The 72,089-nt window shown below is 41.4% G+C and overlaps 1 protein-coding gene across 1 annotated transcript; it reads right to left on the reverse strand.

The window, feature by feature from the left end:
- Positions 1-2,877: 2,877 nt before the first annotated feature.
- Positions 2,878-17,851, reverse strand: n4bp1 (nedd4 binding protein 1). Its single transcript, XM_034588295.1, has 12 exons — positions 17,266-17,851; positions 13,373-13,600; positions 12,915-13,088; positions 12,078-12,568; positions 11,063-11,420; positions 10,379-10,720; positions 9,872-10,107; positions 7,104-7,234; positions 6,718-6,814; positions 5,492-5,599; positions 4,589-4,690; positions 2,878-4,484 (listed from the first exon to the last, which is right to left on the reverse strand). Exons 1-12 carry the CDS (start codon positions 17,575-17,577, stop codon positions 4,109-4,111), a joined length of 2,955 nt encoding a protein of 984 aa, XP_034444186.1. The 5' UTR covers positions 17,578-17,851; the 3' UTR covers positions 2,878-4,108.
- Positions 17,852-72,089: the final 54,238 nt, after the last annotated feature.

The raw sequence follows: 72,089 nt of genomic DNA on the forward strand, positions 1-72,089 counted from the left end.
ACAAACCTTTGCATGAAGGCAAAGTAAAGTGTGCTCCTTATGTAACCTCATACATGTGTGTGTGATCCCCTGCACCCATGGGAGCTCCCTCTTAAATCCCTCGATCTCCAGTGTCAAGGACAATATCCAGTTTCATTCTGGCTAGACTTTCTTTCAGAATCTGTCCAGTCTGCATGGACACAACCTTTAACCCCGAGGTGACAGGTCACAGGCTTATTTGACACATAATGATATTGTTAACCTGTTGACAGTTTTATTACAACTTGTATATATTCAAGAATCATTTTTCACAAAAGAGAACCTTTCTTGTTCTCTTCATCGTAACTATTAACCATTCATGACTTTCAAAGAACTCATTGTTTCAACAAGAACATCAGAAGTTGACCAGTGTGAATATATATATTTCTTTGTTATATATAATTTAATTCTTGATTATTATAATCAAACTCACAAATGAAAATGGTTTAACAAGACGAATCAGCATTTAGTTTGTTCTTTAACAGTCCACATGAATTATTATATCTAACTAGATACATTTAAAGCAAATTAATTATTTTTCATCGATATTATGTATAAGTAGTTTTAGTTTTCTTTTTTTAATCAATGTATTTATTTTATTATTAGATATTTTTATCTTGTTCTTTTCTACTTGTCTTGTTTGGTTTTCGTTTTTGTGTGTATGTTTGTATGTGTGTGTGAATGTCTGTATATGTGTGTATATATCACCTCAATTCCTCAATCCTGTCTGTGGGTGCGTATATATATATATATATATATATATATATATAGAGAGAGAGAGCGGTGTAAGTATATCATGTTCTTCCATGTGTTACCTTTTGACATTATGGTGAATAATAAAAAAGTAATGCCAAATAGTCAAAGGTCCGTCACACCAAACAGATATTTTCAGATTTTCTATTAAGGCTCCAAACTCTGAAAAGGTCAAAGTTAATCTGAGTTGAACAGGTGCAGCAAACTTTACAGTAAAGTCAGGGACACGTCAATCACAGAAAAAGAAGTCATTAAGAAAAGTAGAGGAACTATTTAATATCCCCTTGTTGAGTTAATATAAATGTTCTATTCAGTCAGCTCCAACCTAAACCACCATGTAGGTCATGTGGGCAGAACTGACGGCGGTTGTACCAGACTTTCGTTGTCATGGTTACAAGAATACAAGCCACAGGAATGTAGCGGTGACACGTGTCCTGGACCTGAATCGTCACGGGAACCATAATAAGTAGTGAATAAAATAAAAAACATGCAATCAAGGTTATATTGTTATGGCAGAGGTAGCAAGAAAAACAAATTATGTACAAATGGTTAAAGGACTTTTGTTGCCTCGGTAACGATGGTAAACACATGGTTATGGCTGTGGAAACAGGATTAAAGCAACATTACATTTTGTTAAATTATTCTACAATCTGGCTTTTTCATGCACTGGTCTGACTTGTTGAACATGTGACGTCTCAGATACGTGTCGATGTGAAGGTGCAGTTGAAATCAGAATGAATCAATAAAACCTTATTCCTCTACCGGCTCCAGCTTAACGTGCACTGACCTCTAGTGAGTAACTGGCAGAAGTGAAAGTGTGAGTTCACTGACACGAACATGCAGAGTCAGAGCCAGGGAGCTAAGTTTCTATCAGCTGCATCCTGGCGCCCACATGGAATCAAAACTCACAATAAAGTAATCATATGAAAACACTGCGTCGTCGTCCATCTGTTTCTGTGCTGGACTCTTTCTTGACCAATGACTAGCAACCTCCTGAAGCTAAACTAAGCAGCTAAGCTAACTTGCTAACATCGAGTTGTCCGATTTCCTCTGATACACAATAAAAGCAAAAAGGCACGATTCCCAAAATGTTTGAAGTGTTCGTTTTTAATACTTTATACAAAATTTTTGGCCATCACAGTAACGTTGCCCCACAAAAACTGATTCAGAGAAAACAATAGGTGAAACGCTGTAGGTGACAGAACAGGAGGATAAACAGTCAACACTGTCCAACCATGCAAACATGAGTTTATGGGAACTGCTGCGTTTTATTCAGTTTTGTTTTCCACATACATAAAACTATATGTGCACTGCAGCCAAAAAATGCTTGTATTTACAAAAAAGAAAAAGAAGAAATGAATATACACCTAAGAAATATAATAATAAAAGTCCTTCAGTGATTCCTCACAACAACAACAACAACAAAGCAAGTATGAACAGAACCGTTTGACACCTTGTGAAGATTTTTGTGCAGATTCTTTTCTTACAAGGAGATAAAGTGTTTGTATTATACAAAACTCAGATGCCGCAGCCCCACGTTCTCTGGGTGTGTGAGGGTAGAAAAACACTACAAGCTTTCTGAAGATTCGTCAGTGGCACAGTGTTAAACTCACTACATCGTTATTCACCTTCAGTGGTTTGAATTCAGCTATTAACACTAATTACAAATGCAAGTTAAAATAAAAATGGGGTGTTTGCTGGATTTTGGGGGTGAGAAACCGAAATTTAAAAAAAAAAAGGGGCCATTTCATTCAATCAACAAAAAGATTAAATCCTAAACTCTTGTAGTGTTTGTTTCCATCCAAGGTCAGAAGCACGTGTGAGTAAAGACCAATAACTTGCAAAGTATCTCGGAACAAAACGCTGATGAAGAACTAGTAACTGCATCCTCCTGGAAACACTGTTGGATGGCGACTCAAACCTGAACAACTCATTCTGTAATTGAACTTGAACTCAAATTCCTGTTGAAGCGATGTTCAGAAACAGTTTATCTGAGCAGCAACTGCTGGTTCAGCGCCTGAGTTCGGCTTCAAACGTCAGGTTTAACGAGAGAATACGACTCTCGTGAAGGAGAACATGAGCTCAGGGGCTTTTCTCATCGAGCTGATTCTCAAATTTATCGAACATTTCAATTGAACATTGAGAAGGTTTCTCTAAATGACAAATGTCCGGCCGAAAAAATGTCACCTATAAGCGAGGGAACAATTTAAAAAGCAAAATCCTCACTGAGAAGAAGAAACGGTCTCTTAAAAAAGTTTGTGTCACACTGACTGTGGAGGGAGGAGATAATAAAAGCTTATTAGATTGAGCCAGGTCCGAAAATACAGGAAACATTCGGAGGGCGTAGAGATGGGCAGTGATTCAATAAACGAGACGACCTCGGCCTGGATATGTACAATAAGTGAGCCATTTCTGAAATAATAATAATAATCTATATAAAAAAATACAGGTTGCTGTTACTACCCATCTATACAGCCTCAAAATAATGGCCCATAACAAGCCTAAGTGCGTTTCTTTAGTTAGATTATATGTAATTATTCTGCTTTTGTAATCAAAGTTGCTTCTGTGTCATTTCTGTCCAATAATTACACAAATGATCATTTGTAGGTGAAGCTAATGATCTCATCATCCCGACATGTTTCTCTGATGAAGGACACCACCGCCGTCCTCGTTGAACTGAACCAGTAAAGGCGCCGTCGAGGAGATTAAGTTTTAAGCGCGGCACTTTTAAACATTTCCCTTGTGTTGAACCCTTGAACTTCTGACATGGTTAACTCACGTCAAGTTCAATACCCTGCTGCTGCCCGACAGTGTGAGCGGACGTCGTGTGCTGAAAACATGCAAAAACCTGCCAGTGTCGATAATCTGATGGAGATAAAGCTCTGAGAGTGTGAGAGGTGTCGAAAGTCTGATGGTTTAATGAGGTGTTGGAGAAAGAAGCTGATCACGAGCTGCAGCCGCTGACCCACGAGACCAGGTCAACACTTTTGGTCCAAAACGTTTCCTCCTGGTGTTTGTCCCACATTCATGGAACCTCTGGATTTGGATTTTTCTGCTTGACAACAATGTTGAATGAACACTTTTGATCGTTCAGTGTTGTCCTTGTGGAGGGAGAGAGCGAAAAAGGAAAACATCCCCAAAAATACTCTTTGCCAGTAGCAGCTAGTTTGATGATCAATCTTAATGTGAAATAATAATATATATAAAAAAAAAAAAAAAACTTTAAATGTCCTCCAGGCTGGAAGATGGCAAAATAAATTATATTTAGGCTGACACATGAACGTATGTCCTTGCGGGTGAGTGTTTGCGTTGTGTGTGATTCTCACTGCACAGTCATTTATCCCAGCAGCAGCCCAGACAGGGCGTTCAGGTCTCTCATGTACGGGTTGTCGCTGAGGATGCGGTCGATCCGCTGCTTCTGGTCGGGGAAGATGTCGTACAGCTTCCTCTTCAGCTCCGATGTCTCCCCCGGGGATCGCTGGGGCGGAGGCGCGGGTGACGGGGAGGGGGAGCGGCGTGGTGGGTGCCATTCAGGGGGACCGGAGTGGGGCCAGTGCGCTGTGGGGTGGGGCATCAGGCAGTCAGGAGGCCGGGGTATGGAGGCGGGGGGTCGAGGAGCGGAGTGCAGGGCCTGGACGTAAACCGGCTGCTGCTGCTGGCTGGTCGGCCGCAGGTCTGAGGGTCTCTGAGGGGGCGGGGTGACTGCAGCTCTCCTGGGAGGAAAAGGATGAGTTTGTTAAAGACCATGACACTTCCATGTGTTTACGATCATACAAAGAGAGGTCACAGGTTTCCTCTGAGCTCCGGCCTCACACACCTGTTCTCTTTTCGCAGGAAGACGTCCAGGTGAGGTCCGTTTTTACCCAGAGGGTCGTCAGGGATCATGAAGTGGTCCTCCACAAACGTGAACTGAAGCAACCTGTCAATCACAAGGACAATTAAAAAAGATGTACATTTAACAGTAGAATTTAAAAATAAGTATAAAAGTATAAAATCTTTATTTTCTTCTCTCATCTCTCTATCGATGAACGATCAGCACAAACTCCGAGCAGATGAGTTCATGTGTCACTTTCAAGAATTTACAGAAATTTAAACAATATCTTGGTTATTTATTCTCCATAGTTTTTGTAGTGATTGGGAATTTTAACCATTCACCACATTTCAGTGCTGTTCAGAACTGCTGGTAGGAGCCAGTGTGTTTTAAACAGCTACAGTTTTGTTTTGCAGAAACAAATCCTCACGTCACACACTGGGATCTAAAAAGCTGCTTAACAACCAATAGAGGGCGCCACAGTCTCACAGAAAACTCGTCAAGTCTCTGTCTCTTCATTCTCTGGTGACGTGTGCTGTATGACTTAAACCAAGAAAACTTTATATGACTAAAAAAACCTACACATTCTAAATTTACAACGATTGCGATGATGATGTTGTCATTTCACGAGCCAAATGATCTTATCTGAATATTCCTGGACGTGAAAATTATGTGTCTGTGAGTCGCTGTTATTGTCAACGCAATAATTTCATTCATTTATTTGTAATATTTTATTGTGTTTCTACTCTCTCATTTGTAAAAGTACAATTCTGAAAATCTCTGCCTCATTGTGGTCAAACGGGGTTTTGCTTGGATTGCTTGTCTCTGTGGACTTCCCAGTATCAGGTTGTGTAATGGGCTGTGTAAGTGAATGACTAATTGAGTCGTGTACACGTAACGTGCCGTCACCTCTCTTGAATAATCCTCCGCCAGGTGTCCGAGGTGTCGACAAAGTCCCTCAGGTTGTCGTTGGTAACAATGATCCCATCTGTTTTTTCTGCGAGGTGGAGCAGGAACCTGACAAAGAGAGAGAGTGAGTGTGTGTGTGCATTAGGTAATCAGGATTTTCCCTTTGTTCAAAGTCCACAGATGTGAATCCCCAGCTAGAGGAGCGGCCTGTGAGTCAGGATGAGGTTCAGGTACTTCACTAATCCCTCACACGAAATGCTCCTAAACTAGGACTGATAGAGCTGCTGACCACAGAAGTACATCATGATTTCAGTCATTTTAAAAAACCAAACATCCTTTAAATCTAGTTAGTGTTCTAATTCATGTCTTTATGTAAATACAGTGTGGCAACATCCATATTGATACGTTTTCATTTTTAAATGGTATTTCATGGGGATGTGTGTGAAATCAAATCAGCCCGGGAGTTTTTCAACCCAAAATGTGGCCAGCAACGTTTTCAAACTTCTCATTTTCAGGTGCTCAAAAACACTGGAGTCGTGTGGCAGGTGTAAACGTAGCAGCAGTGCTGCGTTATAACAATAAAATGTAGTCCTGTGGATGTAGACTTAGACGATTGAGAAGATGACACGGTTTGAGGTATTCATGTCGGAGGAAACAAGCTGAATATGGAACCAAAATATCCAAAAGAACAAAACAATCCCCGGCTTTTACCTTCTGGTTTATGATTGAATCTCTTGTATCTGCATCACTGGATATGAAAAGGTTCTAAGCTGGTCACTGTCTCTATAAAATGACTGCTTTAATGAAAACATTTGCCTTGCTCAAAAAAACCTTTGTTTTAGTGTCACTGGTTGATATTAAGAACTTGTTGAGCACCTCGTAAGACCCTTCATGTCCTCGATCCTGAATATGTTTTAGATCTTTTTTCATCCTGTATGAACGCTCGAGTAGCTTGAGATCCTCCGTCAGAGGTTTTCTCACTGATCCAGAGACGAGGTTAAAAGCGAAAGGGACCAGAGGAAATGATCCAGGAACGTATGCCGTCAGTGTTAGAATCAGTTTCATCTTTTAGTCCCTTCTTCGCACCACTGGAAACCATTTCATCATTTTATCTGAGCAGTTTGTTCATTTGAATTTAACCATTGATTTGCTATCTTGCTTATTATGAAGCACCGTGTAACTGTGTTTTGAAAAGGGCCATATTTCTTAAGGGTGTGGGTGTGTACCTGTCGTCGTGAGAGGAGATCCTCTGACCACAGACCTCTCTGGACGGCGTGAAGGAGAGCAGCCTCAGGTCTTCCAGTTGGTTTAGAAAATGTTGCTCTGTAATAACGTAACAGTTAAATCCCTGTTACATGAGACTGACACACACACAATAAGGTTTGTTTGGATTCTGCGTGCTCGAAGAGGGTGTAACTTATTAATGTCAATAACTCCAGCGGTTTGTTTTAGTTGTGTACATGGACTCTGGATGTAACTGTCAGATTCAATGTTTGCCTTTGATCAAATATAAAAAGTTGAACATCTTCTTCATTTCACACTAAAGTCAGCCCTGGAGCCAAAACAACGAAAGACACTTTGCTCAAACACCTGCAGCTCATTGTTGTCGTACCTGTTGTGAATCTGTCTCTCTTCTGACGCCACTGGGGGACAAATACCGTGATCTCTCTGTGGCCCCGCCTCCAAAATGTCTCCACAGCCAGGGCTATGCCTCGACAGGAGAAGAACCGATGAAGGCCGTGACTGGAGAAGAGGAGCGACACAGTCAGAGACGAGGATCAGAGGAAGAAACAGACAAAATGAAAAATACACTTGACAGCAGTAGAGTGTCTCATGACTGGATAAAATAGATTTAAGTTAAGGTATAAGTGGTTTGTAAGAAGGGTCAATATTAATCAATAATCAACACATCATCACCGGCTTCTAATCCCCCAACAACCATCATTTTTCTTTCTATGTCCCTTCCCGGTCTCCATATAATTTGAGTTAACTGCAGTTTTTCAAAGCTAAACTGCTTGATAAGGGACTGAAAAGATTTAGACTTGATCCTTTAAGTTGATTTGATACTGGATTTGGATTCCCCCCCCCCCCCCCAAACAACGCAACCACCAACAGCTGTAGCATTGCACAACAGATAATGAACCGCATGCAACACATTGCACAGTGCGACTGAACAAAGTGTCCTGTACAAACCACAAATACTTGACTGTTCCACTGCTCTTCACCAATGCATTCATTTCACAGTCTGAATTCTGACACTAAAATAAAATTGTACAAAAAGGGTCAATATTTATAATGCATTAAAAACCTCTGGGTATTATAGGATGAGCAAAAGCAACAACAAAAAAAGAAAATTAAGGGAAAATATAAAGCTCTGAAATCATAATAATGCAGCCAAGTCTACTTATTATATAATAAGCAGGACAGCACCTGACTTCAAACTGACTCTCAATGGTCTCCATGGCAACAGGAGCCCTGTAGTACTCACAACAAAACAGCACCCAAACAACCACACACACACCGTCGCCTGACCCAGATTGTTGATAGTGACGTGAACAGCGTGTACGCGCACGTCAGACGGCTGTAATACAACAGCATGGTAGCTACAGCAGAAAACCTCAAAACCAGAAAATCTCCAACAACAGAGACGAGAAACTCCCCGAGATCATCCGGCATCACCGGAGCAGGAAGCGAGCCGCAGACCCACAACACAACACTTACTAAAAACAAACAAACAGGGGGTGGGGTTGTCAGTGCATTTGAAGGCCTTGTGTGCATTTGTTAAATTAATCTGCGCCACATTAATAAGCCTCAAAACCCTGCAGAGAGCAACTTTTTTTATATATTGATATACTGATTTTTCTAAGCATCGTTTGAAGCATTTAAGTTGCAAGAAAACGCAGCTGTCATCACTTTGCTTCATTTTTGTTTGATTTATAATAAAAATAGAATTCCCCCCCCCCCAAAAAAAACAACAACTTGTAAATGAATGAAGCTTCTGTTCACTTTTCTTTCCTCTTCCTTGTCATGTGAATTTCTGTCAGTTACTTCTGCGCTGGCTACTTCCCTTTTCGATTATCCTGTTCAGCAATCTGGCCTCACATGTGGTAAAGCAGAGAACGGCCACAGTAGCTGCTTGATACGCAAAATATTTAGCAACAGTAAAGGGATAGGTCACTGGAAACTGTCTGATGCCGACGGGACAGGGACCAAGATGATTTGTGTCATATTAGAAGAGGAGACGCATCTTCAATCTCGATCTACAGTCGATGATACTGACTCAGTCTGTAGTACTGACTCACTGTGGAAAACTACAAAGACCATTCCAGTACGTGTGCAGTGCAGACAGCTGATAATAAACGTCTGTGACATGACGTTCATTTTACCGACACAAAACAACAAGGTGGAAAGGTCACACTTATATCAACAGTCAAGAATATGTGCAAACAAACACACAAACACACACATACAGACGACAGAGCAAGAACATTTTCGGCTGTGGGGTCAGAGCTGCAATGTAAACTAAGGGGAAATTCCAACAGTTGAAAGAGAAAGTGATGAATGACACCACACTGGGCAAAGATTATGCAACCAGTAATATCACCATGGAAACCTGGATGTAACCTGAGCTCTTCAGAGCAACTTTACGTGTCCGAACAACCTCCGTCGAGATCAGGATCAAGATCATATCCTGATTCTCAAACCTGCACTGAGAACATCACTTATAATTTAAAGCAGCAGCGGCCATTTTAAATTAAAACTAGAAAGGAGCTCATAACAGTCCTCTTATGAAAGCGCATTTAAATTCACTAGATCCAGATTTTTATTTGGATCTGCGCCGGATGGCACGATGTTCTTTACACAGTCAGGTTGAGACCTTACAACTCTAGAGAAACCCAACAGCTCCCACAACAAGCAAACATACTGGCGATAGTGGAAAGACAAAAAAACGTCCTTTCAAACTTAGTATTTCTTTCAAACTTAGTATTTCTAACTAAATGTAATACTGATGAAAGCTTTTCAGCTCCAGCGTACTTCTGGTAAAGGCCGAGTGGGGGAGAGAGGAAGGGGAATAGAACATGAAAGGAAGTGATGGTAAAAGTGAGAGTTCGAGGTAAGGTCATCTGGAATGAAAACTGTGATGACACATCGGCAGAGAGTGACGAAAAAATTCAAGAAGAGCAGAGCAAGAGTCAGAGCAATGTGCTACGACTTTTACTGTCATACTCTGCCTTTACCTGGTATTTTATTTTCGTAATGTTCAGAGGAAACTATGGGGGATTACTGGAGAGGAACTTATGGGTTAACATGTTCCAGTAAACGCAAGGGTTTCTGTGTGTGTGTGTGTGTGTGTGTGTGTGTGCGTGTGAGTAGACTCACGCCATAGCCACATTGCTGCCATCGATGATGATGTGTCTGAGCTCTGGGCGCCCCGGCTCATTCGGCAGCTTCAGGGTGTAGGGCGTCCTCAGCGACTGATGAAAACGACCCAGACCGGTCACTGGAGGCGCAGGGGGGTCGTTTGCTGGAGGGCTCTTGGCCAAGCCCCCGTGAAAGCCCATGTGGCCGATGGTCTGATAGGGAAAGGCCGAGGGCCGGTTGATGGACTGAGCCGACTGAGGAGGACAAGAGGTCAAGAGTTGGAAATTAATAAATTTAACAAAAAACTTCAGCTTATGACAGTTTACAGTTGTAGGAAGCAGTAGGGGTCATTTTTTGGTATGTTTTCATGCATTGAAAGACACTGTAAGCAGACTAGATTACTGTAAGTTAATTATCTAAACATGATTATGCCCAAACCTTTTAGTTCCACGACAGGAATGTTTAAAGTGACGATACACAAAACACTGTTTGAAGTGGAGGGGGGGACTTTAGGTTAATACCTACACTGGGAGTCGACGCCAGGGAGGTGGTGGTGGCCGCCAGCCACTGAGGCGTGCTGCGCAGCGCCGTCACACTCTCGACTTTCACCAATCCTCCTAAAGTCTGAGTCCCGCCCCTGGACAGGTAGTCCCTCTGAGGGACGCCACTCCCGCCGCCCACTCCCCGAGCCAGATAATCTGTTCTGGATCCCGAGTGGGTGTCGAGTTGTGCCGCGAACATACGGGACATACTGCCGTCTGCTGTTTTGGTATCCGAGAGGATGACATCATCGTCGTCGACAATGGTAATGACCTCATAGTTTCCTGCTCCTCCTTGAGCACTGGAGCTCCTCTTGATTGTGATTGCCTGAAATTAGATTTTCATTAATCAGGCACAACACCATTTAAAACTGAAATAGATTAACCACGTCATTGTTTCATGTGATGAACCAATTAGAGGAGTCATAAGATATGAAGCGGTTTACTGGAAATGATGAGATGTAGAGATCAGAGTTAAGATGGATGATAAAATGGGTTACGACAGATGTTAAGGTGACATGAGGTGACACAACTTTCACAAGTGATGACGAATCATTTTAAAGTTTATCATGTCGCAACAGATAATCCTGTGGTCTGATTCAGTTTTTGTTCTTCTATCAAAGGAGAAAAAATAAAAATGAACTAACAAGGTCTCTAAGAAGTGAAATACCTGCTGAGTGCTCGTCTCGCTGCCGCTGCACTGCCTCCGGTGGCCCAGCCCATTGCTGCTGCTCCCGTGCTGGTTGGGCTTAATGTTCTCTTTAGACCTGCCTGGGTCAACCAGCGCTCTGCTGAGCTCCTTGTCTCTGAGACGAGAGGCTGTAGAGGACGAGGACGACGACGACGAGGAGGACGCCGTGTCCGAGGAGCGTATGGAGGTGGGCCATCTCTCTTTGTCGCCTCCTTTTGAGCCCTCCTCACACCGCTTGGTCTCCTCCACGATCTTCTCCAGGACGAGGAAGGTATCCTCAGTCTGTCCTGTCTCCTTGACAATACGCTCCACCACTTCCTGCTGGTAACCCATGGTCCTGGAGACATTTAGTTTTAACATGTTTTAATTTGCAGCATGATAAGTGACTGTGACGAGATAAAATAAAACTATTTTCCATAGTTACAGCCTTTTTTGCTCAGTTTTATGTTATATGTTATATTTACGGTGCGTGTTTTGTTGCACTACTTTTTGCAATATGGCCAGTGAGAAAAAATATTGTGATACGAGGATGAACGACCATTAAAGAAAACTTGTTTGTTTAGGTGCCACCGCTGCTGCTCAGCCTGGAAACACTACACTGTGAAACACAAAGGGAAATGTTGTACTTGTTTTGACTGATCCAGTCTGAAGCTTCATATTAGCTTCGGCTGAACTTTAGGATCTATTTTTACACAGTGCAGTTGATTCTGCCTGTTACACTGAACTTTATTCGTAGCAACTCATCTGCTGATAATTAAAACAATTAATTATTTAGTTAGTAAAAAAAACTGAAAACAGTTAAACATTCTCATCTCTTTTTAACTTTATTAAATTACTTAATCAAAAGTCTTGGTTGGTCCGACCAAGAACACAAATTCATATTCGAGAAGATGGAACATTCAACAAGCAACATAATTCACGTCATCAGGCTCATAGACCTGACATATTAATAACAGAATCATCAGCAAAGACTTGAAACTGTTTTGACTCTTACCTGAAGAAATTGACCAGGCAGCGGAGGTTGGTTTCCGGGCTGACCGCCTCTCCCTCGTCTGAGATGCCTTCACTGGAGTCCAGCATGATCGGCCCGACTGTGTTTGCTTTAGCAGAGGAGGAGAGAGACGATGAGGCCGAGGGCGTTTTGGATCTACAGCTGCCACTCGCGCCCCGGCCCTCTCTGTCCCTCTGTCGCTCTCTCGCTCTCTCTGGCGACTCGTCTCTCCGCTCCAGAGAGTATTGTCTCTTTGTGTCCCGAGTCTCGCTCTCAGACGAGCGCCGCTTGTGTGAGGGCCGAGTGCCGTTGAGCAGGACGGTCTCGGCACCTAAACCTATCCCTCCTCCCGCTTTCCCGGCTCCGCCGACAGATCCCACCGTGGCCCCTCTCTCTTCAAAGCTAGTGTCCAAGATGCGGTTGGAGAGCTCCGTCACTGGCGTGTTGCTCTGCGAGCGGTCCTGGTCGACCTCCGCCGTGCTGAGATGCAGAGTCTGGTTGAGGAAAGAAAATGCCAATCACCTCAGATAGGAAAGTATAGTCAAAGCTGCTCTTAAACACCAACACTTCCCATGGTTATGTTGCATTTAGTACATAGGTTTTTCCAGCGTGGTTTTCATGGCATGGTAAATCGCGAATAAACTAAAAATGAAAGTTTAACCCACTTATATTGAACCATTTGATTTTTACAAGTTAAAATAAATTTTAATTGTGGCAGAATTTTCCAAACTGAAACAACACTAGATGCATCTGGAAAACTTCTACTGTGTGAGGATGACCCCCTAAAAGAACACACGCTGTACTATAATAATAAATGACATTAAAGACGCCTCCACTAACCAGTGAGGATGTGTTTGTGCTGGTGGGGCTGTGAGCCAGTCCCAGTAACTCTTCCTTCAGGGCACTGGGCAGCAGAAGAAGCTCCATCGTGTATTTATCATCTCGTTCCTCAACGAAGGATTTGAACGCTCGTTTCACCGCAGGCTCTCTGTCACCAGGTAGACTTCGCTTCTCCTGGACAACACAAACACAGAGAACGAGATGTGATGCCACACGGTGCTGCATATTTCCATTATCAATCAATCTTCCTTATTTTGTATCAATTAAATATATAATGATTTATGAAATGTAAATTTTAAGTGAAAATGCCCATTGCAATTTCCTAGGTGATGTTTTCAAAAACCTATTCCTGACAATTAAGCTCTCAGGTCCCAACATTTCCATCCATCCATCCATCATTTAGGTTAAAATGGTGAATAGTGAAAGTGTGTGAGGTGACTGATTATCAGGGCTCGTACCTGGAATAGTGCTACAAACTGCTGAACTCTGCTCTGCGCCATCACAACAGGCTCGGCCTGGCCCACCAGCCGCAGGCGACCCGGCTCTGGCACCTGAACCTCGGCACTCGTGTCCCGTATGAGCCTGTCCAGGAAGAGGCCGCGGGCACCAGCAAAGATACAGTGCATGTCCACGGGGTACCGCTCCTCTTTCTGCAGTTCTGGGTCACAAAGTCCTCGCACATATTCCTGCACAATGAGAAGAAGAAGCTATAATTAATTTACATCATCGGACTAATAAAGCAGTGAAGATGTGTTTAATAAGCAAAACAACAGCAGGTTGTAATAGTTAATCCAAGTATAAGTAGAAGAAACTGTAGTTTCTCAAATGCTGCTAATTCAATAGACTTCTTAACTCGTGACACGTTGACAGGTGACGTGCTGAAACTAAACTATTCATTGATTCAGGGAATCTCCTCACTGTGACAAAGTTTGGATGAATCAGATCCAGGTGGATGTGTCACATATTTTTAGAGTGAACGTGTAGAAAAGAAAAGAACCAAGAATATTAAATGACTCAGCGATGACTCATTGGGAGTAAAAAAAGAAAGAACTGATATCAGACTTGATAGAGAATCAGGTAGTAGATACTTGGGTGAGGCTTTTCAAAAAGAAACAAATGAGATGGAGTTTCCAGTGCGTCTGGACCTGCAATTATCAAATCTGCTGTCAAGTTCTCCTCGTACTTACGTGCAGGTTTTTAATGACTAGAAGTAAAAATAGAAAGGTGGCATTCAGTAAGTATAAATAATACAGTATGATTATGTCTGGCGTGGTTCATGAGGTTAAATGTTCTCGGTAAGAACTTAAAAAGCTTTCACAAAGAGAATAGTTTAAAGACAGGTTTTATACGAGGTTACAGATTAAAGCTGCCAGACATTTTCCAAAGGGGCAGTGAGTGAGAACGCAAATGTCCCGAGTCAGTTGCTTCAGACATTTTCTACAACTTTTCCGGGCAGCCCCCTGGTAAAACGGAAAATATCAGAGTGAGCCCATGTGAGAATACAGCAGGAAAATGTGTGTTGATAACGTTACAAGCACATGACATTTTACCAGGGGACAGGCGGGAAAAGTTCCGGAAAATGTCCGGCGCTAATGACTCGGACATTTGCGTTCCGGCATAAAGTCTCCCCGGAATATTTGCTAAATTTGTCTAGAGCACGTCTGAAAGCAGCTTTAGTCAACTGCCCCTCTGTTTAGTCAAAGCCACAAAACACTACAAAGCAGAAGATTATAAAAAACCCAAACTTCAGCCAATTAAACTAAAAACTGTATTTCTTCTTCTGTAAGTCAAACAGCTTTATATCATCCACATGTCGACGCTCTGATAAGTAACAGCAATCTGTGGCAGAATCAATTATGACTCTGTTCAATCATGTGCAGCCCTTCTGTCACAGTTACTTAACCCTTAAGAAACTAGATTACTGGAAAGCCATTCATGGGGATTACAGCAGTGATTTCCCAATCTTTAGGATGGTATGGCTATGCAGAAAGTCACGTTTGACTCGTGTGGAATCCTCATTATGAGTCGCACAGGCCGACGGTGAAATGTCGTTCTCGGCATCACACTCGCGGTTGACTGGCAGAGCCCGGAACAGCTGGTTGCAGACTTACGCACCAAAGTGAGACTCATGTCACGAGATACAGAAGTGTGACCAATTCTCGTGTACGGGAAATCACATCGAAATAAAAATCAACAGATATAGACCGCTGCTTTGCATGGGTAAGCAAAATGTATGATTTCCAAATAGATCTTGGGTTTAGATGACTGCAACTGACAGCTGCGTTTCAAATCATCATCAGTTAAAGACAAGAAAAACACCTCCGCCAACGCCAAACTGTCCAACATGTCATGACTGCTTAGGTCTTATAGTAGAAATATAGGTTAGTAGTCTGATAACCTAAATTATATTTTTTATTATAAAACATAGTTAAAGAAAGTGAAAAAAAACAAAGATTGGATCTCCACTTTAATCTACATCTGCTGTGGCGGGTCAAAGCGGGTCGTCCATTAACCAGAGGGGGTTGGTAGTTCCATTCCTGACTCAGTCGCCATGCAGAAGTTAGAGAGTGAATCCAAAATTAGCCCTGACAACTTATTGTAAGTCTCTTTGGATAAAAGCGTCAGCTAAATGAAACGTAATGTAATGTAACAACTGTGAATGTGTGATCCGAGTCAATTATTTTGATGATCCAATATTAATTTGAGTATTTTTTGTAATAAAGAATTTGAAAAGTTTGCCAGTTCCATCTTCTCAGTTGTGAGGCTTAAAGCTTTTCTTGTTATACATTAAACTGAATATTTTTGGCAACGGGTCAGTAGAAACTATTTATTTTTGATATGATATGACTAAAAAATGAATCCATTTATTGAGAAAATAACCGGCAGATTAACGGATAAGTTAGTCACAGCCCTAAAGAAAAGTATTCTGCCAATTTGAACATGAATTTTTCACATCTTGGCGATTTTCGTTACCTCCGACATGGAGGTCGCTTGTTGGTTGGTTTGTTTGTCAGCAAGATTACACCAAAAAACTACTAAACAGATTCTAAGGGATAAAACATTTTTTCCTTCTATTATGAATATAAAGGTAAGTGATATCTATGAGTGTGGGACTGTTGGGACCTGACAGAAGAACGCGCTCTACTGACTGTCATTCTAGTGTCTAGTCCTGACGCCACAACGCAGACCTGTTATGGGAAAATGAAAGTGAGTGAATCAAACTGAGCTGAGTTTGACCTTAATCAACTATTAAAAGCAGCAGCAAGAGACATCGAGTGACTTCATCCAAATGTTCAGCAGCCGCAAAATAATGAAACTAAACATCATTTTGAAACTAAGATGACGGGGGTGAGGCCTTCACAGCCGTCACACAACCTCCCTTTGTCTATCAGACAAACCACCTCACTGTGCTCTTATAAAAACACAACTGTGTAACTAGATGTTTGTTTATTTTACCGCTTTATCTTATTGTTGTTCTCATTCTATTGCTTTTAAAACAGAGGGTTGTTTTTATTGCTTCATTTTTATCAACTGTCTCTTGATTTAACTTGTTTTGTAATTGCATGCGTTTTCTGTTTCTATGTCCGTGAAGCACTTTGTAAACCAGTTTTTTTTAAATGTGCCAAATAAATACAGTTTCTTCTTTTTATAATTATCATTATAGTCATTATTATTATTAAATCAACTGTAAATAAAGTTTGATAAAGTCCATCTACTGGTACTAAATCAAATGTCAGGACATGTGTGATTATACCATGATGTAAAATGTGTTTAAATAGTTTGGGAACGTTACATCTACTGTTGCTTTCATTAAACATCTGCTCCACACTTGGTGGTTTGTGAGAAAACGTGTTTGTGCTGCAGATGTTATAACTTCCACATGAACTGCTACAGCAACAAACTTATACCTCGTGTGTGTGTCAGCCTTTGTAGACAAGGACAACACAGACTTACATTTATAAAAACACATGTTAAAAGTTATATCTGAGCTCATGGTATCTCAGCTCTGACGTTTTGTGAGAAAACGTGTTTGTGCTGCAGATGTTGTGACATGAACCACATGAGCTGTTTGTATCTCTGAGCTGCAGCAACTTGTACAAAGTTACACCTTGTGTGTTTCTGCCCTTTATAGACAACATGTAAATATATATAACACACATATTAAAGCCCCTGTGTGAGCTCAGTGTGTCTCTGAGGACGTGAAGTGTTGAGATGAAGCAGAGGAGACTGGAGACAATCACAGGACCCTGATACACCTGTTCACCAGACACAAGGCAACATGGACACTGGGCATCGAACCACCGCCGGTCGACGTGTGTGAAGGGAGAGAAGCAGCTTTGAGTAACTTCACCTTCGCCTTGGACGCGTCGTCCCTGTTCCCCCGGAGCTGCAGCCATATCTGCCGGGAGGTCTTGCTGCCGTGCGGCTGTCCCGTGTGGTCCAGCAGCCCGATGATGGTGAACGTCACTTTGAAAACCTGCTCCACCCGGGGCTTGGCGCACTTCAGCTCCTCTTCCTTCTCCTCCGGGACCGTGAACTCGTCCACGGTGGGGCCGTCCTGCTGCTGCTGCCTCCCCGCCGCGGGGAGCCTGCCGCCCGGCTGCTCCGCGCACGCTAGCTCGGTGACTCGTCGCATTCCGAGGAGGGGCCGCGTTGTTGACATTCCGCCTCTCGGTCGGACCGTCGCTCCGGACCGCGACGACTCAGTACTCGGCCCCGCCGGCGAAGCTGGGAGCCTCCGGCGTTTTCATGGTGTGTTTAACGTGAACTGCGGAGCGACGCGGCGACGTTTTAACGGCGTCTACCGACATGAGCGCGGATGTAGCGCTAGCTTCGTAACGCGGAAGCCCCGAGTGACGTATCCGGAAAGTCCCCGCGATGACGTCATCAAAACACGACGGCGAGTCCACAGATGTTTATCAGCGTGTTCTTTTTTTCGGATGAGGTTTCCTGCTCCACCTGATTATTTATATGATTATTATTATTATGATGATGATTATTATTATTATTTTAATTTGAATATAGGAACAAAATAAGAAACAAGTTTACATGGGGTTGTACACAATAACAAACAGGAACATTAAGGCCAGGGGTGTTTAACAATATACATATCAATCATATAAATATCTTGTAGAATTGAATAAAAAGTTTTAACAGCCTTTTTTTGGGATGATTTGGAAATTAGGTTTACATAGGTCTTTCAGAAATAAAATAAAACAGGGTCTATTATTGATATATTTTTGCATTTATCATTTATTTTTGGGGGGAAGGGTTTAACCAAACCAAATACCTAATTTCCCCCAAATTATGAAAATTCTTTAAAAATATGATCAATAATAAACATACAGGAGCCCTTCTAGAATTTCTTGGTGTTAGAGCAAAGTCCAAAAAAGGTGCAAGACTGTTTCTGGATGTTCGTCACACAGAATGAGCAGTTTGTGTTTATGTCCTTTTTTCCTTTTCTGCATGCATTTTAAAGAACATTTCCTAAACTTATTAACGACCAACTATTTATAAGGAAGCATCCAAACTTTCTTCCAATAAATGTCATTAACAAACTGAATCCAATAGAGACTATATCTTTTTGAAAAAGGGCACATCTGGCTCTATTACTGTTTTTCTGATGTGGTGCTATCAGCAAAGGAGTCATGAAACAAGTTTGACAAGAGCCAGGACTTTCCCCGACATTCTTACGACATCAAACCGTAGATTGAGATTTCATACAATGAATTTATTTGTATTATTTGTTATCTGTTTATAGGCTTATTCTTTGTACTATTATATTTTAGTACTTTACTGCGTATTCTGGTACTTTATTGTGTGCAATCTACTTAGGGAGTATGTACAGTTTTTAGTACATTTAATGTTTGTTACATTCTATATTTTATTTGAATTCTTCCTATCTGTGTTATTGCCACTTCGCTCTATATGCAATGCCCTTGACATGCTGCTGTAACTCAATCATTTCTCAATTTGGGATCAATAAAGTATATCTATCTATCTATCGATCTATCTATCTTGCGTATTGCCAATTACAACAAACTTATATAAATTGTCATGGAGAAGACTCACTGGAAGTGAAGAACTTGCTTCTCTTTCGTCGCTTTGTGTGTGTGTGTGTGTGTGTGTGTGTGTGTGTGTTTGTGTGTTTGTCAATGCTGAACAAAGAGCTGTGCCAGAGAGTACTACAAACATTTCCTGCAGCACAGACAGTCATCCAGTCCAGTTAGATATTTCCTGTTCTACAACTATGCAACGTTTCCTTTTGTCATTTTTATGGCGAATCACTACAGAGTTTCTGAGTGAATTTCCCCTTCATTTGCATAAAGTAAAACATGTTTTACTTCATAAAGTAACTTTGATGCAAATTTTATAATTTTGTTTTCGCAATTCAACCTCAACTATAATCTTTCATTATGCTGTTATGAATGTGAACGTTTGGCAAATAATCCCTTTAGAGAGCCACCGTTTTAAGATAAAGTGGCTTTAGTTGATAACGGGAACATATTCAATCACTAACAAATCAATTCATATGTATATTAAAATAAATCCATGAAAAAGTCCACAGACATTACTTTTGGGAACATCTGTTTGAATTCTGTTTTTAAAAATAACTATAAAACTATTATTTTTTTATATTTTGTTTGGATTGTACATTCTCAACAAACAACCATTTGGTAACATGTTCTTCTTGGACCTTCAGACATTATGTCGCCCTCGATGTAATGAAGGTAAAAGAAAAAGAGCAAGAGAGGGAGACAGAAAGAATCAGAAAAGTAGATTATAAAAGATTATAAAAGCTTTGTGTTGTTCATAAGATTGAGAGAGAAGGAAGAAGTAGATGGTGAAAAAAAACAACAGCCCAGAGAAACATCTGTTGTCACCTTTTTATATTCAGTTTGTGGTTGAATGTAACACAAAGACACACAGACACAGACACACACACATATCTTTGTGGCACAGGAACGTTTCTTAGCACCAAGGTCATCATCACCACAGAATGTTTAAGTGTATTTGTTTTATATTTTCCTTTTTCTTCAAATGAAGTTAGAAAAAACAACAGAATAAATGTTTATTATACATAAAGTGTGCCTGTGAGAGCCAGTGTTGCTGTCCTCATCCACTAGATGGCGATGTAAGCTTCATAATGGCCTCCTGTTCCCGTCCCTGATGACAGAGTAATATCGACTTAAAGGTGTTTCAAATCAATATTTTTCATTATTTGAAGTCCAGACGAATGCATCAAAAGAATATCGTCTTTATTAAAGTTCACCGCGTTGTATCATGCGGAGGGAGAACGACAGGGACAGAGGTGACAGCAATATCCACACTTACACCTCTGTACTGTACCGCTTAGATTCACTGTCACTTTGGCAGAGTCGACGCTGCTGTCAGTCTGCACATCTGCTGGAAAGCCGCCTGTGGCTTTGTGCACGAGGAAAGTAGATGAAGTCATCACAATTCAGAAGACAAACATGGAGGAATAAATAAATGTCAAGCTCAGGTTAAGCTGTCAAACACTGTCAGTGGAAATATTAAAATGTCCAAATATAAAAAGCAGGATCTCCAGTGAAAACTCCCAATGTACACCCCTGTGTGTGTGTGTGTGTGTGTGAGCATGTGTGTTTGTAACAGCTGTGTCTACCACCTGTGAGGTGAAAGGGAGGCTGACCTGCGACACATGCTCCTCTTTAGTTCCACATGACTGAGAGTGAGTGTGTGTGTGTGTGTGTGTGTGTGTGTGTGTGTGTGTGAGATGGACAGAGACAGTGACAGATAGGCAGGCGACAATAACTCAGTTAAAATGTCTTCGCCACGTGAAATGAAAACCCAGCAGAATCCACGTGGCTTGAATTTTGTAGTAGTGGTTTTGAATATTGGAGTAAATCCCTGTAAGGCAGAATTAAGTCTGAGATCGTTATGAATAATTACTTAAATCATGGTTGCACTTGAAAATGAATGAAAAAGCAGATATAACCCCAGAGGAGCACTTGAAAGAGAGATGCTGACGTTTTTTATTTGTGCACGGATCAACATATATGAGCCAAACGCAGCAGCCTCACCTCATGTTTATGAGACGTCAGGTTCAGGTTGCCCCACGACTCCATCACGGCTCCACCACAGCGGCAGGAAGTTGATATTTTATGTGTTTTACAATTTGCAGCTCATCATTTGATCGATATGGGAACTCACAGCTTTCAGCTGCTGTCTGACCCTTAATTTGTCTTTATTTCCTGAAAACTGTGTCGCATGTTTGCAGAAGGTAAATCAAAGCGTACGTTCTTTTGTTTCACAGACAAATGGCACAAAGAGGAAAGTGAAGCTCAGCATTAATCCAGACAGAGCAGTTAAAGGGAGTTCGTAGCTGCTGGTGTGTCTCAGCTGTTTGCATCTCAAAGTTCACAGCTGACAGGTAACGTCCGATCATATCTGATTGGCTGCAGTATGGGTCATGAATCCCATCTCCTCCATGTTAGCAGATGGTACAAACTAAAAGGTCAAAGAACACGTTACAGATCCTACAAGGAACTTTTCATGTTCGTTGATTTTGGCGCCTCTGTGGACAAAAGTGGTCCAGACAGCATCTGCATTTGTTTTGGAAGGAGTGAAAAAAGACAGATGTAGTGAGTTCAGGACACACACCAAGAAACCGCACACCATCATTCAAGGTGCGGTGCCTTGCCCAAGGACAACTGCCCTCATCTGGTGAAAGGGTTGTTCTGCATCTTCCTCGTGATCTTTGGGGATCAGATCAACGCTGATCACGAACAAATCAACCAGATGTTACATCACAAGGCCTCAGAAACAGAAAGTGATCCTTCGTGGATTTGACTGAAAAACAAATAAAGACGTGTCGATGTAAAATTAAAGTCTATTTGGGAGAGTTGTCCTGTTTGTGACAGTATATTAGTACTTTGTTTTGTACTATGCAGCTGAAGTGCTGAGCACAAAGTTGACACAATGAGCTTCATGAAAAGAAGGTTGAAAAATACCAAAACTAGTGTTTCAGAAAAAGAAGCAGAACAAATGAACATTATGAAAAGAAGGAAAGAAGGACTGGTTCTTTCACAACAGAGACAGACACGTATTCCTTCATGTAAATAAAAAACATATGGTGTTTTTAATAATAAACAGAGAGGATCAGAAACGTCTGAAGACAATAAGAGCAGAGAGAGAGAGGGACAAGAAGAAATGAGGAGAGGAGAGAGAGAAGAGAAGCTAAACGCAGGACTGATGATTTCTGGACCTCATGGTGGGAGAATCGAACAGACACACACACACACACACACACACACACACACACACACACACACACACACACACACACACACACACACACACACACACAAATACTCAACCACACCCGCCCACTTAACAAATTTATTTATGTTCAGCTCAGCTAAAGCCTCCCTCCTCCTCCAAACACAGGAACACATTGACTTTTCCCTCCCTCTCTCCATCTTCCTCTCTTTCTCTTTCTCCTCATCCCCCCGTTCTCTTGCAGGTCATGGGAGATAGTGAAGAGATAAATATCGCTGGCAATAAAAGGCCTTCATCATGAATAATAAAAAAGCTGTAATCTCGACCAGTGATTTATACGTCGACAGTGTCTGATGGCTGCGCACACACACACACACACACACACACACACACACACACACACACACACACACACACACACACACACACACACACACACACACACACACTGAGCCCGGTTAAATTGAGATGAATGGTGAAGCATGGGACTGGTGTCGAACACACACATTCACTTCATCTACACACACACACACACACACACACACACACACACACACACACACACAAACACACACACACTGGTTCAGCCGCAGGTAAAGACAAAGAGAAGAAAGAAACATTTCTCTCAGAGTCACAGACAGTTCAACTGATGAAAACCACAAGAAAACATAAACAACGTGTAAAACTCTCCAAATATCACACGATGAGGTGAAAACTCTCAGATCAACGTGATGTCACAACTTTCTGTGGCATAATTAAGAGAAAAAAAACTTGAGAACACACCCTCTGACTTTTGACGACCCACGAGGTTCTGAAAAAGAAATCTGGCTAAAATGTTCCAAGTATTTGTGAACTTTGCTGATGTTGTGTTGTAAATGCTGCAATCTTAAGCTTTTGATGTAATTTGGAGAGTCTTTGCAGTAGATCAAGTTGTGGAGCAGCTGTATCCAGAAAACAGACTCTACATCTTCCATCCTGTTCTTATAGAATCAAATTGAACACTTGAACAGACACCAGTGTTATAAGAACTACCTTAAATGACAGAAAGCTTTAAGATGCACTTTGACATCTTAGTTTGTTCATGTCCCATCTGTAAACATGGAGGAGGCGGGCTTTGTGACCCGGCCACCAGGGCGGCAGTGGAAACACTTTAAAGTCGACACGTGACTCCAGTTTCTGTTGAGAACCTCAGGTAAACTCAGCACTTTATTTTTCACGAGTTTGATAAACACACACGATAAAAACCACAGTAAAGACAATAATCACTTGACAAATCACCACAACACTTAGCAAGCATCTGTTTATAAGACCTGACAGGGAGCAAATACTGAAATATTGATTGTGAGTATTAAACACAAAGTAGTCACAGATGCACTGGCTGCTGCATCAATTCATGTAACAGAGAATAATGACTCGCTGCCTCTCTTAACCTGCTGTTTGTGAATATTAGAGAGTGTTGTGACTCTGACAGCCACGTTTTATTCACTGGGCTATCTATCTATCTATCTATCTATCTATCTATCTATCTATCTATCTATCTATCCATCCATCCATCCATCCATCCATCCATCCATCCATCCATCCATCCATCCATCTATCTATCTATCTATCTATCTATCTATCATTTTGTGTTTGTTGTATACAGTTGCACACGATGTACATATGACCACACACACACACACACACACACACACACGCACGCACACACACACACACACACACACACACACACACACACACACACACACACACACACACACACACACACACTAAACTACATCTGTGTGTGATTGCAGTTCTATGTATAAAATTGTGTACACAAATATATATGGTATAAAAACAACACACACACACACACACACACACACACACACACACACACACACACAAAATAAAATTGCAACTGTATCTATGACGAACAAATTAATGATTTAAAATACACTATGACTGTTGCAACATTAATTACAGTATGTCTTCATATTTCAGCATTTAATGTTGTTTGTACACTAGACCCGAGGTAGAGCGAGTCGTCCACTAATCAAAAGTTCAGTGGTTCGATACCCGGCTCCTTGGAGTAGACACTAGGAAAAAAAACTAACTTCTCAAGAATGATATATTATTATTAAAAACAGAATCGATTTTTCACCTAAGCTTTTGCTGTGGTTTAACTAAGACAATTTCATATCCAGCAGGTTTTTTAGGATGGTTTATATTTCATGTTGCATTTCTGTTATTTTGGATACGAAAATAGTCCAATAATGCAAATTTTCTTTTATCTCTGTGTCGTATAAATCACCCAAATTGTATCTTGCATTAGGCTTCAGTGGTTTAATTTCTTAAGCTGTGCAGGAAATGACAGCTTCCTTTCATTTTCACCCACTCCTGCTCCCTTTCCTTCTCCTCTGTCTCCTCCTCCTCCTCCTCTCTCCTCTTATCCTTCTCCTCACAAGCTGCGAACAGACAAGAGGGACGGGACGAGAAAAGAGGTATTAGAGTAAAAGGCAGGAGAGAATCGTGCTGAGCGGTGAAGATATGACGTGATATGAGATTAATTGCGTGAGGCTGTGGGACAAGAGGAAAAAATCTGGGATAAGGGAAATTAACATACATGTACTAACATGTTTTAATTGTACTGTAAAGTACATGTAAAAAGGGGATGAATTCTCATTGTTTCTCTTCCTCAAGCTGCTTCTTGTCGTCTGTTTTCTTCTTCTCTCCTTGAATTTTCTAAAGGCCTGCTTGCGTCCTCCCTCTTCGCTCTGCTCTTCTTCCTTTGTCCTGTGTCTGAATCTTCTCTATACCTCCTCCTCCTCCTCCTCCTCTTTTTCTATCTTACAATTCTTTCCTCTTTTCCAGTCTCACCCTCCTGTTTCTCATCCCTTTGCATCGCTCAAGCATCCTCATCGTCTTTCTAGCCCAGTTTTCTCCTCTTCTTCTTTTTCTTCTCCATCTTCCTCTCCTCGCTCTCTCCTCCTCTTCCTCCTCTCCCACTGGGTGAACCATTGCAGACATGCCTGTTCGGTGCTACAACCCATTTAGGGTCCTGCTGCCGTAGCCACCAGGTAATTGGAGCTGGAGCCAGGACCAGCACAGAGACCACAGGACAGGGGGGTGTGAGTGTGTGTGTGTGTGTGTGTGTGTGTGTGTGTGTGTGTGTGTGTGTGTGTGTGTGTGTGTGTGTGTGTGTGTGTGTGTGTGTGTGTGTGTGTGCAGCATCAAAGAAAACAGAGGGAAAGAGCAAATAACAGACAAAGCTAGTCACACACACCAACCACATGTGTGTTAGAACATGTCAATGCTGCCACAGTAGCTCAAGTGCTTTCATACCAGCTTCAGCTTCAGAACAGGAAATGAAACGGAAAAGGGCAGAAAGTATCTTCTCTAAATCTAAAGAGATAAAAAACATTTTCAGAAGTAAAAAGATTTTTTTTAAAACACAAATATGCAAAAATCATGGACGTATAATTAAAATCTGGGATCATTTTTTTAATGTTTTTATCTGTCGTCATTAAAGAACAAGTGAATTGATTTGCTTATTATTCGCTTGATTGGTCGCTTAATAATTTTGTCTGTTAAAGTTATGATAGTTAACTTTTACACCCGGAGAGAAATAATCACATGAAAGATGATTTGATTAGAAAAAACGTTAAATAATAAATCTTTTAATTGACCAATCGATTAATTGTTTCAGTTCTAATTACGATGGCTCTTTCCTGTAATAATCTAAATCATGGAGGTTAATATTTTAATGGGAATATAAAAGTGTTCAAACTAAATAAAAACATAATAACAAAATACAGACATGATATCTTCAATTAATAATTTTCTGTAAATATTATAAAAATATATGATAAATACTATATTACATACATATAGTTTTACTTCTTTATCAGTGCTAAGAGCAGTTTTATTATATATTATGAAATTATTCATTTATTAATTTTGTCTGTATTTATTTATATTATTATTTAGTTATTCAGATGTTATGTTTATTTATGTAATATTAAAATCCTCTGTGCCTCCAGATTGACTCGAATTTAGCTTTGAAGCTATTTATCTGTCTGTGTGAAGCTGAATGATTTAAATATTAACGAAAATGTCATGGCATATTCATGGGCAGAAAAATCATGCATGTCAATTATTTCAGTCAATTCAAATGTTGTATCACCATCATCAATAATATACTATACAGCTGCATCCACAGCTTCAGTATGTGCAGAGATGGTGTTTTACTAAAGGTCTCACTTATTATCCACTTGGATGAAGAGTGGCTACTTTACACATTGAGTACACACAACGTTATTACCTCCACAAACTACACAGCAGCTAAATGTGTCACTATGTTCAGACCTGGTACTAACACGATCAGACCTGGTACTAACATGTTCAGATCTGGTACTAACACGATCAGACCTGGTACTAACATGTTCAGACCTGGTACTAACATGTTCAGACCTGGTACTAACACGTTCAGACCTGGTACTAACATGTTCAGACCTGGTACTAACACGTTCAGACCTGGTACTAACATGTTCAGACCTGGTACTAACATGTTCAGACCTGGTACTAACATGTTCAGACCTGGTACTAACATGTTCAGATCTGGTACTAACACGATCAGACCTGGTACTAACATGTTCAGACCTGGTACTAACATGTTCAGATCTGGTACTAACACGTTCAGACCTGGTACTAACATGTTCAGATCTGGTACTAACACGTTCAGACCTGGTACTAACATGTTCAGACCTGGTACTAACATGTTCAGATCTGGTACTAACACGATCAGACCTGGTACTAACACATTCAGACCTGGTACTAACACGATCAGACCTGGTACTAACACATTCAGACCTGGTACTAACATGTTCAGACCTGGTACTAACACGATCAGACCTGGTACTAACACATTCAGACCTGGTACTAACACGATCAGACCTGGTACTAACACATTCAGACCTGGTACTAACACGATCAGACCTGGTACTAACATGTTCAGATCTGGTACTAACACGATCAGACCTGGTACTAACACATTCAGACCTGGTACTAACACGATCAGACCTGGTACTAACATGTTCAGACCTGGTACTAACATGTTCAGATCTGGTACTAACACGATCAGACCTGGTACTAACACATTCAGACCTGGTACTAACACAATCAGACCTGGTACTAACACGTTCAGACCTGGTACTAACACGTTCAGATCTGGTACTAACACGTTCAGACCTGGTACTAACATGTTCAGACCTGGTACTAACATGTTCAGACCTGGTACTAACATGTTCAGACCTGGTACTAACATGTTCAGACCTGGTACTAACACGTTCAGACCTGGTACTAACATGTTCAGACCTGGTACTAACACGATCAGACCTGGTACTAACACATTCAGACCTGGTACTAACACGTTCAGACCTGGTACTAACACGATCAGACCTGGTACTAACACATTCAGACCTGGTACTAACACGTTCAGACCTGGTACTAACACGATCAGACCTGGTACTAACACATTCAGACCTGGTACTAACACGTTCAGACCTGGTACTAACACATTCAGACCTGGTACTAACATGTTCAGACCTGGTACTAACACGTTCAGACCTGGTACTAACATGTTCAGATCTGGTACTAACACGTTCAGACCTGGTACTAACATGTTCAGACCTGGTACTAACATGTTCAGACCTGGTACTAACATGTTCAGACCTGGTACTAACATGTTCAGACCTGGTACTAACACGTTCAGACCTGGTACTAACATGTTCAGACCTGGTACTAACATGATCAGACCTGGTACTAACACATTCAGACCTGGTACTAACACATTCAGACCTGGTACTAACATGTTCAGACCTGGTACTAACATGTTCAGATCTGGTACTAACATGTTCAGACCTGGTACTAACATGTTCAGATCTGGTACTAACATGTTCAGACCTGGTACTAACAAGTTCAGACCTGGTACTAACATGTTCAGACCTGGTACTAACAAGTTCAGACCTGGTACTAACACGTTCAGACCTGGTACTAACATGTTCAGACCTGGTACTAACACATTCAGACCTGGTACTAACACGTTCAGACCTGGTACTAACACGTTCAGACCTGGTACTAACACGTTCAGACCTGGTACTAACACATTCAGACCTGGTACTAACACGTTCAGACCTAGTACTAACGCGTTCAGATCTGGTACTAGCATGTTCAGACCTGGTACTAACATGTTCAGACCTGGTACTAACATGTTCAGACCTGGTACTAACATGTTCAGACCTGGTACTAACATGTTCAGACCTGGTACTAACAAGTTCAGACCTGGTACTAACATGTTCAGACCTGGTACTAACACATTCAGACCTGGTACTAACATGTTCAGACCTGGTACTAACATGTTCAGATCTGGTACTAACATGTTCAGACCTGGTACTAACATGTTCAGATCTGGTACTAACACGTTCAGACCTGGTACTAACACGTTCAGACCTGGTACTAACATGTTCAGACCTGGTACTAACACATTCAGACCTGGTACTAACACGTTCAGACCTGGTACTAACACGTTCAGACCTGGTACTAACGCGTTCAGATCTGGTACTAGCATGTTCAGACCTGGTACTAACATGTTCAGACCTGGTACTAACATGTTCAGACCTGGTACTAACATGTTCAGACCTGGTACTAACATGTTCAGACCTGGTACTAACATGTTCAGACCTGGTACTAACAAGTTCAGACCTGGTACTAACATGTTCAGACCTGGTACTAACATGTTCAGACCTGGTACTAACATGTTCAGACCTGGTACTAACAAGTTCAGACCTGGTACTAACATGTTCAGACCTGGTACTAACACGTTCAGACCTGGTACTAACGCGTTCAGATCTGGTACTAGCATGTTCAGACCTGGTACTAACATGTTCAGACCTGGTACTAACAAGTTGAGACCTGGTACTATCATGTTCAGACCTGGTACTAACATGTTCAGACCTGGTACTAACACGTTCAGACCTGGTACTAACACGTTCAGACCTGGTACTAACGCGTTCAGATCTGGTACTAGCATGTTCAGACCTGGTACTAACATGTTCAGACCTGGTACTAACATGTTCAGACCTGGTACTAACATGTTCAGACCTGGTACTAACATGTTCAGACCTGGTACTAACATGTTCAGACCTGGTACTAACAAGTTGAGACCTGGTACTATCATGTTCAGACCTAGTACTAACATGTTCAGACCTGGTACTAACATGTTCAGACCTGGTACTAACATGTTCTGACCTGGCATCACCTGTATTGGGGATATTTAGCTTCATTGTGTTAAAGTGGGAGAAAGTTGAGTGTATGAGCAGCGCTGTTTTTAAAGTGTTTTGTATGAAAGTCTCAAAGCCGTTTCTGTTCAGGTGATATTAAACAGAAACTGATGCCCACAGACTTCAGCTCAAAGCAGTGGGAGTATAATATTTCAGCATATGTTAATGGAAAACATTTCAGCACAACACAAGCTATTTTTAATAATAACACAGAGTGTTGTTGCAATGACACAGCGGCGCCGTCGCGGTGCCACATTAGGTGGAAATTGATGGAGAGACTTTTAGTGTCAGTTAAGTGAAAAACAAAGTGTCAGAAGTAAATGCTGGATGAAATAAAGACTGAAGAAGAAGAACTCTCTGAGAATCACTCACATAAACCAGGGTTATAAAGTTTGAGAGGTGAAATACTCAGGTGTCACCGGGTGTAAAGAGCCGCATCATTTAGATAGGAAACCAGGATTTTCATTGTATTTAAACGTGGGTTTAAATTGGTGTGAAATCAGGCTGTTAAATTGGCCGTGGCACATTTACGCCAGGATTTTTTGCAGCAGCGTGTGAAAATGTATTTGTTAAAAAGTAGTGACGGGAACTTTAATGTGCGGCGTTCTTCACTTTCACTTCCAGATTCATGGGAGAAGTTGAGATTCCGGAGAGAGAGAGAATCCTTTTAACAGCTCACAATAACACAACATAAAGACAACAAACATAAATACAGCGATAAGTCATCCCGACACTTCACACGTCACATTCTCCCTCTCCTCCCCACTTCTCTCTCTCTCTCTTCTTCTCTTCTCATTCTCCTCATCTCCTCTCTGTCTCCACCTCTCCCTCCCTCCCTCGCTCTTTTGCTCTCCTCCTCCTCCCTCGTTTCCTCTCTAATGCGTCCATCTTTCTCTCCCTGTTCAGCACAGTAGGGGAGAGCTGCATTTGAAGCTCATTAAGTAAAGACCTACAGAGCACTGTGGTGTGTGTATGTGTGTGTGTGTGTGTGTGTGTGTGTGTGTGTGTGTGTGTGTGTGTGTGTGTGTGTGTGTGTGTGTGTGTGTGTGTGTGTGTGTGTGTGTGTGTGTGTGTGTGTGTGTGTGTGTGTGTATGTTGCGGCTGTCTGGTTCCTCCTTACGCATAAAGAATTAATGACATATAACTGCTAATATACTCTGGGTGTCTGCGGCAGGACAAACAAACACCAAATGAAATCTTCTAAAATACATTTATTTCCCATTAATGTCGCTGACAACAGTCACCGATTAAGGATCAAAATTATATATTCATTTATATTCTTATTAATATTTCATTTAGATTCAGGTTGAGTGCAGTTCCTCACTCATTGGAGGTTTTCACACCTGAAAGTCAGAACCACAAATGTCTTTGTTCCATTAGTAACATTTGATGCGGTTACCTTTGGTTTCACATTGTAATTTAGGGAGCGCACTAAAGGATTCAGTGAACATCCTGCCGTCATCACGTGAACTGCGTCTACCTATACTTGACATTGATTGGTTCGTATACGGTGCGGTTCAGTTTGATCCAGAGCGAGAAAAGACCTCTTTTGTTCGGGCTAAAGTTTGGTCTGTTGGTCTGAGGAAACTTTCACGCCTTTTCTTTTGTTTCAAACCAAACTGAAAAGTCTAAAGGTCCGGACCAAACAAGTCAGCTGTGAAAGCTCCGATAGCAGCATCACAATATTACATTTTCTGAAAGGGAACTGCTTCGGTCAAAATGTAAAGATTTCACATATAGATCAACGTGTAATTTGTTACCACTCTCAGTTAAAGCCTCATGAATTAAATGTCAGGCTTAATGGTTCTTAATGATCTATAAAGTGTTAGTCACCCTCATTAAATCCATGAATTAAAGATTTACAAGCCCTTTAATATTGCTGCATTATCAGAGTGTTACCTGTAACCCTCCTGTTTACCAGAGACATTTAGATCGTGGACTAATTAATCTTTAATGTCAGGATGTGAACACGTGTCATTAACCCTGTTACAACAAACCTCTGCAACAAAAATGGTTCTTTTAATTTGTTAAAACGTAAATTAAGTATATTTACTCAATTACTGGACTTGAGTTCACATTTGAGATACTTTACTTTCACAAAGCTGTTCCATTTTAAGCAACTTTATGCTTCTGAACGTGTGAGTGTGTGTGTGTGTGTGTGTGTCTGTGTGCGAGTGTGTGTGTCTGTGTGCAAGTGTGTGTCTAGCAGTGGGAGTTGGGGGTAGGGAGGGGGCAGGTGAGAAGCTAAGCTGACAGAGATGGACCACTTCACTTACCTGAGATGACGGTTCCATTGTTAATGATGTTAGGCACATCCAGGGGGCCAGTCACACACACACACACACACACACACACACACACACACACACACACACACACACACACACACACACACACACACACACACACACACACACACTGCAGATGGCGGACAAATAAAGACAAATAAAATATGTGCACGCACGTATGGCTCCGAGATTAAGATCTGTTATTAACAACTTAAAGCGACAAGGACCGCTCCACTTCACACGGCTGATTTACACTGTAATCACACCTACATTACCAAGACACACACACATCACCATACACATCACCATACCTGCAGTTGTGCATATATGAGACAGAGAGAGAGAGAGAGAGGGAGAGAGAGAGAGAGAGAGAGAGAGAGAGAGAGAGAGAGAGAGAGAGAGAGAGAGAGAGAGGTAAAGTGCAGTTGTATCTGTACGTATATGCTAATGTGTTGCTACAAGCTACTGGGACACAGGTGACTTCACCGCATGCTTCTTCATTCAAAGTTGGCAATCGAGGGGTGGAGCTGCGGTATCTCTCCTCCAAAGATTCCTGGAAAACTTGCAGCATAAATACTCATGTTGTAACAGGCAGCTCCGTCCAATCACCGTCTGTGATTGGCTGCAAGTCCCTGGAGTCACAAGCCAATTAAACAGAGGGAGGTAGAGAAACGCAAAACTGAGGCTTATGGACCCAAACACTTTACAACAGAGAAATTTAGCGATCCAAGTGTAAACCCACCGTCACCCGTTAGTGAGCTGTTGTATTGAAGCCTCGAGTTTGACATTTTGAAACCAGAAGTAACCATATTTGGAGGAGCAGGGGGTGGAGCCTGACGGAGAGCTCGAGGACCTGCACCCATTGGACGGTGCAAGCTGCCAATCACTCGGTATCCATTCCCAACGCTCACAGTGCTTTATCGTCGTTCTGACTCTAAATGGATCATAATATATAAAATGAACATCAGCTGTATTGCAGAAGACTTGAAACTAGAGATTGAGACATAAACTCCTTCGGACAATGTTTACTGACGTTATAAAGTGAGAAGTAGAGTCGTTCTTATAGACGTCCATAGAAACGTCCACTTTCATACACAGTCTCTCAACCTCTGACCCTGCAGATCGAGCAGCCTCGCTCCACGCCTCCTCCTCTGGATGCTGCCTTCTCCTCTGGATGCTGCCGCCTCGCCTCCTTTGTTACTCTCAGTCTTTTCTCCACTTCACGTTTCATCTCGCCATTTCGCTCTTTGCCCCCCCCCGTACTTTGATCCTCTCCCATTCCCCCAGTTTCTTTTCATCCCCCCCACAACGTTCTCATGTTCGGCTCCTGTTATTACTTTTTGTTTGCTTAACAACCCCCCCCACCCCTCCCGTTCACCTCCACCTCTCTCTCTCTCAGACCCCTCCTTCTCACTCCCTGTCTTTTCTTTCTGCTCCTCCTCTACAGTTGTGTCCTCCTGTTCCTCACAGATTTCATATTTTCAAAGTCAAATAGCAGTCGCTGCTTGGCACAGCACCGGAGACACACGCGTGGCGGCTGTCGCAGGTTGCCATCCCATTTTCAAATTAGAGCAGGAATAAAAGAAACAGCCTGAGACGCAGACACAGAGAGAGAGAGAGAGAGAGAGAGAGAGAGAGAGAGAGAGAGAGAGAGAGACAATACAAACAGGATATCAATTTGATCTTTTCCTCCTGTACCTGCCTCCATCTCTGCTTTACAGTGGGAGACCAGGTGCTGGAGCAGGGAGGTGCTTTAATTGTGTGGAGGGGGAGAGTTGAGAGGGGAATTTGAGCTGGGAGTGTGTGCGTGTGTGTGTGTGTGTGTGTGTGTGCGTGTGTGTGTGCGTGTGTGCGTGTGTGTGTGTGTGTGTGTGTGTGTGCTTTTGAGAGGCAGTAGCAGCAGCAGCAGCAGCAGCAGATAATTGGAGAGGCACACCTGGACACTGGTCACCCCTCAACCCTGCCCCTCTGCCCTTCAAACCAGCGCTATTCACTCTGGGTGTGTGTGTGTGTGTGTGTGTGTGTGTGTGTGTGTGTGTGTGTGTGTGTGTGTGTGTGTGTGTGTGTGTGTGCATGTGGTGATCTCATACTGCCCATCCGGCTGGGGATTGCACGTGTGTGGTGGTGGTAACAGCAGGCTACCGTGTGTGTGTGTGTGCCCATCTTTACCCACTGTCCATCCTCGGTCAGCGTGTGTGAGAGTGTGTGTGTGTGTGTGTGTGTGTGTGAGTGTGTGTGTGTGTGTGTGTGTGTGTGTGTGAGTGTGTGTGTGTGTGTGTGTGAGAGATGGTTGTGGTCAGAGCAGTGGGTCATTCTGCTAAAGCTATAAAAGATTCAGCACTGACTGATGACCTCGGCCAACTAAAACTGCTCTCACTTTTTCAGTCAGTCTTCTTTGGGAGACTGTTTTTTGTTTCTTTAACCTTTGCTTTGACAAAGGAAACACATGAAAAATTCTCTTTCACCGCTGCACCGCTGCGCAGAGGTAAACTCCAGCGTGGCGGCAAAAAGCCTGGTTGAATCCTCTATGGCCGTAAATTGTGGGTTGTTGCTGGATGCAAAATCTGAACCAAAGACATGGCAAGATCATGGAACGTTCCAGATCAGGTTGTGGTTGAGGCAGCCAGAATAACACGATTTCTCTTTAGCTGCTTGCAGACATGCACTGAACTGAACGGATAATTTCAGGAGATTATCCGGAGGGGCTGAATGTGAGAATGTCTGTTTCAGAAGCTCAGATCAATCTCTGGAGTATTTCTGAATGAGTGCATATGAGAACATATAAGTATATTGTCCACTGTGAGGGAGAGGGCAAGTTGATGATGAGCATGAACATGCAACCGACCCAAAACTGAAAATAATGTCTCAGGGAAAAAAGAGGAGCCACATGAAGACAGAAGATGTCAAAACAACAAAATTTGAGAGATTTTGCAGAGTAAGACCAACGCTGCTGTAAACAAAAACACGTGATCTCTGCAGCAGAATCAATACGGTATGTCCATCTTCCTGCATTTGATTTATGTCACAGTCAATCTAAATTATGTTGAAGGAATCCGCTTCTTGTTCACAACATGTAATCTGGATTTCTCTCATTCTCGGGGGCCGATTTCGAGCGTGGGATTTGTTTGGGCTTGTTTTACAACACAGTCATTGCTGAGCTACAGCGGCTTCATCTTCATCTTCACTACATCCTGTCTTTGTGTCTTTTAATCCTGCAGCGTGTGCCCCTAGCTTTAACCTTATTACCCTGCACACCCGGGGGACGTGTAATGAAACAGTTCCCTCATTCAGGAGGTCAATTTGCTCGCTTTCCTTTATGAAGTCTAAAGTCTCCTTCATCCCATCGGCATACCTGCCTGTCTGATTCTCTTCCTCTCCAGCTTTTCTTTAATTAGCCTGTGTGCTTCTGTGTGTGTTAGAGAGTAAAAAAGAGAATTCCTGTCTTGCGCTGACTTCATTGATTTTGGGTTTGATCTATCAGGAGCAATATTCCCTCTTCTTACTTCTAACATCTTACAAAACCTCGTCTTTATAGTTTGACTGTGTGCCTGTGCGCCGACAGATTGCTGCTCTGGTTTTTCCGAGCTTCAAAACAGGAAAATCAAGCTTCGCCAATTACAGACGACACACATAGAGCATCTCAGGCCCAGAGCTGTCATCACATTCAATCCAACTGTCAAGGAATCAAAACAGATCAAATGCAGCAACACAAAGCAATGCAGAAAAAATAAAAATAAAATAAAAAAGCAGCTGGCTCACATGGCAACGAGAAGGAATTTGTTCCTAAGCAGCCTTCTATGAAATCTCTATTACAGGCTGTTACATCACAATCAACACCCTTCCCTTTGGTTAATTCATCAGTCAATCCGTGATTAAATAAATGACATAATGTGTGTTCACTCCAGAAAAAATATCATGTGAAGGTTTGTGTGTCTCCAGAGGATCAACACTGTTCCAAAGAATACAGCCACAAAATGTTAGTCCTGTGGGGAAGACAGGGTTAAAACCTGTAATATAAATACCCTGAAAACAAAGCACAGTTATTTCATACGTACTCCCACTTATGCAAGTAATGGTTAAAGCAGACGTAAAGAAAATGAAGCCAAATATCCCGGTTATTCCTCCTCTTTAGTTCCATAAAAAAAAAATGCCTCACCACTGCCACCAACTGTTTAGTCACTAGTGTTTCACGAGTCACAATTATCAATTATCAATTGATTAAACATTACGAGAAGCAAATTTTACCTTTCATTTTATTTTGATGGACAGAAACACAATGGCAACTAAAACCTCGGGTCCAAAAAGCCTGATGGTGTCTTCTCTACCAACAGAATGAACAAACTTGACGTGATGTTTTAAATCCGGACGTGAGCTTTACATGACATCGTAAATGTGACGACCGTGACAAGTGTGTCCGTAAAACAGTCATCATCTCAAATCACCGTGGCAGCCATGAGACACATCATCAATGGAGAGGGGGAGGAGTTATGGAAGAGCACAAATGAGAGTTTAATGAGGGTAGGTGTGATATTTCCATTGCCGCCTTAAATGTCTGGTGTCAACCAATTCATCACCTGGCAACCAGTGATGGAAAAAGACTGGCAAGTGTAGATGAGCTACAAAGAAAAATGGATTAGAGATGAAAGATACGAGAAAAATATTTGTTTTTAATATAAAATATCTCCTTTATGTTATATCTTCAATAGTATCTGGGTCTTTCACTTTGTTCGAGCCACAGCCGGACCTGGATTTCATTACACTGGATTTCTGTAATGTTAATGTTAATGTTAATCCTAAATATGTCATTTATGTGATGTTGGAGCGCTCAGCTTCCAGGATTTCACTGTGACGACTCGTCCTGTCACAGCACATTACCTTGCAGATGTGGATGCCACCACAGTTAGTGTACTGCATGTTTTAATCCAATGAAGCAGATTAAGTGAGTCCCCCTCAGGCGGGGTTGCACCGTGGTCACCACACCACACAGTCTGTATGAGACCCACTGTGCCAGTGGGAATCAACGTAAATGAGGCAGAGTGGAAACCTTAATAGTGCATTAAATTGGTTAAGTGCGACTCCATCCTGAACTTAATCTCATTGTTCAACTTTGGATGATGTTCTCTCTGAATGTTGTCATGTTGTTGTTGTGTATTCAGGTAACAACCATGACCTGTTCAAAACTGACACGGCGGGAATCTGACCTACGTGTGACGCAGCCCCCCCCCCACCCCCCGCGCCGTGTGTGGAAGGGAGTGACTGCAGAGAGAGGAGGCAGATTAGATTTGATCAGACAACACAGTTGTGAGAAAATAAATTAGATTGAAACGGGATCTGCTGGCAAGAACGTGGAGTTCTCTGTACTTGTGTCTTCTCCAGGAAACATGCAGTAGTTCACCGTGTTCACATGGAGGACAGTCAAAATGAAAATCAAATTCATTTCAGCTCAGAAATAAGATGTTCCTGGTGTTCGCTAGGGCTTATTTCGCCAAAATAGTAGTTGCCATCTATCTATCTATCTATCTATCTATCTATCTATCTATCTATCTATCTATCTATCTATCTATCTATCTATCTATCTATCTATCTATCTATCTATCCATCCATCCATCCATCCATCCATCTATCTATCTATCTATCTATCTATCTATCTATCTATCTATCTATCTATCTATCTATCTATCTATCTATCTATCTATCTATCTATCTATCTATCCATCCATCCATCCATCCATCTATCTATCCATTTATCTATCTGTCTGTTTTACGAGCCATTTAAAATTTTAAAACATTGTTCAAGGTCTGTAATAGATTAATGCAAACTTATAAAACATCTATAATGAAAATGAATTGCTGTCATCGGTAAATTACTCAACTGTGGCTTCAACCCAAGTGTCATCAGAGGATTTTCTACATTAACTCTGTTACTCTGTACTTCCTCTTTGCTGTAGTTCCCATCACTCAGTGTTGGGGTTATGAAACTTCCTGTTTCTGTGAATTTCGACCTTAATGTGGGACGGACACAGAGCGATGGTGCAGGAGTTTGACAGGAGCAGTTGATTTTTAAACATTAGACACAGGATCATTTGTGTTTACGAGCAACAACCACATCCAGCGCCACCTTAGGCTGACCAGTTGTCATAACACTAAAACTCTTGATAGATCAAATCATCATGATTCTGTCTCTCTTGTACCCAAATGTAATTCCGCTCACAAACATCTGTGTCCGATCGGTTTCACAGGTCAAATTTGTTTCGTGCTCCCTCAAACCTTTTTGTGCACTGAACAATCACATAACTGTGTATTTCAGTAGTAAACAGGAGTCACAGTTTGAGGTTCACAGCTCAAGTACAAACGTGACTCCGTATTTCCACAGAAGAAGCACATCAGTCGGCATCAGACGGGAAAAACACAGGCTCACCAGACGGAGACGAGTCAGCGTCTCATTCCATCTCATCTAAATGGACAAGCTGTACTTTGAGCTGTTTAGTTAGGTAAACTTCTCAGGTACAGTCTATCCACTCTCAATATGACATGTAGATCCCAGCGGTGGGTGGAAGGAGAGAGAGGGAGAGAGACAAAGAACAGCTACACAGAGACAATGAGAGAGAAAGCAGTTGTCATACATTCTTCTCATCTGTGTTTATTAAAAAACCCTTTATCCTCAGAGATCCACTGCACCAACAATCACTTTTTGCTCATCTCCTCGTCTCTCAACTTTGACACGACTGTGACTTTATATCTACGTTCTTTAACATTGCAAGATGGAGCATTTTTTGACAATTTCCCAGAGAATAATTCATGGATCTTGATGAAGAAACCCTCATATTTGATTTGTGGGTCCTGGTGGAGTTCTGCTCTCTGTTGAGTGCCACTCTGGTTGAACATGACCAGTCCTACACACTAGTTAAGATGCACATGGAACACATCTACACACAATCTTCACTTAATAACACATAAGACCAAAGCCAAACATTTATTAAACATCAAAAATTAAGAAACACCTGAGATTTAATCATTCAAATAATCATTGCCCCAAAATTGTCGTGTAAGGCTTTTCACTGTTTTCAGACAAGTTTCATTCAATTAAAGATCAACAATTAAGATTAATACAAAATTAATTTCACACCAAAGAGCTTCAGAAGACAACAGAACATATTTAGAAGTGTTTATCTCAGTTGATCTTGGCGCAGATTAGGACGAACGGACAGATCCAGCATTTCTTCCCCTTTTCTTCAACATTGTCAGATGTCTTTTGTGTCATTTTCACATGTTTCCATGGGAGAAAAGTCTTGGCTCTTGATAAATAAATAAAAGTCAGACATGTGTAGATGACTCATATGTGTAAGTGTGTGCAATCTGGTGCAGCTTGATTGAATAGAAGGGGACAGTTGGGTCTTGGCGGTGGTTTGCACTCTAAGGGCTGTTCTAGTAGTAAATGCATTAAACTGTCTCAAAGTGAGCTGACGTACAGGGTCTGTGATTTTAATCTCTCATTTTTCTTACCTTCAGTTTGAAAGTCTGACAACAGAACACCACATACACCAGAGTTATTCAAATGGAGATTCACATGTGACAGGAAGTATACAACACGTCACCTGTTGCCTTTAAAAAATTGAAAAAATCACAGGAAAATATGATTTCTTGGGTTCCTGGAAAAACATGAAATAAGTAATTCCTGATACGTCTGAATTTAGGATAACTCACGATCATGAGGACAGATGTGAGGACAGATGTGAGGACAGATGTGAGGACAGTACAAAGTTATTCTTCATCTGTTCATATTGCCACACACACACACACACACACACACACACACACACACACACACACACACACACACACACACACACACACACACACACACGCTACTCCTCCGTCTTTCTGTTTTCCTCTCTCCTGTCCACTTTGTCACTCCCTCTCTCTCCTCTCCGCCTCTCCTGTGGTATGAAAACTTTATTGGATGCCGGCAGAGACCTTGAGGGGAAACACTTTAAATGTCTGCGCAATTATACGTCTAATAATGGCTTCACACACACACACACACGCACACACACGCACACAAACACACACAACGAGACACATATGCAGCTGGGGGCTGACAGTGACACAAAGGAGGTGGAAGTTACTCTGTCAGTCAGTAAATCTATTAATCTCTGTCACCTGGAGGTGTGTGTGTGCGTGTCTGTGCAAATGTGTGTGAATGGCACTTGGCAGGAAACAGCAGTGAGTGTGTCTGTGTGTGTGTGTAATGTATATGTCTGTAAACAACATGCCTTAACTTCCTCTCACTGCACAAAAATGTAGCAGAAATATCTCAGGTATATATGGCAGCTGCCATTTTGCACCGACGACGTTATTGTGAGCCAGAATCGAGTATCGAGTATCGAGATCCTGCCGAAACATCCACTCGACCAATCATGAGTAAGCCTCATTAAGTTTGTTCCATATCCCATCACATTAACATCACACGAAAGAGGTGTGGTTCATACTTCTGCATTCCACCAGGGGGCAATCCAGATGATTTGGCTTCACGTTTTGGGAGCTGTCCTGTCGTCCATCTTCATAAACAGTCGATGATCCTAACGTGGAGCTTCCTGCCGACCTACACACAACGATCCTGTCACGTCTCATATGCGGTGACTCGGCGTCTTCATCATCTCATCGACACCCTGTTCACTCGGCTGTTTGCAGCCACGCGTCGCTTTAATCTCCTGCTGATGAGCGGTGAGTACGAGCAGGAAGTGACTGCGGCGTCTTTGAAGCAGCTCTAATGAACGTCCACATTCTGTCTCCTACACTAAAGACGCACAATTAAACCTGCGTCTCTGTCAAAAACTTCCTTCAAAGACGGAAATTGCTTTCCTCTTAAACCCTGAGTGTGTGTGTGTGTGTGTGTGTGTGTGTGTGTGTGTGTGTGTGTGTGTGTGTGTGTGTGTGTGTGTGTGTGTGTGTGTGTGTGAAATGTTTCACCTCCACAGCCACAGAAATCAATGCACCACATTGTGGAGGCAAACGTGTAGAATAAATATTAGATTCACTTCAGTTAAGTGAGCTGAGCATTTTTGTGTCACGGTTTTCTAACAGGATTATTTTCTATCAGGTGGTAATTGTGCTTGAACTGCAGAGGTGTTATTATTTATTTTTTTGATACACACTTTTCTAAGCTATCACAATATTTTAGAATCTGAGTGAAGAAGAAAATACTGTGAGGAAACACTCAAAACACTTTTTTTTAAATAACAGAGATTAATTAGCGTGTTCCTCCTCTCGTAGCTCTTCCTAATTACACAAAATATTCATAGAATAACTGTTAAATTTGTTAAAAGTTGTTAAATATTACCCTCTTCAAAAGAACTACTACTACTAATGTAGCATCGAATATTTGCCAAGCTAACAAGCTAACAAGCTAACGGATCATCATGAGGGCAGGACCACTTATATGCTCCATTCATTATATTAGATATTAAATTACACCATAAAACATCAATCAGTGTCTGAATGTGAAAACCTGTAAATAAATATAGACGACACGTCTCCACTTCCTCCGATACTGAGAAAAATGTATTTGTCATTTAGGCTAACATGTAGGAGACAGGGTTTATCACATATACTGCAACCAGCCACCAGGGGGCGATCCAGATGTTTTGGCTTCACTTTTGGGGAGCTGTTAAGTCGTCCATCTTTAAATACAGTCAATATTGTAAACTGGATACAAAGCTTAAGTAATCAGCTGATGACAAATGAAGGGTAGGAGTTTCCCATGCTAGCTATTAGCTTATTAATAATGGGTTTGTAACCAATACACAATTTACTAATTATTTTAAATCAATTACAATTACAATCCCAGTGTTTATTTATTTTAAACATGGTACATGTGGAGACCAGAAATGGTGGTAAAACAGTGATAATGATCATTTCACTATCTAAACGTCCAATCATTGATTACGTTTTTCAATCATCAACCCTGAAGTTTAAAATGTGAATAAGTTGTAGGAGCAGATTTTGGATCTGATATCAGAAGTCTGTTTCTTCTTCTCTGGGTAATTTGCGATGTTTACCACTTTCCTTCTTGTCATTAGGGTTCATGCCAACATCCAGCTGCCTCACATCTGCTCCACGTCGTCTTTCAAGGTATTTCCACCCACACTTAATGGATGTGGGGTATTTTTAACTCGCACTCACACAATGATCTTGAGACGTCAGCGGATTTGTTTTGTCTGTTGATCACATGAGAATCTTTTTCCCTTCGGCAGCAACTAGTCTGTCAGACGTGAACACGGAGAAAGTGATCAGATGGTCCAACCATTCAGAATACTTGCAGTAATATTACAACTTGTAAGCATTTATATATGGTACATTATCTGTATTATTATTTTCTAGTCTCAAAGCACTTAGTTGTTTGTCATTCACACACACATTCATACACTTCATCTACCGGCAGCACTTTTCTGAGACGGGCAATTTGGGTGTTCAGTATCTTGCCCAAGGACACTTTGGAATGCAAATTGGGGAAGGCTGGGATCGAACCTCCGACCTTCTGGTTCGAGGATATGACCCGCTCTCCCCCGTAGAAACCAGGAGGGTGTAGTTCACACACTGAATATTGCTCCAAAAGGTTTATGAGCTAATGACTTGACTTCCTGTTGTTTTCCTTCCAAAACTGGTAAAATGTGCAAACTATGCATTGACTTTACCTGGAAAACCAAACGTTATTTATCATAAACTTCTAAAATCTCATAATTTCTCAATTTATTCTTATAATTCATTGTAACATTCACTCTTACGGCATGAATGAGATCCGGACCAAAACACAGGATGAGTGGGAGAAAGCAGCGGACGACATGATTGCAGGATTCCTCCGCAGTACACAAGCACTAAGAAGCTTCACTAAAGTAGAATTTAATATAATACCTTTATTTTCCACTCATGATGGAGAGAAAAGGAAAAAATATTCTCTCACTTTATCTCTGTTCTCTTATAATCTCTTCTTCTTTCTTAAGTGCTTCACCAAATTTCTCTCCTCCTTCCCATCCTTCGCCGCTGCTCCTCCAGCTTCTCCCACCGCACTCGCTTTGCCCTCTGTCTTTGTTATTTGGCTTTTTCTTTTTTCTTGGATCATTATTACGCCCTTATCCATCTCCCTCTGTTCCGCTGACCTTCTGCAGCCCCCTCCTCTCCTCCCTCCATCCTCCTCCTCTCTCTGTTTGATGAGGAGAATGAGAGGAAAGAAAGACACCCTGACGTGAAAGATGCCAAATGTCTGGGTCACTCACACACTGACAGCCCACCGCTGTGTGTGTGTGTGTGTGTGAGTGACAGTAGAACAGTAGGGAACTCAAATGAGGGAGTTGAAGTGTTTTTGTTAAACTATCAAACGCACGCCTACACACACGCACACACACACAGACACACACAGTATTGTAAAACTGCATGGAGGCTAAGCCAGTATCATGCTGTGTAAACTGTGGGTTTTGGGATCTTTCACATGTCTCAGTTTCACTTCAGCTTACCGAAGCCCTTCACTCATTAATACTGAAATTCAATCAGACGGCACAGAGCGAACATTTTTGCATAAACGTCTCATCTACAATTCAGATCTACTGTAACGTCTGTGACGGAGGGAGAAGATTCTGTGATGCGACGGAAATCTCCAGTTTCCATATGGACCTTGAGGTGGAGGGATCTAGAATTTGAATATTTGCTGATATTTAATATTATCAGGAACGTGTATAAATATACGGCACAGTTTTACACAAACTACGAGGATGGATGGATGAACCAGGTGGGACGTGCTGGGGGGCGTGGCTAAAGGCTGTGGCTGTTGAGACATCACAAAGTTATGGAGGTGCTGACGGCTCGTTTTATGGGACAGTTTCTGAGGCTGTGAGAATTTCAGGGATTGTTTTTTGGGCCCTTTCTCAGAATTAACACCGAAAATAGACTGATTAGAATGATTAATAATTTAAAAAGTCATGGTAATCTTTACAGTATGAAACCTTCAAAACAAAGTGCCTTAAAGGCCTTTGCACAGGGACACGAATAAATGACAAATAACTGTATTTAGACGTGTTTGACTATTCACAAACAGATTTTGCTTTAGGAAAAATAGAATCAACATCAAGGGAAGAAGTTTCTCTTCTTCCAACACACATTCTCACTGGTTTGATTTGTTTTGTGATGGAAGGGAAACCTTGGAAAAAATCAACCTTGGTCCATGAGAAATAAAAGCTGCAATATCTCTCAGTGAAAGTCTGTCGCTGATGGATTTGACTTGATACAGCTTCGAAAAAGATGATCGCTCGGAAAATGTGTGCAAGTGTCAAAACAGCAAGTGTTAGTGTTAATATTATTGTTATAACAAATTCTACTTTTACAGTATTAATTCTACTGGACTTTACTGTAGCACACAGGCATTTACGTGTTTTTATAACTTATTTAATATGAAACTCAACACACTGGTTGATTTGGACATCTTCATCAGTTCCTGCTCACACTCTTCATCCACATCAGACTTGGACAAAGATTCACTTTATCATCTGGAACTCTAAGTGAAGAGATTTTTTAAGTATCTGTTGTATGTGAAAAACCTGAATCTGCTCACATTCAAACAATATGTGCAATATTCATTCTGTCAATTCTACAATACAATGGTTCACGTGAAATCCATTTACTGTGCATATTCTCACACTGTATTTATTCCATTCATATTTTTCTATATTTTCTATATTTCCTTACATTTAAGTATTGCATGCTACTTATTATTACTTAGTGATGCCTAATTTAGCAAATTTCCACATTGCGGGACTAATAAAGGATTATCTTATCTTATCTTATCTTATCTTATCTTATCTTAATACTCACACACCGCCCACTGACAGTCTGCGAGCTGGGGAAGCTGTGGGAGTCTCTGCAGCACAAACCTTCTGTTGTCCTCGTCTTAACAGAGAGATACAGGGACAGAAACTCCAATAAGTCAATCCACCCTAATTTGCTGCTCTGCTGACAGTAATGTGCACTGAGCAGAGCAGAGAGTGAGAACGTGGGAGCGAGGGAGAACAACCAAGAGTTTCTGTGGGTAAAGGTGTCCTTGCATACTAAAGGGAAGGGGCTGTAGATAAATGTTGTTCTCCACACAGCCTGCGTCTCTCATATATCTCTGTTAGCCCACAGCAGCCATGGCTGCACCAGACAAGGCCAAGTTCTCAGTGTCTCTGTATGTACGTGTGTGTGTGTGTGTGTGTGTGTGTGTGTGTGTGTGTGTGTGTGTGTGTGTGTGTGTGTGTGTGTGTGTGTGTGTGTGTGTGTGTGTGTGTGAGTGTGTGTGTGTGTGTGCTACATGTGACTCTTTATGAGAATGGATGGGACGGGTGTGTGTTTTTCGCCTTTGAGTGTTTGTGGGATAACGCACGAGAGCTCAAGTTGAGGGATTTGCTGCCGTGTGCTGAAGATGTTTGCGTGCACTTTTTTTATTTGTGCGTGTGTGAGTGTGTGTGTTATTCATGTGTTTGTATGAGCTGTTATTTAACATGCTTAAAATACCTTTCACACTTTCCGTAAAAGAACATGGAATCTGCAGACACTGATCTTCAAAATGTAGACGTGTATTTATAATGTTGTTTATTTTTAATATCAAAGATGAATAATTTTTTTCTGTCACACTTTACCTGGTGAGTGTCGATTATAACAGGGGAATCAGTGTGACTTTACATTAAATGTGTTTTGACTTATTTTTTATTTTTCATGTCATATATTCAAAGGCAGATTTTATTCATATGTTTGTTTCCATATTTACTCAACAAAATATTCAACACATGAAAAACAAGCAGAAACCTGGTTTGTCCATGTTGTGTTACCTTATATTGCTTCACTCTCCTTATTACACCAGGCAGCAGTTTTCTCTTTTTAGACGACCAAAGCAGTTTGATATCGTCATGTTACATTTAGTTTAAATACAACACTTTATTTTCTTGCTGAATTTTAAGTAAAAAATGAAGGAAACCTAAATTGTTTCTTTAAAACTGTTTAACTTTTACCTTTGTTTAAACACAATTTATGAAACTGATGGCTATAAGGAAATTACATAAGAACAGCAAATAAAACATTTTCCTTAAAAATGGCATTTAGAAAAAACCTAAAGATAAGAAATGTATATTTAGTATTTGTAGAAACGAAAAATTTGACATGAAAATAATCACTTCTTGGTGTCTTATTTCATCCAAAAAGGAAAAAAGAACGATTAATTAACATCTACAAATAACACGTGTCCCTGAATGAAGCGACTGCACTTTCTGATTCTTCACTGTGATCTCAAGAGATTACCTCTTTTGGATCGTCCACATTAAGTGAGTTAAACAAAAGGCCCCAAACCAGTGTTGTCTTCCAGGTTATTGCAGGATACATGACAGTGACAGGTCCAGACCCACTTCTTCTGCTCTCTGTCTTCAAGTGCGACCATCAACACACAACTCAAGTGCCCATGCAAGTCCAGCTCAGTGAAGTGAACTTAGATTTCTGTTAACAAGAGTATGCACATTAGTCAAATCAGTGAAATCCACAGGACGCTGAGATGTAAGTAAAGTACACTCAGGTGTTTTACAGTGTATTATATGGACAGACTTTACTATGAATACACAGTAGAGATACTTCCTCAGGATTACTCTGCACCATAGTGAGGCGATATATACGTGATAAGTGTTTCAGGTTGTGTGTGTGTGTGTGTGTGTGTGTGTGTGTGCACGTTGCTGCGGGCACCTATTAAATTTAAACACTGTTTTTATGACGGTCTTTGTAAAAACAGAACACAGGCAGAGCCACAATTTACCTCTTCCACTTAGCACTCTATCACGCTATCTCTGTGTTTCCCCGCACTCATCCCTCTCTCCTCGTAAATCTATCTCTCGTTCTCTCCACTCAAAAGTCCATTACAGCCTCCTGCCTGCAGCTTTCTCTGTTTGTTATCTGTCCCACTCACATTATCTCTGCTTCTCCCTTTGACTCTCCTCTCTCTTCATTATATTGGTAAAATCAGATCTGATGTTCTTTCTGATGCTGCCTCTCGTGGCGCAGACACTTTTTCTTGCCCACCTATTTTTGTCCCTTCGCAGACAGTCCACGCAGATCGTCTACATGTGCTATTATTTTAAATGTATTGTCTTTTCCCCTTCTGATACCTACAACCCCCATTCCCCCCCCCCAGCTTTTCCTCATTTCTGCCCCCCCCCTCCCGCTCCCCGACTCTCCTCCCCGGTGCTGCATGCACTTTATCACTTTTGGCAGCGCCAAGTTAAAAAAGAAGAGAATTTATGCAAATGTGGGTCTGAAAAATGAGTGTTCACCTCAGCTGCAATGTGCAGAGGAAAGCAGAGAAGCTCCTCATTACAATATTTTCTCTTTGTTGTGGATCCGCTGGATAATAATTAAGAATGATTTGTGATGCTGGAACGAAGCTGAACCCCGTCTCTTCCCAGGAAATTCACCTAATACAGTAGTTACTGTACTGCACATGTAGACGGACATCGAGTCCAATACAATCTGATGAGAAAACTACGTATTTTGACAATAACCACATTGTTACACATAATGTAAAAGATATAGGGAAGTGACTTTGTATGCTCATATCCAGAATTATACATTTAAGTTGTGTTTTTAAGAGAAAAGGTTTATATGCTCTAATATTTAATGTTTCAGGAGCGTCAGTGTTTCCTGCGAGTTCCCTTTAACATCAACTTTGGGCTTTTTCACAAAAAACACACCAGAGGGACGTTAAACTGAAGAAGCATCATATGTCTCCTTTACATAAAAATGACTTGGTCCAAGTGAAACGTGTGTGAGACGTAGTTTAGACTGGTTTAGTTTCCTGTCCTCTTCTCTCCAGCAGCTTTCAGACTCTCTCTGCTTCTCCTCCTCCTCTCTGGCTTCCCCCTCATCCCTCTGTTTGCTTTTTGTGACTTATGAAATTGCTGCAGCACTGCTGAGGCCAAATATCAAATTGTTAAAGGTGCAGAGGTCAGAACGGGGACGTGATCCACTGACACGGACACAGACGCTGTATATTTACACAAAGACTTATGTACAGAGGGGCGACACTGAGGGAAAAACCTGGGTGAGGAACATAATGAAAAAACATTCTTAAGTAGAGGAAATAAGGGTCAGAGGTTCAAAGTCAAGTGGTTTGATGAGGATGAAGATCGTCTTATCTTCATCAACTCTCCAGATTCCGGAGCATCAACTGCTGCAGAAACAGAACCAGACACATTATGTAATTACAAGAGCGGCAATCAAACCTGAAAACCGACAAAACAAATGTAGAAAACATGATGAAAATCTTCGCCTCATGATTATTTCATACACATCTGCAGTAAAGAGGAAAGTCCAGTGACGATCATTGGTTCAAATCCCACTTTGCTGCATTTTGCTTTTTGTCAACACACAAAATTTTCCACTTTAACCAAACATAAAACATTTTCTTGTGATATTAAGCCTTTTTCTTCTGAAATTAAAAAACGACTCTTTCTTTAGCAGACTCATTCAGTTTCCTTTGTTTTTAGTGTGAAACTGAACTTTGACCCTTGAGAGGAACAGAGTTAAATACAGTTTCAAAAAGGAGAAAAATAGATTATAATAATAATAATAATAATTATAATAATAATACACTTTTATGTTTATGTCATCTTGACCTATAAGATCAAACAACACAGAAATACAAGAAGTAAAAGTACTACAGATCAAATCAAATATTCTACAAACAAATAATGCATCTCTCCCTGTGGGCCAGTCGCTAACCAACATGTCAGCCTGCTCCGCTGGTGACTGCATCAGAGCTCCACGGCCAATCAGTGCACGGACGCAGTGGCCAGATGCTTTATTGTTTAAGTTTTGTCGTAGGCAAGGCAACCGGTTTGAGAGGTGACACGTTATGATGATGTGGTGCTGCAATGCATCAGTTTCTCTCCCTGCTGTGTGAAGATCAGACGAGGAGATGAGCCAAACTCGCACTGATTAAGATATAAAGTTTGAGTCCATACGCACACACACACACACACATACAGTACGTAGACATGTGTGGCTGCCTGCATTCATTAATAAAAGACAATGACCGCGGGTAGGAGCAGAGGTAGAGCGGGAAAGACAGGACAGGACAGCACAGACAGGAAGGAGAAATAATAGCCAATTTAGCCTTGTCGTCTTAAAGCTACACCTTGGCATTTTGAATTTTGCCTGGTTATTTTTCTTCACCAGACACTTGTCATATTGTGCGGAGGGAAAAGTTTCACTTCCACCCCCCCGCCACTAAAAATGGCTTGTTAGCATCAGGAGGATGCCACATGGAAACCAGAGGGGTGCACAGTAAGCGATCCCTTTAAAATCTGTTTAGAAAACTGAGAGGCGGAAGGAGGAAGAGGGGACAGGAGGAGGAGAGGAGTCGGATGAAGAGGGGAGGAGGGTCAGGGAGTGCGGCCTCGCTCCGGTTTTTTTATTCCGTCGCTTCTCGATGTCCGCTGTGGCAGGAGGGGATAATGAGGAGAGAGGAAGGGAGGTAACAGCGGGTTGAAGATGAGGGAAGGGAGGAAGGAAGGAAGGAAGGGAAACTGAGAGAAAGAGAAAAGGGAGAAAGATTTGGAAAAAATGTGAGAATTCACAAATGATTTCAAAAGGTCAAAGAGAGGGCGCAGTCAGCGAAGGTTACTCACAATGACAGCTGTACAAGGATGTGTGTGTTTGTGTGTAACATACATTTTGTTCTTACTTGGATATGTGTGAGATTGTATTAAATATGTGTTAATGTTTGTGTCTTGCATGCTGGGATTCATTTGTGTGTGTGTGTGTGTCACCTTTTACACAACCCAGCATTTCAATTAAAGGCTGAAAGCAGCTCTTTGTTTGGCGTTCTGTTGAGGAGGAAGAAAGAACGAGCGAAGCGTATTACTCCATTCAAACCTTCGGTGGGAACCAATCGGAAGGTTTCAATTCTGTCCCCATTTGCCTCGTGCAAGGACAAAGTCTTTTCATTGGTGTTCAGAGGACGGAGAGACGGACACACACACACACACACACACACACACACAATCTACCTACTCCCATTCAAACAAGTTCACACACACATACGGAGAGAAATGGTCAATAATCAAACATGTGTGTTACATCAGCAAATGAAAAATAAGAAAAACAGGTGAAACGATTTGTTTGTAATTTTGTGTCATGAATGCACCAGTTTACACAGAAATCCTATTCAATGGTAACACGTGTAAAACCACTTCAGTAATGCAAATATCAGTGTTAATATGTTATGTGCAGATTTTTAACTTCAGCTTCACAGATCATTTTTCTCATAAACATTCCTGAGTTCACAAAATATGACAGATTTCAGTATCTATTCAGTGAATTCAGAGAAAAATCTATGTGTAATTGAGAAGAAAATCATAATATCACAAGAATAAAGAAAAAAATACTCCTGGATTCCTGAGAAACTTCCAAACATCTTTGAATTGAAGTATAACCAAGAATAACCTCGTAGTCCAACACGATCATATACACGTGTTTCCTCTTTCATCAAAAAGGCAATTTCCTCCAAGTCTGTTTGGTTCTTTCTTCAGAAAATACTCAGTTTATTACACAATATATACTATACACAATAAGTCCTGATTCTCATGATGAATTGTAGCTGATTCTCCTTATTACAACATTCATATTACAACTTAAATCTGGTAATATTTTCACTCTTTTGAACAGTTTTCTTGTAAATGTATGATTTTATTGTATATATAGTAATATTACAACTTTATTCTCATAATATTTCAAAGATTATATTACAATTTCATTTTTCAAAACATTATTTTGAAAATCCCTTTCATTCCCTTCAAGAGGCCCTAATACTCCTTCAAACTAAAAACAATGTGACATCCCTTGACGTTTCCTCTCAGATCCACGTGCACAGATCAGCTGACACACGTCATGTTACATCAGCCGGAGGAGGTGTCTTGGTTCTCCTGGTTTCCAGTGCTGTGTTAAAGTGCTGCTGGAATTCTGGGCTTTCAGTAAATTCACGAGCAGATTCAAAGTGGCTAAGAGGTTTTTCTCAAGAGACAGAATTTGCTTGTCAAACCCCTTGATTAGAACACACATTTACTAATTATAGACTCTGTACAGTTGCCAATAAGTGTAAATAAATGGTTTCTATAGACGACTGCTGGTTAATTAGTCTCATTTTTCTCCATAAACATGCAGCTCTTCCACCTCATGTGCCGGCTCCCTGCTTCCGATCACACACTTATACAGTATGAGCACAGTGGGTGGTCTGCTTGTGCACTGCTCTGCCTCCAGTTATAAAGATAAACGTGTAGCAGAGCTCTCTGTGGTGAATCTGCATGCTGCGACTAAACTAACCAAACAAACTCTATTCTCCTTAAAAGACATATTGGACCGTAATTTGTAAAACTGCACTTTCTGAATAATAAAGTGCCAAACTTTTTAAAGAAGATCTATCCGTCATACTGATTCTTAATTTGTCTAATCTGATCGTAGCGTAACAAAAGCAGAAATTAATTCTGCCATGCTGACGGGCGCTGACATTGAATCAGTGAATAAGACAAACACGTCTTTCTGGTGATTAGAATTGGAAATGTGGAGGTCGGCTAATATTTGAGGAGTCAACAATTTTGTGTTGACAACTTTAGATATTCTTGGATTTTTAAGTTTTATTTTTTAAGTCCAATTAAGCTGCTTTCAGACATTCACTGAAATCCGCAGATCCGCCGTATATATATTCTCCACCTCTGTCTGCTGCACCCGGCTGCTGCACCTCAGGATTTGATGCTGTGGTGAACGTGTCTGTGCAGAAAACCTCCCGCTGCTTTGTGCATGTGTGAAACTCAGTAAACTCTGCAGCCAATTCTACGGATTTTACCCACAGGTCATGTCTGAAAACGGCTTTAGAAACAAACTGATAGTGCCGAGGTGCAGGAGTTAGATTTGAAAATAACATGGACAGTATTAATGCTGATGCAAATATGAACCTTCATGTATCTCCGTCTCAGAATGTACGGCAGCAGACCTTGCAACTAACTCGCATAAATTTGCCAATGTCGAGTTGCAAATGTCGACTCAAGCTGAAAAATCCTTTGAGATGGTCACAGGGTCAAGAGCGGACATTTGTGACCAGGGAGGTTTCAAGTCCCGGCACTCGTGCACACATCGTGATGGGGAGCACTTAAAACATCCAGCCGTCTATTTATTAGATAAACCACAAGGAGTTCTGTTGCTCAGAACCAAACCAAACTGTGAAGGAAATATTAAAGAACATAGGTTGAATATGTCAGAAAACCACAACTTGCTCTGTACGTGGACCTTGTTTGTCTTTGTACTTCCTCATCTGACTTTTTAGCTTTTACCTCAGATAGTATTTTCTGATAGAAAGGCTCGAAGGACATCTTCTCCCACTTCCCACACGCTAACCTTACTCTTTACTTTCAAATAAAAAAGAGAAACAACTTCCAGTGTTGAGTTTAACGATCACAGAGGAAACCAAACCACTGTCAAGATTGGTAAAGCTCATGGCTTTTAACTTTATACATCTCGGATGATCACATGTTTGTGTCTGAAAACAACAGATTCGAGTAAAATGCATCAGTTATCGGGGTGAGACGTAAACAACAACACAAACAAAGCACATTACAGTACAAGTAACATTCACCCATTCATACAGCGTTTCTCTATCAAACATGATTCATAGACCAAGCTCTCAGGGGCCATTTGGGAGTTGGGTGTCTTGCCCAAGGGCACTTCGGCTGGGAATCGCATCACAACCTTCTGATTAAAAGCAATTATTTGATCATATTTGTTGAAATCCTCTTCATGTCCCATGACCATCAAAAAATTAAGTCATCTGGAAACGAAACCCAAACCTTCAGACTAGATTCAAGGCTCATTTATGCTCAAGGTTAGATATCGATGAAGGTTTCTGTCTGTACTCGAGGTTCATTTCGTTTTTTATTTGAGCACGTCTTCTGAAAGCTAACGGATTTGGACAAAAAACAGAAGAAAATGCAGCAGCACCACCTGGAAGTCGTGGAGGACGGTGAAGCCAAAAGTTCAAGTGAAAAAAACACGACAGAAACAAAGATATTTCAACAATGTCGCAACTTTACGAGAGAGTTCTTTGAGAGTCGGTATCGTTTATAATGTAGAAACCTTTCTCTCTTTCTTAAGAAGTATTTTGTCACAACCTTCTACCGTCACCATTTTTTATTATTGTCAATAAACTCTCGACTCTTTGTTGCCCTCTAGTGGATGTATTGCTTCACAACCATGCCAATGCAAAAAATACTGTTAGAAAAAAACACACTGTTAGAAAGAGACATCAAATGAATTTACACTTGCAAAACATGTTACTGTGCATTGATGTGATGTGTGAACAGAACAAAAATGAAAAAGATCAACTTCCCACCAGCCTTTAAAGCCCATTAACCTTCCCACAGTTCATTTCAAAACTGGCGAAACTTTTAGAAGTGTGCACAATGAATCTATGTGACATGTTGCCACTGTAACAGATATTAAATTTAGCATTCAGAGAAACCACCTTAATAGAAACCTGAACAGTGTGCAAACAAAGCTCCAGCAGGAGGCTGCACAGGTTTGGAAAATCGAGGGAGTTCTGGAGTCTCACCTCCGCAGCTACAGTGAAGATGAGAAAAAAAAGTGTGATCCAGTGTTGAGTGGCAGCCAATGGTGAAAGAGAGAGAGAGACGTAAACCTGTTTTTAACCTGGGTGTATTATGGCAGTGTGAGCGGTGAGGTTAATTTATTTCACCGCTGTGGGGCCTCTTAACGTCTGGTTCTGACAATGTGAAGAACATCTGACTGAGGTGAAAGTCACGATAAAACACTTAAAGATAAGAAAATCAATTTGTTGTGTTCACCTGCTAATCTGGAGGTTTATGACCTATACTAGGGCCGGCCACCAGGGGGTGATCAAGATGCTTTGGTTTCAGTTTTAGGCAAAACGAACATCATGCTGCATTGAAGAAGAAATGACACGAGAGACTGAGACGTAAACTCCTGAAGAAAATGTTTACTGACGTTATGAATCAAACCTCTTTTTGCAACCGGTGGCGTCGCCCTCTGCTGGTCATATACAATACATTTCAGACGAGTATAAGTACATTTTTGTTTATAGTTTATGGTTGACAATAACATTTAGACTAGCATTTAGCTCTGTGCAGGACACACGGCCACTAGAAGGCAAGTGGGTGTTGTATAAAAACTATGCTCCAGTTACTACGCACAAAACAACGAGTCTGTAAAACACACACACTTAGAAATATGTGTTGCTTGATAATCACCAATTAGCTAAACTAACGCCTCCTGTTGTTAGAGGAGAAAATACGTTAATTTAGTGGCAAAGACTTTGACATCATCCTCATATTCAAACAAACAACCGGCCAAGTGCAGAGGTTCCACAGAACAGGCGGAGTTTCTTCAGGCCGGTCGGCTAATTAAACGACTGCTTGGCCTCAGCAGCAGTTAATGCTGTTCAATTATGAATGAGAGAGACGGGGTGAAGAAGGCAGCCCGATCAATGGATGGTGCGAAGAAGGGACAGAAGATATAAGAGCAAGGCAGAAGGGACGGAGTAGAGAAATGAGTCGAAAGAAAGGAGGGAAATAAATGAAAGAGAAATCAAAGAAGAGATTCGGGGGGGGGGGGGGGGGGGTCTGAAAACAGAGAGTGAAGAAGGGAAAAGAGAGAAAGAAGAAACAAACACAGGAGGAGATTCTGACTGGATGTTGTGTCAGTGTTTTGCTGCTTTGAACCGAACAGTGGAGGTTTAATTTGGTGTCAGTCTGACTGAAACAGGCCCTTCGGCGACACGGCACCCGGTGTTTGTTTTGGTCGACCCGACAGCCACAGGCACCTCCCTTTATCTCTCTCTCTCTCTCCGACTGTCTCTCTGTCTCCTGCGACATCTTTGTTTAGATATAAGTTGTTTCTTTCTGCTGCTGTCACCCCCTCTGCTGCTGCTTCTACTCCGGCCTCATACTTTATCGTCTGTCTTTATAACAGAGGACAGGCTTCTCCTTCGTCTTCCTCCGTTTGACTCAAATATTCTGGGAAATGTTTAAAAACTGTTAGTAAATGAACAAAATGCGGCTTCACGTGTAAATGCTTTTAAATATATAATTATTAGCTATATACATATATGATATATACAGTAACGACTAATTCTATGTCCTTGACAGAGATTGTATATAAGATAGTTCACAAGAGTGTAGCCAAGTCATCTTGCTGCCCCCTACTGGCTGGCTACATTATAGGTAATAAAGCCCACCTCCTCCATGTTAGCATATATATATAATGAATAATTTAAATAGTTTTAAAAGTTAAAATACACCATAATCATAGTGTTTAAAATATTCCTGTTGGAGTTTCACGTTGTTTTTAGTCTTTGATTCAGAGCGACTATATTTTGCTTTTCAGGTTTTTCCATTAGTGAGTTAGAGGTTTTAAATGGTCTGTATTTCTATGGCAGGTGATGACAGGTACAGTTTTACCATTCACACACACTCATTCACACAGTGCATCCATGTGCAGCACTTTCTCTATCTCATAAGTGACCAAGGACAGTTGGGCACACAGAAATGGGGATTGAACCACTGACCTCCAGGTAGGTGGGTAACTCTCTCTACCTCCTGAGCCACAGGGCGTTTTAATTTTCCTACAGGAAACTCTGCTCCCTAAGAGCCTGAACCGCCGCGTGTCACTCATATTAGTTCAGCCGAGCCGACATTGTTACCGTGGCTACAACTGTGTTTTCAGAAAACCTCTTTAAGTGGGAGGCGGGAAACTTGTGACACACGCTGTGAGCAGTTGGCCAATCACAAAACATCTGACCAATCAGAGCAGACTGGGCTTCTTGAGAGGTGGAGCTAAAACGGAGCGTTTCAGACAAGAGGCGATGCAGCAGTGATGGTTTAAGACAATAATACGTATTTCATCATGTTAACCTTTTTTTTTATCAAAACCTGAACCTGTTGTTGATGTGTTAATAGGAACTTTAATCTTTTCCTTCACGTTCCAATAAAAATATAAAAGAATAAAATACAGCAGAATAGAATACGTCTCATATCTCTGTGGTTAAATATAACTCACAGGTTTATTACAGCATTTCTCTGCAGACACATCTCCAACTACAGATAGAGACATGTGTACACAATGCTGCATATGCAGTATAGACACGTACGTAGATAAATGTGGACACGCACACACACACACACACACACACACACACACACACACACACACACACACACACACACACACACACACACACACAGAATTAAATCAGCATAGAGCTTGGCACTTGTGCCTCCCTGGCCCCCAACCTGCTGGCTGATTCAATTTTCTGGGCAAATCTGCCGACAGTGACCGCCAACATTCACCTTTAGATGGAGGGAGGGGAGGAGAGTGAGAGAAAGAGAGGGAGAGACAGAGAGAGAGAGTGAGAGAAAGAGAGGGAGAGACAGAGAGAGAGAGAGAGAGAGAGCGGTTGGCATGTTGGGGGAGGCAAAGAGGGGGTGAGAGAAAAGGTGACTGTTGCTGCGTACTTTTAGAGATAGAGGAGTGGTGTGTGACGGAGGTGAATGCCAATACTGTTCCTGAAGGGAAGTGGACCTGGAGGAGAGTCTGGCAACATTCAGCCTCACTCTGAAGAATCAGTTAGTGTGTGTGTGTGTGTGTGTGTGTGTGTGTGTGTGTGTGTGTGTGTGTGTGTGTGTGTGTGTGTGTGTGTGTGTGTGTGTGTGTCTGTGTGTGTGTGTGTGTGAGTGTGGCTTCAGGGGAAAAATAAAATCTAAACACTTTTAACACAAGTTCTTGTGGTTCACGTCTCTGGCTCCAGTTTGCTGGTGGAGATGTTTTCTTTTGGATAAAAACAGTAAAATACACAGAGAGATATTTCACAGCTACTATGAGGTTCCTATAGATTCTTATGTCGAAACCATTATTCCTATGAGGGTCATGTCCCAACGAACAGCACAGGGGGTCAGCACACACACACACGGCCATTAGCTAAAGAAGAGGGTGGAAATTACCTGTAGCTTTTTATAACCGCTTAAAGTTTACAAACTTATTCCATTAGTACAACTGCTACTACTCTGGGTCTGTTCAGAGATTTTCTGTTTCTCTGCATCGGTATTAAGGGAAAGTAAACTCAACACTACTTAGTTTTTCCCCCACACTCTCAGAAAGGTCAAGGTTGTTGGAATTTCAATATTAACTTTACTTTATTGTAAATATTGGAATAAATCATCAGCGAGAGACAGTTCCTCTGGTTAAAAGAGAAACACAGCATCAGAGCGGTGAATGTAACATGATTATTAATGTACTGATGGAATCTAAATGTGGATGATCCACATATGAATATGAATGCTTTTTGTGATTCTTATCATTTTACAAAAGCTAAAGTTTTCAGACATTAACACCTGAAAATGAGTTCCTTTGGTGTCGGCCCTTATCGCTCAAAGCTCTAGAATCTTCTTGTCTTTCCAAGTTGGTGTCGTCCACGTGTATGGCTCCTATTTGTTTTCTGTCAGTTTCACATCCGTCACTCGCTCGCTTTGAGTTTTCCTGTTGGATTCTCACGTCGCCGCTTGTAACTTGAAACGTTGCTGTTACACCGAGTTAGTGTTTCTCCTCATCTTCTATTGGATGTGAGGGTTTTTTCTTTGAAAGCGTACGATGTGCGTCAACACACGTTCACCTGCTGTGTGTCCGTGTAAAACCCTTTCACAGCGGCATTGACGTATGTTAATTGTCAAAAATAAAAAGCAGCAGGATTCCCTCTTGAGTTTGCAGCGACACCTTTAAGATCTAAGATCTCGACTGATTCCTGTCACTTTGAAATCGATATGACAAATTAACGAGAACACAGATAAGACTACAGGCCGCACTCACACTCACGCGAAACTGATTTCCTCGTTCTTAAAAGGCGTCAGACACTGAGCGATAGATAAGATGCGAAAAGATCAAATGTTTCAGAGACGACAGGAAGACAGAGACGCAGGAAGCCATGAGACAGACAGAGTGATACACTGATGGACGGATAGGAAGACGGAGAGCCAGGTGGAGAGGGAGGTGCAGAAACAGAGGAGGTCACATATGCTCACTTCCATAGACATAAGCCGTGATTAAATTGAGTGTGTAGTAGCTGGCCGCTCTTCAGGTGTGTGTGTGTGTGTGTGTGTGTGTGTGTGTGTGTGTGTGTGTGTGTGTGTGTGTGTGTGTGTGTGTGTGTGTGTGTGTGTGTGTGAGAGCGGGAGTGTGAGTCCTGTAATATTGTCTGCAGTCCCATGGGCTGTAGCTGAGCAAACTCAATCAACTCCCACTCACCTCTGTGGCCCTCCCTACACTGTCAGGCCAAGACGAGACACCGGGCCTGCCTCTCCTCTGGCCTGAGAGAGAGAGCGAGAGAGAGTGGGGGGGGGGGGGGGGGTGCAGAGAGAGAGAGAGAGAGAGAGAGAGAGAGAGAGAGAGAGAGAGAGAGAGAGAGAGAGTGGGGGGGGGGGGGGGGTGCAGAGAGAGAGAGAGAGAGAGAGAGAGAGAGAGAGAGGCGGAGAGATTGTGTGTGAAAGAGATGTGCAGCAGTGTGTGGGGTATGTAAGAAAGAGACAAGTATGTGAGTGTGTGTGTGTTTGTGTGTGTGTGTGTGTGTGTGTGTGCGTGGGCACATTCAGGTGTGTCCTTGAGAGAATCAAAAGCCTCGGCAGATTGAATGCATTAGTATCAGAGAGGAGTGTTCAGCATTCACGTGTCTGTGCTTTCTGTATCAGGACATGTGACACTTCCACCACGATGCACCTCCATGTGTTCCTGAGCTGTACATTATAAACATATAGAATTATGTGTTTTTTACATGACACGTATGTGTTGAACACGGCTGAATATGTCACTTCAAACAAATAAATGACATATGATAGAGTGTTAACTATGACAGAGTTAACACCCTCTAATCTAAGACTGGTGCAACAGCGACAGCGAACAGCGAACTCTCATGAGTGGGAATTCTGGAAAGTTGTGCTAATTTTTCAAATCTATGCGGAAACTAAACGTTTCCCCATCCTCTCCTGCTCCTCCATGTCCTCAGGTGTTCAAAAGACATTTCTGAATTTCCAGGGAAAAACAGGGTTCAAGCTCCACAGTCGAGAACTTTTCCAGACTCTTGGTTTTTAAAAGTTATTCCCATAGTTCAACGGGATTATATTGTTGTATATTAATCCAGTGTTTAGGTCTGTGAGGACACACTCTCCCTCACAGACCCCCGACACCCCCTAACCTCTGGCCCTGCCGCCACAGTTGTCAATCACAAACATCTGCCGTGACAAGCCGCTGCTGTGGGAGTGGAAGGTCTCCTCGCAGTGGGACACACAGCAGCGCACGGGGGCGGGCGGCGCAGGCAGATCCAACACCAATCAATCATCTGATCAATCATAATTGGCTCTTTTGCATATTCGCCACATACTCACAATCACCATTCATTTATTCAAATGTGCGGCGGGACTCGGGCTCCGGGGAGAGAGGGAGGTCAGGACTGATCTCTGGACCTGTTGGTTGCTGAGAGATCAAATTAGGGCTTTATTTAGATTTATGCAGATGTTAACAGTAATGATATACAGCAGGCACAGCGCCCTTGTGTGTCAGTGAAGACATTAATGCGTCTGCAGCAGCAGCAGCAGCAGCACAGACACCGTCTCACTGTTCAAATACTGTGGGTTTAAAATACCACACTGACCCGGGAGCCTCATTTGAGTTGCAGCCTACACAGCCGGATTCATATATTCACGTTATTACAAATTTTAAACTAGACAATGACACAACGTCTTATAAAGTCTGAGCGAAACAATTAATACAGCCCAGACTCTCTCAGTGTGTCGGCAAATGTCTCATCGTTGAAAAGGAACTTCAGCGAAACTGCAGAATCTAGAGAGAAAGTTTAAAATTGGCCTATAAAAGTTAAACCAGACTCTAAATAAAGACAGATGATGTTTCACCACTGTACAAATATGAAGCCAAAACATTTTGGATGTTGTACTTTTGACATCGTTTGGAGTCTACGCAGAAATGAGCCTGGAGAGAAAAGGAAAAAGTTATCTGATATGTTTTTTTACTTTTTTAGTTTGGTCCGTGTCCAGTCTGCAAACACGAGGGAGGCAGGAGGCCATCAACATATTTTGGTTCCTTCTTGGGCTGCGTCCATCTTTATTTGCAGTCTGTGGTTTGAAATGGGCTGGTTGCCCCTCCCAGTGCATTTTACATTTTTCTCAAAGTTGTTTCAAAATTAGATTTTTCAACATGAGCTCATATGTCATTTAACGTGTGTGGGTGTGTGTGTGCGTCTCAACTTCAGTAGCACTTACTGTCAAAGACACGCTGACAGGTTATTGGCTTCAAAACAGTTCAATATGTCAAATAAACACACGGCTCAGTGAACAGCGAGAGAACGGAGTGATGAGGGAAAGACGGAGATAGAGAGAGCGAGGGAAGGACAGAGATGAAAAGAGAGGTGAAGAAAGATGTGAGAATAAGAAGTAGAGATGTGTGTAAAAAGGAAAAGAAAGACGACGGGTATAATGATAAAAGAAAAGATTATCAATGAAAAGGAAACATTGAGGCTTGAATCATTTAGTTTTTCTGAGGTTAAGCCTGAGACTAGCAGCTGTTGCAGCACCTTGGACTTTGATTACATATTATATTATGGAGCTATTATAACTAATATACAATATATAATAATGCATTAGTAATAATTAACATTTTACTGTTGTTTATTGGTCATAGTGAAGCTCATTCTAAACACTTTATAGGCTGTTTGCTAAGTAAAGATATTGTCACAGTGTTATTTACAAAAAAATAAAGTAACTAGTATCTATAAAGTGGCCGTCTGATAATTTGATTAGATATTTGTCTGTGGTGTTTAGCTGACGTGTAAGAAAGTAGTAATAAGTACTCAAATAATTTACTTAAATCAAAGTACATATGAATAAACACAAGTAAAAATATCACATTAACTTTTCTACTTGTGTAAGTACTTGCTTTTAAATATACTTTTTATAATTAACGTATTTATGCTTATATATGTAATAAATACTTAAGTAAGGACAAATGTGTAGTAACTAAGTAGATTTACTTTGTTACGTGCCACCACTGCTGAAATCAATGAACCAGGTACTTACAATACTAAACCTCACTGCACAATTCAAAAGGTTGTGGTACTTGTAAGCAGCCAAATATATTTTCTACGATATTCGAACCTCGGAGTTGGTCACATGCACGAATCAAAGTCTGCCAGATGTTGTGTCTTCCACTTACAACTTCCGGTTATTGTCATGAAACCTGAGTCCTTGTGTTTCTGTTGTCATCTGGAGGTGTGCAGTGTGTGTTTATGCCTGTGGGTCAGAGTCAGTGTGAGTCACTCTGGTGTCTGTCACCAGTCACATTGATGTACCCACAATCCCATCTGTTTATCATGGCTCTGACAAATGACAGCTTAACACCAAATATGTCACACAAACCCAAACACTGAAAGGATTAACACTGAATGAGATCAGAGAGTCAGAGTTTGTGAACAGAAAAAGTCAAATCCTCGACGGCGACCGAGGAGAAACACAAACAGAAGCAGGCTGAACTAACACTGTAAAAAAAACTTGTAATGTGGCTTTGTAACGCGAACAAACAGATTTTGTTTAATTATTTAGTAAAATCACAAGAATATCTGATATATTCCATTGGTTCGCGGTGCCAGATGGAAAATGGTGTTGGGAAAATCACCAATCATCATATTTTGGGGGAAATGATGATAGGGTTCATATCCAAGAAAACAATAACAACACAAAATGTTCAATCTCCAGCTCTGATTCGCTGTCTGTGTCTGTGCCTCCTCCACCAATGCAGGGAAAGATGTCAAGTCCATAATCACGTACACCATGGCAAGATTATAATGGACGTAGACTCAAGATTCAGAAAGTGAAGCAGGACACAAACCAAGAGGTGACAACAAGGTGGGTGATCACAACAACTATGCTTAAACACAGATGTAGGATCCATATATTTAATATACTATATATTATAACTCGTATAACTGACACTAAATTATGAAATTATGGGCAGTTTGGCATCATTGATCGTGTTGAGAGTAAAATGATCAGATATCTGTCCACCCTGTCATTAGTCGCTGTGCACATTGACAAATAAATTCCACTCCAGGGGTTTAAAAACATAGAAAATCTGAGAGATTTCAGGGACAAAACCCGTTTGTGCCGCGATGTAGAAACCACACGTATTGTAAAGTGTTTGAAGGCTCGTCGCCTATGCAGGGATCCATTGTAACACACCCACCCACACACACACACGCACGCAAACGCACACCCGTACTCTTACACAAATATGCATGTGGAAGCCTGATGATACACAGAATACACATGATAGAGCTGTTGAGTACTGACCTTGGCTTTAATTGAGAGAAACAACATAAAGAAGCAGCAGGGATGTTTGTGTTGTTGTTTTGTGTACGTGCGATTGTGCGATTGTGCGAAAGCAGAGTGAATTCACGACGGAGCTTCTACTTTAGCTTCAGGCGTTTTCTTTCTTCTTCAGCAAACAAGACGCTGTTTGTCATTAAGGCCAAAACACCGTCAATAATCAAAGATATTGGGAAGCGAAGCGACAACCTTTAAATCAGAGTCAGATCAAGTCTCTGTTTGCTTTAATTGTTGGTTATAACTTTTCTTTCTATATCTATTCTGCAGTGACCTTGACTGTGTGTATGCAAGTGTATGTGTGTGTCTGTGAGTGGGTGGGAGAACACATTGTATCTGTGTGTGAAAGCATGCAGAGAGGATGACTGCGCTTCCTGAGTCCTGCATGTGTGTGCATGTGTGAGCGGTTTTTACTGAAGCTACAAAATACTGAGCAATTACTGTGTGAATATTACTGATTTTGAGGTATTTAAGGTAATTAAATATTAATTCAAAGCAAAGAATGATTCAAATATTTATCCAGGACGCCTGAAGGGATCTGAAAACAGGTTTAGAATTAACGGAACAGAGTACAGCAATATTCTTTACTGTTTTATTTCTCCCACAAAGAGAGAGAGAGAGCAAAGTGTCAAGGCAGTGGATGACATCAGAAGGGGGCAGTGAAGAGCACAGACAGACACTGACAACACCGGGAGAGAGAGAGAGCTGAACACAGACCGACTGATGCTGAGTGACCATCTGCTGAAGTTTTTCTTTCCTTCGGTTTCGCTCGTCAATTAAATCTCATTCTCTCCGAGTCTCACGTGCACATGAGCAAACACACGTGCACTCCGTTCCTCTGGATCTGTCGTATCTCTTATCCATCTGTTCCCTAGGCTGCTTATTGCTAAGAAGGAAATCACACAGTAGATCCCACCTGTGCCATGACTCACATGTTCACCAGCACGACACCCGCTCAGTGTCGGAAAGCCTCTGTTCACATACAGGGGATATTAATCATTGACCACTGAGCCACCAGCCGCATGTTTCTAAGGCAAATTCAACAGAAAAAAAAATAAAAAATCATAGCACAAGATTTGGGCTTAGTTGGGAAATGTTGAAGAATCGTACCAGAAGCTTAAAATTATCGTAGTTTGAGGAAAATGATGACAAGCGACCAGAGTAGGGAATTGGAAGCTGGGTACCGAGGTTTCGAAGCTGTGTCGAGAATCCGAAGAGATTTAGTTACAGAAACGATTATTTTCAAGGCACAAGGCTCTTATTTTGAAACCTGAATCAGGAAGGACTCGACAGTCACGTTCATCATCACAGGCATGATTGGCTGAAAAGACGTCACGTGACAATAGATGCGTAAATACAAACTTTATCCATATGTAATTATCCAGATTACAACTGATAATACTAAGTGTCACAAAATAATAAAATTATCGTACATTGTGTATTATTGATCGTACATCGTACAGAAAGCAAAATGATCGTACAAATAAGAAAATGATCGTACATACAGCAACACTGCTCGACATACATTTCCTTTCCGGACCCATATGACGTCACCGTGGCCTGAAATCTAATCCGTTCATCTTTGAGTCCAAGTGGCAACTGATCAAAATTTGAATAACTTCCATGAAGGCAAACTTAAGATATAATGTTCAAGAGCCCAAAACCTGAGGTCAGCACGACCTTGACCTCTGATCTTCGACCACCAAAATCGAATCAGTTAATCCGAGAGTCTAAGTGAACATTTGTGACAAATTTGACAGAATTCCCTCAAATCTGACATTGAGGACCATCTCTGAGAGGAGGCAGGAGTTCAGTGTGTCAGCTGGTGAGACAATAGCAGTTACGACCAACACTAATTATTCCTGATGACATATCTATGGCTATAAAAAGACAAATAAAGTAATTGGAGGCAAACAATGTCCTCACAAGTACGACACAAAGTTTGTGTGTATGCATAATATCAGTGATCCATGTGAAAGCCTGTGTGTCATGGTGCAGTTGTGTGTCTGTATCTGGGCCATGTGCCTGTGGGTCAGTGTGACACAATGATCACGGCCTGAGTGATTAACGCTGGTTTCTGTCAACTCAAATTAGCTTCTTCAGTATGGCATTCATCGGCTCCGCTGCGCCGGGTCACTGCTTCCAAAGTAATTGGAAGCTGCTCGTCACATTTGACTTAAAGTTGCCACTCGTCTAATGAAAACGTAAAAAACCCAGAGATGCAAATCGATGCAGAAAACACGAAGGGCTTTTCTATTGTGGTGTTGTGATCTGTGCCAGTGTGACAATGAAGCAAGGGTTTAATAATATTCACTGGTATGAAGGCCTGGAATAGACTGGGACTGGGACTTCACGTACAGTAAGTGGCTATTGTATGTGTGAGCACTTCACAGGATCCCAGCATGAAGGCAATTGCCGACACTTCCCTCAGTTAACTTCTATTAAAGAGGTGAAAAACATGTATCTGTTAGGTGTGTAAATGTACGAGCTTTAATTAAATACTGTGAAGTTTACACTCAGTTGGTACAATAATCCAACAAATGCAGCACGTTAGGAAAAGTCCTGTATCTTCAGATTCCAGTCAGTTTTAGTTTGAACTGTTTTTGAGGGTTAATTGAGATGAAGATCTTTTCGGAAGCACCAGTCTGTGGTGATGTCGTGTTACATTGCACCCCATGACGGTGTTGTATTCTTATTGTATTCTTATTCAATCTTGGAATTAAAAAAAGCTACATAATAACCTATTTATATTTCAATATCCAGAAATACAAAAAGTTGTTTTAATATTTGTTATTTTCTCATTTGTTTCTTATTTGGTGCATTCAACCATTTTTAACACCACTTCTAGTGGATTTATTTTATTTAACTACAGGTATATTTACATTCATAAAAGGTACATGTTTGGATTATTAAAATAGTTTTAAGTGAACTGAAAGTGAACTTTTAAAACACCTTCACCCACAGTGCAATACAGCTGTGAACCCTGTTTACCTCCATGTGGCAGGAGCTACAATAACAGTATATAAAGCTGTTTACATCTTATCATCTGTGGACAGGAGCAGGAAAACCATAATACAAATGATTTTATTACTTTAAATGAAAGTTTTTGTGAACTTTATCGTTACTGGCTGTAACACATGGGACATAACTGCATATTTAGACAAATATATAACAAGTAAATCAAATAGATTATCAATGCCGTCCTCTCCACCAACACAAGCTTTAAACCATTGCATCAGTCCACCGCGATTTCTCCCTCCAATAATCTGTCTGTCGGCGTCAAATTGCACTGATGTGATGTGATATAAGCAGGGAGCCAATGTCTCTCTATAGATGTCTGGTTTTCTAATAAAAACCATCTGCACAGTGGTTCTCTTCTGTGGCTCAAAGCATATGGAGCCGCCAACAGAGGACGAGAGAGCGAGAGAGCGAGAGAGAGAGCGAGAGAGAGAGATGTACGAAGTGTGGACGAGGAGAAGAGAGACTGGTGATTATTAGTGTAACAACAAACCAGGCCTGTACTGAGGAGAAGGAGAAAATAAAGAGGAGGAGAGACGTAGGAAACAATGAAGAAAGAAAATTAGGAGTGTGAGGGAAGGAACGATGGACAGGTAGGACAGGAAGATGAGAGGACAAGGCAGAGACGAGATAAGGGAGGAGGAGACGGTGAGAAATGACATACTTGACATTTACCTTCCATATTCTTCAGTAAACAAGAACAGGAGGGAAAATGGGTGGATGAATATGTAACCGTTACTGCACGGCTGTATAAACAGTGAGCGTGACCCCGGGTTCCATCCACTCCTGTTCCCCAGCAGAGGGACGGTCCTCACATCTCAGAGGCTGGTGCACGGAAACACACGTCGGTTTCGCTGTAAAGCTCAGGATGTTCAGACGAGATATGAGGATTGATATCAAGTGCCACTATTTATGAATCGTATGTCCGTCATTCTAGATTCCTGTTTGTGTTAGTGAAGAAAAGAAACTAGATGAAACATTAGCTGTGTCCCGAGAAAGTTTTAACCCCCTCTTGTTTTTTTTAAACCTATTTGGTTGAATTGATACTCAAGTGTCAGGTTGAGGTTGTTGCTCGCCGGCGCCATTACCTCTTTGAAAAATTATCAATCACCAAATCCCAATAACTCCTGGTTTAGGTCGGGCCGGGAAGGATCCACCACTTTAGCTTCGCCACCGTGCAGCACCACTCTCTGTGGTTGGAAAAATAACACACCGAGCGTGTGTCGCTGATCTCAGCTCTGTGGCATCTGACGTCTCGAGGGACGTGGTGATGTGGTGTGTGTCCGTCCTGTCGGGGGTTTGTTACGTCCACAGAAAGAAGGAAATAAACCAGAATGAGTTCCACAAGCAAATCACATCTCACAATCAAAAACAGCCGAGGAACTCTCCACCCCCATTCACCTGGTTACACGTGTGTGTGTGTGTGTGTGTGTGTGTGTGTGTGTGTGTGTGTGTGTGTGTGTGTGTGTGTGTGTGTGTGTGTGTGTGTGTGTGTGTGTGTGTTAGAGTGTTGGTTAACCTCCTAGGAGAGCGGAGCAGTCACTGATTCAGCAGAAATGTCCAGCGTGGGTTGAACTCTCTCAGCGGTCATACAGGAACACGAAAACACACACACACACACACAGACACACACACACAGCTCCATTCTCCTCAGACACACAGTGAATCATTTCACTCTCACAGACCAAAAACTGCATATTTTTCTTCCTTTCACTTGTTTCTGTTTTCTCTCTTCACCTCATCCTCCCTTCGTTTCTCATGTTTGTTCTTCCAGCGAAACCAGGAAACCAGCCTGAGCCCGACATGGAAGTCCCACTGTGAACACTGTGTATAAAGGCAGTTTCATCTTCCTCCCTGCATGTTGTTGTCTGTGATTCCCACAGTGAACGTCTCTGTTCATCTGCCACATTTTCACTCCCACTTCCGGTTTTGTCTCTTAGATGTCGCTGACCTTAACGAATGCTAATAAAAAGCCACAGTTTTTCTTTCTCACAGCCAAATGTGCACATGTACACATATCAATTAAAAATAAATGAAACGAGTATCCTGCCCTGATTCACAGTAAGATTTTAGTTTGTGTAATTTGTGTATCAGACATGACACAGCCATGTTGTTGCAGAGACGCCCTGGAGCTGTTCAGCTGTTCTACGCCCGTGATGTCAAAGGTTGCAGCACGTGTGCATTTGCTGGAGTGAACCTGCCTCTCCATGAAGCTGTGGATAATCTGATATGTCCTAGTTTAGATGGCGGTTGGGGGACCGACATGAAAATGACGTGATGTGTCTCAGTTATGAAACATCAAAGTCCAGGACGTTTCCGAATGCTCCAGCAGACCTTCAACATACGTGCTCTATATTACACAGTTCTACATAAATGAACATTTTAGTCTGTCTTCATCTCTGAGGAGCAGTTTGTTTATGGTTATTCAACACTTCAACAATACACAAGCCAGGTGTGAAGCTAAGAAGGTTCTCGAGATTTGTGAGACACAGACAAACAGAGAATTTGTGCCATCAACTGTTTGTCTTGTTGCAACCAACTCTTAATATCCACATATTAATTAAGGGATAGAAATACAGATGCATTTATGATTTTGTTGTACAAATCTAAAAAATGACATTTGGTTAATGTTGATCTGTTGGTCCGAAGATTTCACGACCAAATATCCACACGAGGTCGTGCAACACAACCCACCTCTCATCATTTTGCTCAATATGTTTGATCATTTTTCATAACCTCTGTATTAGTCATCACCTACAAGCTCTCAGGCAGGTGAGCACACGTCCGCTGGTATTTTCACCTTTTAATCCGTCGGGGGGGATGAGTGTTTTATACTCAAGAGATTGGATGGAGTATCTCTTGAACTTTTCTTACATCAGGATGTTTTTTAAAGGTTTTATTGGAGGCAGCTTTTGCCGATACCTGTCACCATCTGCAGTCAGACAGACAAACATCTCGTCTCCTTCTTACGTGTTAGTTCCTGCCTGAGTGTCGTTGACTCTGATTGTCGTCGGGTCAAGAGGTCAAACAAAACCTCACAGTCGAGGGAACGACTGGACATTAATATTCAATACACAGCCAAGGTTTATATAGAATAACTTATTAAAACTACAGTTTCCCGAAAATACATGTACCTGTTCCATACGCTAACATGGTGAAGGTTTACTGCAGCCAGCCACCAGGGGGGCGACTGAGACACTTTGGCACTTTGGCCATCTTTTTATAAAATCTATGATCTCATACAATCTCGATAAAGTGATAAAATGGAAATCATTACCTGTAGAGTTCAGTATTAATGTAGGATAATCATCAAGTATTATTTTGCAGCATTTAATAAATACCTGTTGTTATATCTAAACATTTATTATTGGAAGACGCTTCGTGCCCACGTATCAGTTTGGGATTGATTAATGTGTCTGTAATAAAAATCACTGCAGGGCTGCTGTTTAGAATTCTCTGTCCTGTCAACCTGACGACTGTGAGCATCTGCTGCTGAAACACAACGGCTTCAGGCCAGAAAACACACGGAGCCGAGGCCCGGGGCTGCTCGTGTTCCCCTCAGCACCAATCCAAAGGTAAAATGTTCCCACTCTCGGCAGCTGCAAGCTTTCTCCTGCCACATTTGATTGTTTTTCATCTGTTTACATATATATTGTATCACCATCCCTGTATCTTTCCTTTCCCTTTCTGCTTTTTCCTCTCTTCCTCATCCCTCTTTGTTTTAGTTTCGCCCCCGCGCTTCTCCTCTTCCTCACCTCCACAGGTGACCGAACAGCTGGGCAGAGAAGCAAACCACTGTGATCCAGACGTGCACCTGGAACCGGCGAGACAAATCCCAGCTGCAGCAGAACAAAGAGACACGACTGTTGTAAAGACTAAACATTCAGGAGACTTCTGTCGTATTAATCATCAATCAAAGCAGCTGCAGTTTGACCTGGTTCCTTCTCGTGTGATGGTTTTCAGCTCCCAGGCCGTCTCCTCTCTCAGCAGCTGAGCTCAGCGGCTTCCTCTTTTCTGAAGCATTCTTCTTTAAGAGAAACAAACTTGGGTCAGGACAAGTCCCCCCTCCTTCCCTCTCCAAAGCACAAGACGCACCATGAGGCTCCAAGTAATGTGAATAGGGTTCAGAATATCATTTGTTTTTCTGTTACATATCAATGAGTCTCTGACGGCGATCAGGGGCAGTTTAGGGTTCAGTGTCCTTCCCAACCTCCACTGGAGGAGCCAGGGATCGAACTACCAACCTTCTGCTCCACATTCTGAGCCACAATCACCTCTTACCTGCTGAAAACCTGTTGTTCCATGATTTTGCCTCCTACAACATTAACAATTATTTTTTAAAGCTTGAAAGTCATTTGCACATCGAAGGCGATGCCAAATGGCGAATTTCAACGCACCCGAGTATTCACAGGATGAAACGTACAATAATTATCAAGTGACGATGATCTGATGCTCCTTTTACTTGAAGGTACAATACTGATGAAGAGTGGAGAACTTGAGTTTCACTGCTTGGTTCAGGATCTGAAACTATCACAGCTGCATCATGACTAACTTTCTTTCTTCAGTATATTTGCGAAACACCTAAAACTGAGTATTTGGTTCATTAAGTTTCTTCAACAGACATTTGGCCGCATGTTGTTTGACCCTCGCTTCAACTCGGCCACATCACATCCTGATAAAGAACAAGTGTGAGACAAACATATCAAATATATAAATCAACTTTATATTTGTAATGGATAGAGGAGGAAGTTGTTTTTCTTCTTATGCTGCTGCTTTAAAAATGTGTCATTGTCAACAACAAGCATTCTGACTGATGTCGAAAGTTAAAATATTGGAAAAATTGAATTTTGTCCCCAAAAAATAAAAGCCATAATATATCGCTGAGTCTCAGTCCGTCACTGATCTTCAACTTTCATTAACTGAACACAGGTTTGAAAATGATTCTAGTTTGTAAAAACCTTCAAAATGCAAAGTTGGTCAGTTCCAGGTTTCAAAACTAAAATTAAAGTCAATTGTCTACATCTAGGTTTCGAAAAAAAAAACGTTTTGAATAAATTTGGTACAGAGCAGAATAGAAAACTGTATTAAATGTGTATTAGTCAGATCAGGATTATAAACTAATCTAAATTAGCAAAGTTACACCAGGAACACGAGTCGGTGAAACTTCAGCCTCAACTCCACTTCACGTCCCCGGAGGAAACGACGCCACCTTCATATTCTTCGTGCTGGTTTAAGTCCATAATGTAAGATGGAACAACACATAGTAAATCTGAATGGATTTTCTTTATAGTTGGTATAAAAGGACAAAAGGGAAAGATTGCATTAAACTGACTGACTCAATTAAAGCTGCTGCTTTTCTCTGCTCGATAGACGAGGAGAACATTGAATGTGATTTATCGAGCCTGTAAATTTGATTATATTTTATCATTAACTGGCACCGGACAACAAAGTCTTTCTATGTATGCAAATGCACATTTATTTTAATGTGTGTGTGTGTGTATGGACCCTTAAAGCAAAATGTGTGTGTGTGTGGGCAGAGGTTAATTTAGCCCAGCAGTGAAGAGCCCTTGATAAAGAGCAGCCTGATCCCTGTTTAATTACCTTCCGTCTACATTTCATTGGCATACTCTGGGTCATAGGTGTGTGTCTGTGTACGTGTGATGAATTTAAGATTTGTGTCGTAGCAGGGACACACACACACACACACACCCACACACACACACACACACAGAAGCTCAAGATTTATCTCATTCGCCGCCTGTGTGAATAAGTGCTTGTCTGACATTTATCGGTGTATATTTGTGTCATGTATGTGCAAGCTGGTTTGACATATGAGGTTTGACATATGAGGCTTTGCTTCATACATAAACTTAAAGTGTGTGTGTGTGTGTGTGTGTGTGTGTGTGTGTGTGAGGACCTCACATTGGCAGCCCGTCCTCATTCTTACTTCTATACAAATAACATAATCAACAAGAAAATGCATCTGCAATTATTGTCTAATTTCATTGTTGTGTGTGTGTGTTGTGTTTTATTGTTCATGTGCCTTTTCCTTGATACACCTATGGTTTTACATTTGTACTTTTGTCCATGTTACCAAGCGTCATACACATTATTATTATTATCATGTTGGACTTAACTTCTCTTTTAAATAAATAAACAAACACATTCTTAAGATAATCAGAGATTAAGTGTGCTTATGAAAATCTGCATGAAATTAAACTTTTCCCGTAACGCTGCATCTGCTGCGTCAAAATCTTACTGGGAAGTTTTAGCAAATTATAAAAACCTTATTTTGGTGACAGGTTTAATACAAAAGGTGGAAAATCATGGTCCATGTGCCCACACAGAAACAATCATTGTTTTTCAAAACAAAAGACTTTGAATGAACACATAATTTTTTACTTTTGTCTTCTTCTGTGTGTGTGTGTGTGTGTGTGTGTGTGTGTGTGTGTGTCTTCCACCTTCATGCTGACTCCCTGACACTGCAGGTCTCCTGGTGTAAAAGGGGATTTTGCTCTGGATGTTCTCATTGACATTTTCTGACTCCGCTTTGCTTCAAGAAAAAAAATGAAGACGTAAAATCAATACGAGAGCTACGGCTGAAAATGATAATATCTGAAAAGCTAAAGCTGTATAAAGGCGGGCTTAATAAATAAATAGCAACTCTTAAATGATTTGCGGTGATTAAAATGTTTGTAATATTGTAAATAATGAATTATAGCAACAGCAACAAAAAAAGTAATTAATTTTGACATTGTCATGTTG

This window comes from Hippoglossus hippoglossus, chromosome 6 (genome assembly GCF_009819705.1).
Source record: "Hippoglossus hippoglossus isolate fHipHip1 chromosome 6, fHipHip1.pri, whole genome shotgun sequence".
Lineage (NCBI taxonomy): Eukaryota > Metazoa > Chordata > Actinopteri > Pleuronectiformes > Pleuronectidae > Hippoglossus > Hippoglossus hippoglossus.

Bases quoted from the DNA above. Each gene is read 5' to 3' on its own strand.
- n4bp1 (XM_034588295.1), bottom strand. From the start codon at position 17,577: ATGTCAACAACGCGGCCCCTCCTCGGAATGCGACGAGTCACCGAGCTA. The intron at 12,569-12,914 runs GTTAGTGGAGGC...TTCCTCAACCAG, and splicing joins GCACAAACACATCCTCACTG to ACTCTGCATCTCAGCACGGC. The intron at 7,235-9,871 runs GTGAGTCTACTC...CCTCTTCTCCAG, and splicing joins GGCAGCAATGTGGCTATGGC to TCACGGCCTTCATCGGTTCT.